Raw genomic sequence first — 71,728 nt, 5'->3', positions numbered from 1 at the left:
GGAAGCCTTTCCCACCCACACTGAAAAGGCCAGGGAAATGCTAGGATGCTTCTCTGTGAAATATTCCTAGATTTGGTGTCCCAATAATTATTGGCTCAGACAATGGGCCAGCTTTGGGGCAGAGATAATATGATTACCGACCAAGAGTGTAAACGTCAGATGGAAGTTACATACTGTCTATAGGCTGCAGAGTTCTGGTAAAGTTCAAGGGATGAACAGGACTTTAAGGCTCAATTGGGTGAGCTGTGTCAGGAGACTCACTTACATTGTGATGAACTGCTCCCTATTACACTGTTGAGGATTAGATCCTCTCCCACTAGGAGGAATGGATTCTTTTCTTTTGAGATAATATATGGGACATTCTCCACCCCTTTTATTAGGGGACTACAGGGAGACTTAAGAGAGACAGGAAAATTAACCCTGAGATGACAGCTTCAGGCCTTAGGGAAAACTTCACAGGTTCTCAACCATGGGTTAGAGAAAGAGAGCCAGTAAGTTTGACCCAGTGCACACTCCTTCAAGCCTGGAGATTGAGTCTGGGTCAAAGAATGGAATATTCAACCCCTGAACTTGTTTGGAAGGGCCCTTTCACTGTTACTTTATCCACCCCAGCTGCAGTCAAGTTTGCAGAGACAGGTCCCTGGATTCACTACACCAGACTCACGCCTGCAGCTGTGGACTGAAAGTGCTCTCCAGATGCTGCTACACCATTGAAACTGACCATCCCGAAGAAAAAGGAGCACCGGAGAAGCTTGAGGATCAGAAGGACAACAGCCCTGCTCCAGTCACTCCGGAAGCTGACTGGTCTATGCACAGCTGAAGCTTGAGGAGACTATGACCCTCTTTCAGCCACACAGGAGGGACTGGCTGATCAATGCCCCGTGAAAGATAAATTTCCCACCAGGACTAATGAACTCTTTCAACCTCTGAGATAGTTCTTATACTGTAATGCATTGCCACCCCTTGCTTCTAGATATATACACAGTTCTCTGTTTGGTTTTAGCTACTGGTTTGATAACAGTAACTCCTACTGACTGGATTCTGGGTAACAAAAGTTCACTTATACTTTTTATCTTGCTTACATAAGCTTTCGAGGATTTGTTTGGTGTTATTAGTTTGGCTTTGTTAATTCATGCTGTTTAACCTATGCTAACCAAATTGTTAGTCTATTATTTAGTTTGGTTTCCTTTGATAACCTTAAGGGATTCTGCCCTACTCCTATTCCAACCATGGAGATCATGTAAACCACGTGTCAAGCCAATCCACTATAAGAGATGGTAAAACTATATTTAGGACCTGTCCCACCAGAGGAATACTATAGTTGGAAAGGAAAAAGGGGTGCATTGGAAAGAAACTTGATTTAGGAGGTCACCAATCTTGGGGTGAAGGTAACTGGCCACCCCAGAGGATTATTGCCACTTATGCTCCAGAAACCTGGGCACAAAATGGCAGTTAAAGCTATAGAACTCCTATTTACTTGTTAAACAGAATTATTCACTTACAAGCTATACTAGAAATTATTATTAATCAGACTGCCACAGCCTTTGACCTCCTAGCCACTAAACAGATCAGATGCAAGTGGCTAACTATCAAAACCACTTGGCATTAGATTACTTACTGGCTGAGGAAAGAATATATGTGGAGAGTTCAACAGCTCAGATTGTTGCATCCGAAAGGATGACAATAGACAAACAGTTAAGGATATAGCCAACAACTCAAGAGAACTAGCACATGTTAGTGCAGACCTAGAAGGCCATTAAAGTTTGGGTCCCAATCATGCTTTTGGGAGATGATTTTCAACTCTTGGTGTAAGGGTCCCGCGAAATGTCGGAGAAAGAGACCACCAAGTGACCACTCATGCAATTGGCAGAAGGGGGACTTATTGAACCAGCATGCTGGGGCTCCGTGCCCACTCAAGAAGGGAAAGCAGCCAGAGCCCCGAGCAGGGGCTGAGCACTGCTTAAGTACACTTTTTGGGGAGGGCGGAGGGCTTTGTATACATCAGAACAAATCATCATGAGGCGCGGGAAAATTGAACAACAACTCCTAAACATGATTAGTTCATTCATTGGCGGGAACAGGTCAGGCTGGAGTGATAGGTCATTCCTAAGGAGGGGTTACATTTAAACTGATTGGTCCAGGCCCTGCAATGCCTGCGTGCAACCACACAGACCCCTTCAGTTATTAAACAACCAGACAATCAGGGGAAATGTTTACTGGGAGGTTCTAAGCATTGTCTTAACAGCTAACTCAGACCTTGCAGCTTAGAAACTTTTACAACACCCGGTCTTTTACCCTTTAACTTTTACGCTTTAACTTCAATTTCTTTTACCCTTACATTGGTAGATTTAAAAGCTTAACTGGTGTAGTGGGAATTCTGCTGTTAACCTATTCATTGCTCCCATGTTTGGCCCCACTGTGCATTAAAACTATTGGGTCCACTAAAGAAGCGGCTGTTGAAAAGATGATAACAACTAAGGTTTGACATTGTATAAGGCTATAAGCCAAGATAATGGTAATCATGCTCTTAAATGTAAAGGATTAAATTATGGGGAGCATCATTAAATGGGGAATTGAAGTGGCACCCCCTTTCTCCACAGAAGAGCCCGCTTCACCATGGCTGAATTCAGGACTGTCAGCAAAAGAGTCCATCGTAGATAAACTATTTTCCTGTCGCCCTGTTTACTTGGCCACTGGCCGAGAAGATACCAGCCCTCCAGGTGCTGGACACCCCCTCACTAGTTTTCACAAACGTATCCACTATAGTACTTTGAAGAAATGTGCAAACTATTTCCTACTATCTTAGGTGCCTTGCCTTGTTTGTCCCTACAACATTCCCTGTGCAGGAAGCATGTCATTAAGTCCCCAGCACGACCTTGGGAGGCACAGACTGGGTTACTGGGAGGCTCCCAGTTTAGAGAGAACTCCTCCAGGCCCAGGATTCCAACCCTTCCTCTCAGCCCCAGCCCCAGGCTCCCTCTGTCCTCTCCCACTTCCCCAAGGAGCAATAATGGGTAGGACCAGGGGGTACCGTGCACTTGCCCTGATGGGGACCACTGGCAGGGCCTAGACTTCCCCTGTCTCCACCACTGAATCTGCACTGGGTCACCAGGTTGAGCAGCCGACACTCCGGAAAGCCTGGGGTTCTCACCTGGGACCGTCCATCCTGCAGGTGGAGAATCTAAAGGCCAAGGGTGGAGGATACTTGCCCAAGGTCAAGGGCTGCTGATGAGCATGGCCACCAGGAGCTCAAGGCTCATCCCCCCACCCCCACCTCACCCCCGTCAGGCACCCAGTGAGCCTCACAGACCAGACAACAGCAAGAAACACTAACCATAAAAACAATGTGAGCCCGCTCTGTGGCCCATGACTCGGGAGGCAGAGGCAGGAGGATTTTAAATTCAAGGCCAGCCTCCTAATCTGCTTCATTGTTCTTCTCCTGCCTCGGTTTCCCTTTTCCTCTCTGACCTCAGTGTCTCTCTCTGTCTCTCCCCTCCTCCTCCTGTCAGGGACTAGAAGGAAATTCTCCTTCAAAGATTAGCCTGACAGCCCCCTGGGAGACATCCTGCCTGGGAGGCATCCTGCAGCTACCTATCAGACATCTTGCACCTGGCAGTTTTACCACCCACATCCAGCAGTTGTTGATTAGAGAGCTTCCCCATCCCCAGCATATAAATACCCCTGTGTGAACAATAAAAGTTTGCAGCTTGATCAGAATTTTTGTCTTGCTGTCACCTTTCCTGTCTCTTGTCCCTTCATTCCTCCCCATCTAGGTTCGCTGCCCACGTTGATGTGTCCTGCCAGACGGGACATTTGGCGCCCAGTGTGGGGCCCGAGCCTTTGACTGAGGGGGAACGCCGTCCTCCGGGAAGACTTGGCCAAGCGGGAGCGCGAGATCGCCTCGGCAGACACGACTGAAAGACAGATCCAGGAGGAGAGTGAGGACGACGCAAGGTGAGTGACCCACAATGGGACAAGCAGTTTCGTCACATGAGTTGTTTTTGTCAGGCCTCAAGGAGGCCCTCAAGACACGGGAGGGGGGGGGGGCGCGTGTTAAGAAAAAGGACTTAAGATTATTCTTTTCATACATAGGAGAATTGTGTCCGTGGTTTCCCCTTGAAGGGACCATTGATGGTAAAAGATGGCTTAGAGTAGGAGACTGATTATTATGAAGATTATTATTATTAAGATTATTATGAATCCTTTGGCCCAGAAAAGGTGCCTGTTCCCACCTTTTCTTACTGGAACCTAATTAATTTAAAAAAAAAAAAAAAAGCTTAAAAAAAAAGAGAGATTTTTTGGCCTTTATGTTCTAGAAGTTTGTGCTAGGAGAGTGAGAAAAGGGAGAGAAAATGTGATGTTTAGCTGGAGAGAAATAAGTTTCAATTTTCTACTGTTTTTGTCAATACTCAGAAAGCATGTACGGACCTTTTTACTACATGATTATCCTATGAATCAAAATGGCTGTAAATCAGCCGCTGGGGACAAGAGACTTTAGCTGCTGCTGCTTGCTGCTCGCTATGGGGTCCTAGCCCCTGCGGCCAGCAGTGCTTTTAACCCTTGAATTACTTGACCTAAATGCCAAACACAGACTAACTTAAGATCTGATGGTAATGCTAGCGTTTGCTGCTAAAAAACCTTTGGAGCACCCACGTGCCACAGAAAAAAGTGCAGGATGTACACGAGCTGCAACCGCAGGTCGCAGAGACAGAACAAGCTGCTACCGCAGTAGGATCTTGGCCAGGCGGGGGGAAAAGGCAGACAAAATCAATCAAAATGCAATCGGCTAGGAAAACTTTTGCCCCGAAAATGGGCAGCGGACTCCATGTTGTTTGCATCACCATGGTAACCATGGGGTGACTGGCCAGAAGAGCAGGCTTCCTGGTCCCACCTCCCACCTTCCGATTGGTTCTTCCGCAGTCACTCAGACAGGACTTCTAGTCCCGCCTTCCAGCCACTAACCTGTACTATTGTTTCAGATTTCTACCGGAGCTGTTCAGAGCCTGTATTTTTAAATTTTTAAGAATGCCTACCTGTAAATGCTAACGAAAGATATCTTTTTCAGACAAAATTTAATTCCACAGCTTTCTATGTTACAGCCCTAAATTTAAGTTAGTTCTGAGTTAAATAACCTGACTTTTCTCTATAGTTGTGTTACTAAATAATGTTCTATTGATGAGAGATATCAAACATGCTTCTTTATATTTTACTTTTAATTTTGGAGGTTATGAGGATGCATTTGCTATAAGTTATGTTCTTATTCTTAATATATATATTTTTAAGATATTTAGATAACCTATATTTGTTAATCTATAAAATAATTAGCACATGCCTAATTGATTAGTTAATATATATTTGCCTAATTGTTTTTCTTCAACAGAAAACCCATAATTTATGTTTTATATTTACATTTATCAGATACTCTGCCTTTTCAGTTACACATATTTGAGATAAATGTGTTTACTATAAATTTGCTTTTAAGTGAAAATACAATCTTCAAGTAGTTTCTAATCCTAAAAGTTACTGTTCAAACTCATAAGATGATAAATAATTATAATTATGTCTACAAAATATCTAAGGATTTTAACTATATTTTCATTGATATCTCTCAAAGCTCTCCAAAATTGTTCTGCATACCCAGGTGATGCATGTCTCTTGTTATGCTTCAGCCTCAATTTGTGTTAACAAGCAGGGAGAACAATTTTTTGAAGCCACCCTAACTAAAACTCATGCAGCAGAGGGGACCACTATTCATTATACCCCCGTTCTCTTTGACCGGGGAGGAGAAGGCATATACACCAAGTTACAGTCAGCTGGGTGCCAAGGCACTGTTGGTAAACCCTCCTACTGGCCCATTAAGGCCCCTACAGGGGTCTCTGATGGTGGAGGACCCACTGATGCTGTCAAGCATCTTCAGATAATCAAACTTTTGAAACCCCAAATCCCTGAGCTCACATATCATCCCTTAATGCTTCCTAAATCCCAGCTCCCAGATTTAGATACCAATACATTAGATATTTTGGAAACTACCTTCTCCTTGCTTAATAATTCCAACCCCACCCTTGCTGGTGATTGCTGGCTCTGCATGACAACAGGGGCAATCATGCCTATGGCAGTTCCTATTAATTCTATCATAGACAGTGATAATACATGCCAACCTGGATTTCCTTTTAAAGTACAGCCTATAGGCACTTTTACATCATGTCTTTTAGGTGCTATGCAGAATAATACCTATGATATTGATGTTGGAGTTACTTCCTTTGGAAATTGCTCAACAGTAAAAAATTATTCCTCACCCACCCCATCTCTTTGTCCCCCCAATGGCACAGTTTTTATGTGTGGAGGAAACTCAGCCTTCCCCAGGCTTCCAGCGAATTGGACCGTTGGCTGTGTTCTTGCCTTATTACTCCCTGATATAACTATTGTCCCAGGAGATGAACCTCTACCCATTCCTAGCCTAGAAACCTTAGTCAAAAGACACAGGCAGGCAATACAGGCCTTACCACTCCTTGCCAGCCTTGGAATAACAGCTGCTGTGGGCACAGGTACAGCTGGCTTAGGCACAGCTATACACTCTTACCCGTCGCCTATCTCAATAACTTATAGATGATGTACAAACTCTATCAGGAACTATTAAAGATTTACAGGACCAAATAGACTCCCTGGCAGAAGTGGTCCTTCAAAACAGACGAGGCTTAGATTTGCTGACAGCTAACCAGGGAGGTATTTGCTTGGCCTTAGGGGAAAGATGCTGCTTTTATGCCAATAAATCAGGCATAGTATGCACTAAAATTAAGCAGCTTCAAGAAGACCTAGAAAAGAGAAGAAGGGAACTATTTGAAAATCCTCTCTGGACTGGGCTTAATGGATTTTTACCCTACCTTCTTCCCTTATTAGGCCCTTTGTTGGGTTTACTTTTAATGGTGTCCATAGGACCCTGCATTATAAACAGGCTGGTACAATTTATTAAAGAACAGATTAATATTTTGGCCTCTAAGCCCATACAGGTCCACTATCACCGTTTGGAGATGGAAGACCGCCTGCCAACATTTAAAAGGATGTTCTACCCTTCTTTCAGGCTTATTTCTTAAAGTTTACATCCCCACAGATCTCTCTTTCTTATATAAAAGTATAAGTAACAGCTCTGACCAACCATCTTCTGCCCTTGCCATAAGGGTTCGCTCCTCCATGGGCCCCTCCACTTGGGGGAGGACTCACCCATGGAGTGAGGACGTTAGGCCATAATAACGGAGGGTGCAGGAAGGACTGCAGGAGGATGGATCCACGGATCCCAAAACCCAAGACCTCTGAGTGACACGCTCTGGTGCATGGCGGTTGGCATGCTCCCCCCTCAAAGCCCTCTCCTCCAAAAACATGCCAAGGCCACCACGAAATCTCCTAGTGAAGATGCTCGCTCAGATCAGGAGATATTCTAAGGCCTTCTAGAGGAACAGAGCCTCTATCACCCCCTAAAAACATGGCCAGTAAAGTATGGTCAAATATTTTATATAAGAAAGGGGGAGATGTCAGGGACTAGAAGGAAATTCTCCTTCAAAGATTAGCCTGACAGCCCCCTGGGAGACATCCTGCCTGGGAGGCATCCTGCAGCTACCTATCAGACATCTTGCACCTGGCAGTTTTACCACCCACATCCAGCAGTTGTTGATTAGAGAGCTTCCCCATCCCCAGCATATAAATACCCCTGTGTGAACAATAAAAGTTTACAGCTTGATCAGAATTTTTGTCTTGCTGTCACCTTTCCTGTCTCTTGTCCCTTCATTCCTCCCCATCTAGGTTCGCTGCCCACGTTGATGTGTCCTGCCGGACGGGACATCCTCCCGTCTCTGTCAGTCCCCCACTTGGTCATTTGGTTTGTCCCCCTAAGCCGTGACTCTAGCCTGGTTCCAGGGCTCTGTCCTCCTCCATGCACCGAGCCTCACTCCACCCCGTCTGCCCCTCCTCTCTACCTCTCACTCCACACACACCCCCATCCTCCTGTCTGTCTCCCTCTAGGATTCCTCCTCTCTGCCCTCTCCATTTCTGGATGTCATTTCTCCCAGTGCTCACATGGTCTGCTCCCGTCTCTGCACACCCTGTCCCTGCACACCCCGACAGGCACCCCACACCTGTAACCCCTCCTTGGGGCTGGGTCACTGTGTCTCATCATAAGGGCCCATTCTTCCCCTGGCCCTCCCCCAAGCTCTGCTGGGGAGATTAAAGCTGCTGCCTGCCAGGAGGATCAGGCAGGTCTCATTAGCTTGAAGAGCCCCAGCTGACAGCCAGAGAGGAGGGGCTCCTGACCCCAGTGACAGGAGTGGGGGGGGCCTCCAGCCTCCAGATGGGAGAATGCAGCCCCAGAGCGGATCCTCGGGAACCTCTGGAGTAGGAAGGGGAGGAAGTTTGGCTGTTCAGGGGAGCGGGGACGAGACAGGTCTCAGCTGCTCTCAGTCACCTCTCCTGGGATTGCTGGTACTGTTGGCTTTGGGGTCCACCTCTGTCTGAGATGGGGAGTGTGGGAGGTGGCCACTAAGTTCTTAGGATCTCATTAAGTTGCTGAGGCTGGCCTCGAACGTGCCATCCTCCTGCCTCAGCCTCCCCAGTCACTGTGATCACAGGTGTGCACCATTGCACCTGATGCTCCTGGTCATATATTTTATTTTATTTATATATTTTGTGTGTGTGTGTGTGGGGGGGAGTGCTAGGATTGAACCCAGGGCCTTGTGCATGTGAGGCAAGCCCTCTACCAACTGAGCTAAATCCCCAGCCCTGAAAAGTTTGAAACTTTGCTGGAAGCAATTAAAGAAGATCTAAGTCACTGGTTAAATATACCATGTTCATGGATTGGGAGACTCAATGTTGTTAAGATGCCAATTCTTGGACTGGGGATGTGGCTCAAGCGGTAGCGAGCTCGCCTGGCATGTATGCGGCCTGGGTTGGATCCTCAGCACCACATACAAACAAAGATGTTGTGTCTGCCGAAAACTAAAAATAATTATTAAAAAAAAAACTCTCTCTCTCTCTCTCTTTAAAAAAAAAAAAAAAGCCAATTCTTAGTCAAAGTCTAAGCAAACCAGGTGCCATGATGCACACCTGTCATCTAGCAACTCTGGAGGCTGAGGCAGGAGGAACACAAAATCAAAGTCAGCCTCAGCAAATTAGAGAGGCCCTGAGAAACTTAGCAAGACCCTGTCTCAGAATGAAAAATTCAAAGAGCTGGGGATGTGGCCCAGTGGCAAAGTGTCCCTGGGTTCAGTCCTCAGCACACACATAGAAAAGAAGTCTTGGGGGAAGAAAGAATCTGGACAACTTGCACTACCTCAGACATCCTGTGATGCTAGAATAATCAAGACAGTGTGATTCTGTCTGGATTTTTAAAAATCTGGTCTGGTCTGAGAAGACGCTTCAGAAACTTTATGTTCAATTGAATTTTTTTTTTTCTCTTTTTACTTGAGATTTAACCCAGGCACTTAGCCACTAAGCCTCATCCCCAGTCCTTTTAATTTCTTATTTTAAGAGAGGCTTTCACTAAGATGCTAAGGCTGGCCTCAAATTTTTGATCCTCCTGCCTCAGCCTCCCAAGTCACTGGGATGACAATATGGGCCACCCGACCAAGCTTGGCACCTTCTTTTTTTCTGCTTTTGTCAGGACAGGTACCTGTTTTGTCCTCCACTGGATTCCCGGTGCCTGGGACAGCCCAGACACATGGTAAAGGCTCAGCCAACATGGATGGAAGGTATGCAGGCATCAGAAGAGACACAGGTCTGGGGGCTCAGAAGTTTCGAGACCTGGTTTTGCCACACATCCCTTATGTGACCCTGGGAACCGACAGACCTCTCAACCCCTCTCCTCACTTGAGAAATGGGCCTCTGCACCCTGGGAGATTGTGGAGGTTGTTCTAAAAGCCCTGTTGCTTGGAGGTCAGGGCAACCCAGGTCCAGGGGCAGAGGCCAGCTCAGCTCTGAGTCTGCTGCCAGCCTGCTCGGTGGGGCTCCTTTGTAAGAGGGGATGACACGGGGACCCACATGGTGGGAAGCTTCCACTGGACTCTTGCTCCCTGAGATCTTGTTCCGGAGGCCCTCAGTGCAGTGTCTGAGTCGCTGGGAGTCCCCACGGCACCTTAGGGTCTGAGTTGCCTGACCCTGGGTGGGCTCTTCCCCAGGGAGGCTCCATTCCCCAGCTGTAGAATGGCCTCATCTTCAGGGACGGAGGTTGTGGCTCAGTGGTAGAGGGCTGGGTTCCATCCTCAGCACTGCATAAAAGTAAACACACAAAATGAAGATATTGCATCCATCTATAACTAGAATATATTTTTAAACTAAACAAAATAAAGGTATTGTGTCCCTCTGCAACTAAAAAAAAATTTTTTTTTAAAATGACATCATCTTCAAACCCACATAAATACAGTTATCTCCTACCCACTACCCGGCAAAGGCACCAAAAACATCTATTGGAGAAAAGATAGGCTCTTCAACAATTGGTGCTGGGAAAGCTAGAAATCCATATGCAGCAAAATGAAATTAAACCCCCATCTCTCGCCTCACACAAAACTCTACTCAAAGTGGATCTGTAAGGGTAAAAGAAATTGAAGTTAAAGCATAAAAGTTAAAGGGTAAAAGACCGGGTGTTGTAAAAGTTTCTAAGCTGCAAGGTCTGAGTTAAAATGTAAAGGAGGTATTGTTAGGTTTCTATGCTACCTGCAAAACCCAAAATTTCTGTAGCTGTTAAGACAATGGTTAGAACCGCCCAGTAAATATTTCCCCTGACTATTTGGTTGTTTAGGGCTCTGTGTGGTCGCACATAGGCATTGCAGGGCCTGGACCAATCAGTTTAAATGTAACCCCCTCCTTAGGAATGACCTATCACTCCAGCCTGACCTGTTCCCGCCAATGAATGTTTAGGAGTTGTTGTTCAATTTTCCCGCGCCTCATGATGATTTGTTCTGATGTATACAAAGCCCTCCGCCCTCCCCAAAAAGTGTATTTAAGCAGTGCTCAGCCCCTGCTCGGGCCTCTGGGCTGCTTTCCCTTCTTGAGTGGGCACGGAGCCCCAGCATGCTGGTTCAATAAATCCCCCTTCTGCCAATTGCATGAGTGGTCACTTGGTGGTCTCTTTCTCCGACGTTTCGCGGGACCCTTACAGATCAAGGACCTAGGAATTAAACCAGAGACCCTGCAACTCATAGAAGAAAAAGTAGGCCCTAATCTACATCATACTGGATCAAGCCCCGACTTCCTTAACAAGACCCCTAAAGCACAAGAAATAAAATTGAGACTCGGGGCTGGGGATGTGGCTCAAGCAGTAGTGCACTCGCCTGGCATGCGTGCGGCCCGGGTTCGATCCTCAGGACCACATACAAAACAAAGATGTTGTGTCCGCCGAAAAATAAAAAATAAATATTAAATTTAAAAAATAAAATAAAATTGAGACTCAATAAATGGGATAGACTCAAATTGAAAAGCTTCTTCTCAGCAAAAGAAACAATCAATGAGGTGAACAGAGAGCCTATGGAATGGGAGAAAATTTTTACCACATGCACATCATACAGAGCACTCATCTCTAGGATATATATATATATATATATAATGAACTCAAAAAACTAAACACCAAAAAATTAAATAACCTGGGCTCAGGCTGTAGCTCAGTGGCAGAGCGCTTGCCTACCTTGCCTACTTTGCACTAGGTTCGATCCTCAGCATCACATTAAAATTAACAAATAAAATAAAGGCATTCTGACCATCTACAACTACAAAAAAAAATTAAAAAACAAATAGCCCAATCAATAAATGGACTAAGGAGCTGAACAGACACTTCTCAGAAGATGATATACAATCAATCAACAAGTACATGAAAAAGTACTCAACATCTTTAGCAATAGAGAAATGCAAATCAAAACTACTCTAAGATTTCATCTCACTCCAGTCAGAATGACAGTTATCAAGAATCCAGACAACACTAAATTTTGGCGAGGATGTGGGGAAAAGGCACACTCATATATTGCTGGGGGGACTGCAAATTGGTGCAACCAATCTGGAGAGTGGTGTGGAGATTCCTTAAAAAACCTGGAATGGAACCACCATTTGACCCAGCTATCCCACTCCTGGGTTCATATCCAAAGGACTTAAAAACAGCATACTACAGGGACACAGCCACATCAATGTTTACAGCAGCACAATTCACAATAGCTAAACTATGGAAGCAACCTAGATGCCCTTCAGTAGATGAATAGATAAAGAAGCTGTGGCACTTATACACAATGGAATATTACTCATCATTAAAAGAGAATAAAATCATGGCATCTGCAGGTAAATGGATGGAGTTGGAGAATACCATACCAAGTAAAGTAAGCCAATCCCAAAAAACCAAAGGCCAAATGTTCTCTCTGATACATGGATGCTGATCTGTAATAGGGGTGGGGGGAGCATGGGAGGAATGGAGGCACTTTGGATGGAGCAAAGGGGAGGGAGAGAGCCACGGGAAGGGGGTAGGAAAGATGGTGGAATGAGATGGACATCCTGACCCCAAGACAACGTATGAAGACACGAATGGTGTGGCTCTACATTGTGTTCAACCAGGGAAGTGAGAATTGTGATCTATGTGTGTACTATGAACTGAACTGCATTCTCCTGTCAGGTATAACAAATTAGAACTAATTAATTGATTAATTTTAAAAATTAAAAAAAAAAGAATGGGTTCATCTTCAGACACAGCTCCCTCCATCCCCAGGTGGAAGAGCAGAGAAGGAGGGCGGGAGAGCAGCTGCTCAAGTGGGAACTGAGGCCGGGGAGCAGGGAGCACCAGGAGCTCAGGGAACCAGCCCCAGACCTCACAGGTCGGTGTCCTGGGCAGGGACTCAGATGCCCCTTGCTCCACCCTTGGGAAACGTGAAACATCGTTGCCTTGACTTTCAACCAGGTTGCAGAAAACCTAAGAAGGCATTTCAAAAGTGATTATAGCTGGCTGCGGCGGTGCACACCTGTCAACCCAGCAGCTCTGGAGGCTGAGGCAGGAGATCACAGATTCAAAGACAGCCTCAGCTAGTTAGCGAGGCCCTAAGCAACTCAGTGAGAACCTGTCTCTAACTAAAATATAACAAAGGGCTGGGGATGGGGCTCAGTGGTTAAGCTCCTTGGGGTTCAGTCCACAGAGCCAAAAAAATAGCCAAAGTGACAATTGCAAGCAGTCTATCAACTGTTTTCCTCACCAGGAAAACTAAAATGTCACCTTGAGGTGCTGAAGGTGTAGCTCCACGGTAGGTCACGTTTTTAGCAAGCTTGATCCTCAGCACCAAAAAGTAAAAATTCAAGAAAGCTCACAATATGTCCATGTTCTCCCTGGATCGCTAAAAGAAAGACTGACAATACCGTGTGTTGACAGGACGAGGGCAACAGAACTCTCACACTCTGCCGGGTAGTGCACGGGACTCGATTCCTTCACTCTAGATTCCACAGAAACTGGGTTAGCAGTATTTTCAAAGGCTGGATGCCTACTACACCACCCAGTGCTTCCATTCCTCAGGGCACACTCACAGAAACACACACCCAACCACAAAGATGAGAACAGGGGCTGGGGCTAGGGCTCAGCATTAGAGCGCTCACCTAGCACATGCAAGGCCCTGGGTTTGATCCTCAGCACCACATCTCTCTCTCTCTCTCTCTCTCTCTCTCTATATATATATATATATATATATATATATATATATATATATATATTTTAGAAAAGATGAGAAAAATAATGTTCTTTTCCTTGGGATTGAACCCTGTGGCATTCATTCTATCATTGAATTACATCCCCACCCTTTTTATTTTGAGGCAGTGTCTCGCTAAATTGCTGAGGCTAACCTTGAACTCACAATCCTCCTGCCTCAGCCTCTCAGGTGGCTGAGATTACAGACGTGATCCACCATGCCTCCCTACATGGCGTGTTTTTGTTTACTATTTTATTTTTCCATTATACGTGGACACAATGTCTTTATTTTACTTTATGTGGTGCTGAGGATTGAACCCAGTGCCTCACGCATGCTGGGTGAGTGCTCTACCTCTGAGCCACAACCTCAGCCCCATGGCATATTTTTTAATGAAATTAAACATGTGTTTTCCAGATGAAGTGGGTTGGTGAGGGGCCTGGCATTGCTCATAGTCTTGCCCACCCCTTCCATGTGGTGCTGGCTCTGTTGAGGTCCTCTCTCACAGCCTCTGGAAAATTCCACTGTGACTTGGGATGGAATGAAGCCAAAGGGGAATATATTCTTTTAGCATTATTGTTATTTTTTTGTCCTTTTTTGCACTGCAGATGGAACCCAGGGTTGCTTAACCACCAAGCCACATCCGCAGCCTTTTTTATTGTGAGATAAGCCAGTCTCTCTGAACTGCTTAGGGCCTTTCTAACTTGCTGCCAACCCTTCCGTTCTGGCTGCCAACCCTTCTGTTCAGCCTCCCAGAGCCACTGAGATCTAGGCCAGCCACCAGAACCGCCCCTCCTCCCCAGGTCCTAAAATGAAGGCAATGAGAAACTAAAGAGCCTTAGTGGACATCAGTTATATCTACCACTATTTACCTGTGTCTCCAGCTACTCAAGACGATGAGGCAGGAGGATCGCAAGTTCAAAGCCAGCCTCAGCAACAGAGCAAGACCCCGTCTCAAAAATAAATTAAAAAATTCAACAAAATAAAAAGAACCAGGGCTGTGGCAGGAGCCCCTGGATTCAGTCTCCAACACCCACATCCAGGGGCAGGGGCGCAGCTGGGTGTTTAGTGCTTGTCCACCATGTGTCCACCCTGTGTTCAACCCCTAGCCCAGAAAGAGAAGGAAATTAAAACTGAGGAACTAATTTTTAAAAAAATATTTTAAGGGCTGGGGATGTGGCTCTGCTGTAGAGCACTCAGCTCGCACCTGTGAGACCCTGGGTTCGCTCCTCAGCACCACATAAAAGTAAATAAATAAATAGGCAAAATAAAGAGATTGTGTCCACGTATAACTAAAAATAAATAAATATTTTAAAATGTACTTAAAATATGGTTTTAGTTCTGTGTTAATTTTCGAGACGGAGGGGTTGAGGCACATCCCCAGCCCTTTTCATTTTTTATTTTGAAATATTTTGAAACAGGGTCTCGCTAAATTGCTTAGGGCTTCGCTAAATTGTTGACGTTGACCTTGAATTTGCAATCCTCCTGCCACAGCCTCCTGTGGGATTATAGGCAGGTGGCACTACACCGGCCACTAATTGTTTTGGTGGATGGGGAAGGGTACCCAGGATTGAACCCAGGTGCACTTACCCACTGGACCACATCCCCAGCCCTTTGTATATTTTATTTGGAGTCGGTCTTGCTAAATTGCTGAGACTGGCTCTGAACTTGCCTGCTGAGAGCCATAGCCAAGTAGGAATGAAGCATGGCATTTTTGGTTGAAAGGTGAAGCCAGCAAGCCATTGAGATGATAATGATTATGGTTTTTTTTTTTTTTAAGAGAGAGAGAGAGAGAAGAGAGAGAGAGAGAGAGAGAGAGAGAGAGAGAGAGAGAGAGAGAGAGAGAGAGAATTTTTAAATATTTATTTTTTAGTTTTCGGAGGACACAACATCTTTGTTTTGTATGTGGTGCTGAGGATTGAACCTGGGCCACACGCACACCAGGGAGCACACCACTGCTTGAGCCACATCCCCAGCCCATGATTATGTTAAGATGTGCATTCAATTGGAGATTAGACCCCTGCTGTCCGCCTGGGCCTGCTACTTTGGAGCTCTCTCGGGACTCCCATTGGTTGGGGACGTGTGGTAGGAGGGAATTCCGGAGGAGGGATTTCCTGTTGGGGTAGTGTGTCCCAGGAGAAGGCCATGTGCTTGGCATTCATGGAAGTTTTGGAAATAAAGTTTGTTCCTGCTTGAGTGGCTCATGATTTTGTGCCTAGCCAGACTGCGGCACTTGAAATCCACCTGCTTAGCCTCTTGAGCTGCTGGGATTACCAGTGTGTGCCACCGCCCCCTGCCCACCATGAATTTTGTGTTACTTTGGACAGCCCAAAGCTGCAAGATTCTTCCTGCCACAGGCAGATGCCAGGGTTCTGCATAGATTCCTGGTAGTAAACCCTTCCAGAACATTCCGGGGAACGCCCGGATCATCTCCTCCAAGGGCTCAGGTCAGACACCCTCCCAATAACCTTTTCCACAGTTCCAAAAATTAATTGATGTGCTGGCATCTTCCTCGCCTTTAAATGCTCCCAAGCCCCTGGACAGTGTCCCTTCCCTGCTGCTTCCCCTCTCCCGCTGCCTCCAGCAGGCTCACTTCCTCTGAGTCCCCTACTGGTCGCAGTTCTCCCCAGAGCCTGTTCTCTGACCCTGTCAGGCCCATTTAGCAAATGCTCCAACCTTGTTAGGCCAGGGCAGACTGGGCAGGGCAGAAAGCCATCTGATTTGCAGGGAGGGGGGAGGGGAGGAGGGGAGGAGGGGGAGGGGTGGAGGGGGGAGGGGGAGAGTCCTGACCAGCTGCAGATGGGAGGGGCGGCTCAGCCTTTCAGGGAAACCTCTTGCTGTTCACTGACCCTGAGGGGGATGTGCACAGAACAACTCACACCCTGAGGTCCCCTAGGGGCAGAAAGCAAGGGAGCCTCCTGACAGAGAAGGGAGGGGCAGAGAGACCCTCCTGGGGCTGAGAAGTTTGCACAACCTGGCCCCTGCCTCCAGGTTGACCTTGTCCCCTGCTCCCCGCCCCCAGGCTCAGCTCTGGGCCTCTCCCTCAAGACTGGATGCACTGGAAGCCCTGGGACCTCCCAGATTCCCGGAACCTCAAGCTTCCCAGAACTTATGGTTAAGGCACCTCAGGGCAAGAGAACAGACTTCATTAGTCGCTCCAAATACTCACATAGGCAGGAAAACCGGGCGCCATGGAGCACACCCATAATCCCAGCGGCTTGGGAGGCTGAGGCAGGAGGATTGCAAATTCAGAGCCAGCCTCAACAATTTAGGGGGACCCTAAGCAACTTAGTGAGACCCTGTCTCCAAATAAAATATTGAAAATAGGGCTGGGGATGTGGCTCAGACTTAAAGGTGGAAAGCTGTTCAGAGAACCATCACTGGGTGGGACTTCTGTTCTGAACAGACCTAGTAGGTCATCTCTGAGCCCCAGGGATGCCCAGATTAGATCAGAGGCTAAAATCTTTGTGCAGCCCCGCCCAAGCAGCTGGCAGGACAGATGATTTTACCCTCTTGTGCAGTGATTGTGTGATTCTTTGAGCACTGCTCACCTTCCTCCTTGACCTTAAGTTCTATGAGGAAGGCGCTGCTGTTTACTATCTGGTTGGACCTCACTGAGCCTCTGCTCCTGGGGAAATGCATGGTCAATCATCAACAGAGTGAGCCTGTGACCCTAGCAGCTGGGGAGGCTGAGGCAGGAGGATGGCAAACTGGAAGCCATTCTCAGCCATTTAGCCAGGCCTTCCCTCAGAATTAAAAACGACTGGGAATATAGCACCCTGGTAGGGTGTCCCTGGGTTCAAGTCCCTGTACCAAAAAAAAAAAAAGTAAATCAACACATTGCCTGGGTCTCTAAGTTCCTGGGTAAAGAGCCCTCTGTCCTACATCCATGGGTTCTGTCCTTGGCACTCACAGCCAGCTGCAGTAGCACAGAGCCAGGAAGGAAGGACCCAGACTCCCAGCTCCCAGCACCTCACGGTTTCACACTTGCAAACAGTAGGCGCCACTGTTAAGTGGAATTCAGGACCCCCAAAAGACCACCAGAGACTGAGATCATTGTAAGCAGCAAAGAGGTGTTTATTGCGAGCTGGCTCAGTCCTTCATGCACACACAGCAACTGGTGATTTGAACTGATTGGTTTAAACCACAAGGTGAGTAGTGCTGAACTATGTGGTTTCCCAACATGGTATCAACCACCATAAACTACTGGGAGGCTCATCTGGCATCCCAGGTATTTCCCTGTCTCATGCTGATCTGTGGCTGCTAGGGGGTGGCTATGGGTCCCCACCTAGCCTGACTGAGTCAGGGACACCCGGTGCCACAGATCTCTCCTGTTATTTGTAGATAAACAACTCAGCAGGGTGGGTATGTGCCTAGAAGTGCTCTGTGGGTCTTTCCAAGGACAGGGTCATGCTCCTTCCTTGGACAGGCTTTGCTCTGAGGTGGAGGCTGGTTTTTCAACAACAGGGAGTGAGTGGGGTCCTCCTCAGCAGAGGCAGACATCTACTTAGGAAAGCAAGGAACACACGTTCAGGGGAGAATGTGGGCCATCTCCAGAGAGAGACTCAGCCAGGTACAGTGGCACACACCTGTAATTCCAGCAGCTTGGGAGGCTGAGGCAAGAGGATCGCAAGTTCGAGGCCACCTCTGCAATTTAGCAAGATCCTGTCTCAAAAGAAAAAGGTCTGGTTCCTCAGGATCCTTGGGCTGATATGGTCTCCACTGTCTAACCCGGCAGAGATCCTGGGAAGTCCCTTAAATTGCAGGTCATTTAAAATGGCTTATGTCTCTTTACTTGATCTATTTATTGGTGGGCTCGTGGACAGCACCCAGGGTAATTTTCATAAGTGGGTGATTTTACAGAAACTCAAAGGTTTACAGAGTTCCCATATGGCCAGTGACAGGCCTAAGGCAGGCAGCACCTCAGATTAAAATGACATTTCCTTGTCCTTCCTGTCTACCTATTTTTCCCACTTATCTCAAAAGCAAAACCAAAAGCAATCATATTACTCCTATGCTCACTAAAGCATCTTTTCTTTTATTGGGGATTGAACCTAGGGGCACTTAATAACAGGACACGTCCCCAGAGCCCCCTCCTTTTTTAAAATTTAATTTAGAGACAGGGTCTTATGGAGTTGCTTAGGACCTCACTAAATTGCTGAGGCTGGATTCAAACCTGTGATCCTCCTGCTCCAGCCTCCCAAACCTCTGGGATTTCAGGTGTGGGCAACCACACTGGGTTCACAGCAGCATTATGCATTAGACCAAAGGGTAGAGAAACCCCTGTGTTCACCCAGAGATGAATGGGGGTTCTGGTGTGGCTCAGTGGTAGAGCGCTTTCCTGGCAGGTCCAGGGCCCTGAGCTCTATCCCAAGTGCCAACAAAAAAAGTTCTGGGGGAGGGTGTGGAATAGACTTGACCTGGGCTGCCCTGCCCAGTGGCTCAGGCCTGTAACCCCAGCAGCTCTGGAGGCTGAGGCAGGAATATTTTGGAATTCAAAGGCAGCCTCAGCAAAAGCAAGGCACTAAGCAACTCAGTGATACCCCATCTCTAAATAAAATACAAACTAGGGCTGGGGGTGGGCTCAGTGGGCGAGTGCCCCTGGGTTCAATCCCCAGTACCAAAAAGAGAAAAAAAAGGTGTCACCTGAACTGCTGGGGAGAAGGCGCAGGCATCACTTATGCACACAGAACTTTGGTGATGTCAACCAAGAATAAAATCAGAGAAGTCTAAAAGAATGGAAATTGCATTCACTGAGGGCTAATTGGGATCCCAGTCTGGGAAACACAGAAACTGCCTGGATGGCCCAGTGGCATTTTTACCCCACCTGCACCTGGCTTGTCTTTGATGTCAGGCTGCCTGGGCCAGGAGTCCCTGTTCAGGTGTGCAGACTGAAACCAGTCCTATCTGGTGACCTCCAACCTCATTAAAATAAAATACAGATATTCCTCCCCTTTATTGCTTTCCCTCCCCCTTTGGCTACATCCTTCCCCCCTTCCCAGGGTGAGGGCTCATGACATGTTCATCTCCCACTCTCAGCCAAGAAAGAAACACCTTTCACTGATCAATCAGTGTGGGATCTTGCCCTTGGCTCTGAAAGAGAACCCAGCACCCCCCCCCCCCCCAGTCACCCAAGACTGTCTCCAAAGGGTCCTGGGGATCCTGCAGAGAGCTAGGCCCAGAGGGGTTCTTGGCAGGGAAGGTAGAACAGAATCTCAGCACACACCAGGCAAAGGCAGAGAGGGAGGTTTATCTGGGAAGTTCAGGTTCATTCAAGGGAGGATGGGGGCAATCTCAAGAGGGTCGCCTTTGGAGAAGACAAGGAATGGGCTCTCAGGGGAGAAGGTGGGCCACCTCCAGGGAGAGAGGGCAGCCCGTGGTGTGGGTGTTCATATTTGCAGAGGCCAGTGCCAGGGGCTGGACCCAGGTGGAGGCGGGGTGGGGCTGCACAATTTTATACTGGTTTCCCTGAGTTTCACCTGCCCTCAGGTTGGGGGGGGAAGGGCTGGTCACTCAGGAGCTATAATGGCTCCTGGGTGCTTCCTGCATTTCAATGTCTTTTGGGGTGTTTCCTTTAAGATGCATCAGCTCTCTGGGTATCCCAAATCCCTGTCTCCTTGGGCTCAAAACTCAGTTACCAAAGCTGTTTGACACACACTGTAATCCAGCAATGCAGGGGGGCTCTGGGGTTCAAGTTGCAGGCCAAGCTCAGCAATTTAGCAAGGCCCTAAGCAATTTAGAGAGACCCTGTCTCAAAGTAAAAAACAGGAAGGGCTGAGGATGTGGCTCAGTGGTAAAGCACCCCTGGGTTCAGGGCCCTGTAGCAAAAGAAAAAGAGAAAAAGGGTTAGTTGCTTCCTTCTGGCAACATTTCTGCCAACTTGGTTCTTACCTGTTTTGCTCCAGCAGATTCCAGCCAGAGGACCTCCCTCCTCCATCCACTGGCATCTGGAAATGGGGCCATGAGGAAGGATTTGAAGGAATTCCTCCCCCACCAGTTATTCCAAATGGTCTCTGACTCTCTGTGTTGCCGAGGGCCAGTCCTTGTCCCATGTCAATCCAATAATGAGGACAGTTTGGAGAAAAAGGGAAAAGAAGGTTTATTGCTTTGGGAGCAAAGAAACACAGGGGACACTCCTGTCCCAGAGGCTGGGATTCTGCCCATCCACAGGAACAGGGGGCTTTTTAAGAGGTGACTCAAAGGCTCCATTCCAGGGGCTCCCTGTTGGAGCTGGGATTCACCTGTCAATGTGAGAGAGAGGCATTTCTGAGACCTTTCCCCCAAGTCTGCATTACTGGGTTCCTGTGGTGGGTGTGTACTCAGGGAGAGCTAAATGAGCCTCAAATGGAGAAGGAAGGTGATCCTGTTTCCCTGAGATTAGGGAGGGGAGAGATTAGGGAAGGGGGAGATTAGGGAGGAGCAGGGGAGGGGAAGAGACAGAAAGAGTCCATTTCAAAAAACAGTTGCCAGGGCAGAGCTGTCCTTTGAGCTCACAGTCCTCCAGCCTCAGCCTCCTGAGTTCCAGAGATTACAGGCATGCCACTGCACCTGGCCACAGTGTCCATCTTTGAGGGCCAGGACTTTGTTTTCATGGTCACCACTTTGTTCCCAGCAGGTCCATGAAGTGTGGAAAGGGGTGAGGGGAGGAGCAGTGGCAGTTTCTGTGCTGGGACTGAAGTGGGGACTCCAGCAGCTAGGCAGACACTCTACCTGGGTGGTGTCTCCAGCCTGGGGTGGGGCGTGTCCCAGGCAGGACACTGAGCAGCAGTATTAGGTAAGGAGACAGACCTGTCCTAAGAATCTGTAAACTTTCATGTCATTTTGAACTTGGCTGAGTTATTTTGAGGTCCCTGGTCTGTGACCCCCCTCATCAGTCCCCCTTCATCCAAGGCCAGGAGGGACGAGGTCCGCCAGCATGGTGATGAACCCAGCCTAATTCCCTCCTAGATTGGGAGCCACCTCTTCACAAAAGTTAATTTCTCTTTTACTGTAAATTACTGCGATGTCTAAACTTGCTTGGAATGCCTGCCCGTGCCTCGAACTCACCATGCCTGGCTTCCCCTGACCAGATAACACCCCCCTCTGAAACCTCAGCTGTGCCTCATAAATTCTGACATTGGATCCCAGTTCACTCCCTCAGTGCTGAACCCTGTAGACCATTAACCTACTGCCTGCCTTTGGGTTATGCCTGTCAAGATCCTGTTCTCTGTAAGTTCTCAAGACACCCCCTTTGTGACTTGTAGTGCTGTAAAGCTGTGCTCCTAGGGAGCTGGGGGGCTGTTCTCTCACCCACAGGTTTCTGGAGAGACAGTCCTGGCTGGTTGGAATTACAAGCTTGCTTTAATTTATTTTAAATTGGAGTTGGGGGTCTTTCCGTGGTGGTTTAACGATGGCTGAATCAAACCCAGGGGGCCCTTCAGAACCCTGAAGCCCCCTTATTCCACCCCCAGGAGACCTCAGCAGCCCTCCCTGGGCACACCCCTGAGCCTCCAGCCCCAGGGCAGAGCAGCCCAAGCCAAGGTCACAGCCTAGGCCTGCAGCCTGCAACTTGGAGAGTGGAGTGTGTCCTTGGGGGACCTGGGAGGAGGCTGGGGGCTCCCCAGGATGGAGGAGCAGTGACTGGAGTGGGCTCTGGTAGGTGGGTGGTGGACCAATTCCCTGGCCCTAAAGAGATGGGGCTCCGGCCGGGTCGGGAAGGAGGACACCCCGGGAAGTGGCTGGTGAGTGTCTGAGGCTGTGTGGTGGGTCCTGTGGTTCCCGCACAGCAAGTCTCAGCTCCTGGGGGGGAGTTGGAATCCAGCAGGGAAACCCCTCCCAGGGCGGGCCCAGGGGGCGGGGGAGGTGGGGCTGGGCCAGCCTGCAGGTGGGCTATTTAAGCCCGGGGTCTTGAGGGTTTGGTCCCACTCTTCTGCCAGGAGCCTCTGCTGCCATGGACAAGATGAGAAGAGAGTTCGCCGTCCTGGAAGAGTTGGAAAGAAAGGTCGCTGCCCTGGATGACATGGCTGCCAGGGATCCAGAGATCGCTGCCATGAGTGAGATTGAAAAAATTCACTTTATGATGGGTGAGCTAGTTGGGGGCCGCACGGGGCCTGTGCTGGAAGGGATGTCACAGGAGATGGGCTGTCGCTGAAGAGGCGCCCAAGGGGGAGCTCCTGGAGAGTAGGGGGGCTCTTGTTTGGGACAAGCGGTTTTCTTGGCAAAAAGAACTCCAACATGCACCATTCAAAGCACAGGCTTCATGAATGAAGGCTCATTATGTGAGGAACTCTCAGGGAGTTTGAGAGAGACCCTAATTACCTTCAAACCAGCTTCTGGTTTCTGAGGCTGAGGGCAGTTCACCAAGCTCTGTGACCTGGCTGGGGAGGGGCGGTCTGTGGGCTTGAGTGCTGTCAGGCTAAGAGTTAAAGCCCAGAGTGCATTTCCCTTTGGTCTCAGAGTCTCAGACCACTTTTTGCTGAGGCTGGCTTTGAACTCAATCCTCTTCCCTCAACCTCCCAAGCCCCTGGGATTACAGGCGAGGGCCCCACACCAGGCTCAGATGTGGACTCTGAGGTGAAGATGTGCATTGGTGCCTGAGCAGAGCTTGGGGCCCAGTGGCCCCTGAAAGTGTCTTCAGCCCTGGGATGAGGAGTGCAGAGGCTGGGGAGGGCAGAGCAGGCGGGAGGCCAGGGCTCAGTGCTCTGGGGTGAGGGCCCTTCCTGGCCTGCCCCCCTGGGCCGAGGGTCCCGAGAGCACAGCAGCCGTTTCCAGGCCCATCTCAAAGCTGGCGAGGGGCAGGGCTGGGCTGGAAGGCGGAAGCCAGGTGTGACCCTGGGGCCGGTCCAGGTGTCACTTCCTGTCCACTGTGCTGCCGCCCACCTTGCCAGCTGAGTCCCTGTGGCCCAGGGGAGGGCAGTGTCAATGGGGGGTGTCTGGGGATGGTCTGTGGGGCTTCTCTGATTTTCTCCTTTCTCCCAGGCACATCAGCATCGAGGGAGACTACTTTGATCCTCAGCAAGGAGCAGAGGGAGTTGCTGGACAAGTACGTCAGGAAGCACCCCTTTCCAACCCACAGTACCCTGATGGCCCTGGCCTCCCGCCTCGGCCTAGGGGAGCAACACCTTCCACTCCTGCAGGTGGGACTCAGGCTCCACACACCCCACCTTGCCCTGGCAGGGGAGGGCCTGCCTGCCTGCTGGCTATTGCCCGGTGCCCTTTCAGGACCCAGACCCCAGCACCCTCTGAACCCAAGGAGCCCCTGGCAGAGTCCCCCGCATCCCTGGGCTCTGGGTCCTCTCCCTGGGTTTCTCCCCCTTGCCTTTGATCTCCAGAGCCAAGGGCTCTCTGTGTTCTGGTTCTCTTTTTGCAGAGCTGGGCACAGAATCCAGGGCCTTGGCTCCCAGGGTCAGACCAGCTCCCCACCACCAAGCCAGCACCCTGCCCTTATATTGCATTACCCAGGGTGGCCTGGAGCGCACCACCCTGTTTCAGCCCTCCCGACCTCTGGTTTAGAGGCACATGCCCTGTTCCAGCGCTGCCCCCCACATGCACCTTCCATCTGGGGCCCAGGCAGGTGTGAGAACTCCCTCTTACATACTTCTGTGTTCTCTTTGTCTCCCCAGGGATGGTTTCGTATGCGAAATTCATATGCTCCAAGTCTCCCCCCGACCTCGTGCTCATCCAGCACCCCCTCAGTCTGGGTAGGCACATCCTGGTCCACATACTTTCTTATATGCCCATCCTGCAAACGTGACCACTTCCGAAGACCTGAAGAATTCTCCCTTCTGTCTGAGGCCCGTGGGAACCTCCAGGGTGATACCCAGGAGAGTTCCTGGCCCCGAGATGAAGAGGAACTAGAAGAAGCCTTGAAGAGACTCTCCACTGCAGAGCCTGAGGAAGGTGACCTTGAAGACACAGATGAATCAGATCCAGGAGATTTCTGAGTGGATGGGGGTCCTGCACCTGCCCCATTCCACAGGTCCCACACCTGCCCCATTCCACAGGTCCCACAGGTCCCCTCTCTGGCTACTATTCACCTGTCATTTGAGTCACCTGGGAGTGTCTGGGTCTCCAACTAGAAGTGGAATGGGTGTTCCTGGGTGCACTTCCTTCTCCTTTGCAAAGTAGTAAAACTTTTTTTCTCAAAACTGGGTCCTCATTATTAGATTGGCATTGGAGACAAAGACTAAACTCTCAGTAATATAGGCACTGAGTGAAGGCATATATATAGTATTCATTTTTTTTTTTTTCAAAATAGGAGTGATAGTGCTGTTTATTGCAAAAGGTTTCTGAAGGGTTTCAATGAGGTCATCCACAGGATGGCTGGGCTGACACCTACCTTGTAGAGAAGTGCAGGCCCTGGTTCTCCATGGGAGGACTTTGACTGGAAGTAGGTTTTCCATGATCCAGATAATGATCTCTAAATCAGTAGTTATGAAGGCCTGTTAGGGATGGGGTGTCACTCAGTGGTAGCCCATTTGCCTAGTGTGTGCAGGGCCCTGGGTTTGATCCTCAGCACCACATAAAAAAGTCCAACTACAACTAAAAAAAAATTTAAAAGAAAAAGGTCTGTTCTAGGGGTCTGGGAGAGGCATTTTCATGAGGTTTATGAAATTCAAACTATTTCCCTGGTTGCATTAAGCCATATTTGCTCTGTTAACTTTTTTTCTTCATGGGCCAATAGAGATTTCCTGGGGCTCTGTGATGTGTGATGACAAGATCTCTTGGGGCTGATAAGCTATGTGCTTGTGTAATCTTCTGTTTTAAGTTTTTCTCAGTTTTAATTATAACCCATATCAACACAAGGCACTTGGGAACTGTGTTAGTCAAGGATCTTCTGGGAGATGGAAATAATAGAAAAAAAAATTTTTCTCTCACACATACACACAGCAACCTACATACAGGTATAGCTATGTGGGGAGGGTTTACAAAGGGAATTGACTTTCTAATTAGGAGGATTCCCACATAGACCTTCTGCAGGCTGGAGACCTGGGATTCTGGTAGAGGGGCCCAGTCTAAGTCTAAAGGCCCCAGAACCACGGATGGCAATGGTAGAACTCTCAGTCCAGGTGCAAAGTCTCAGGGCTGGGGACATAGCTCAGTGGTGGAGTGCCTGCTTACCCTGCATGGAGCCCTGGGTTCAATCATTTGAGAAACAGAAAATGGTGGTTCGTTTTCACAATGCAGTGTTCAGCTTCCTTGGGTCCTACTGTGACCATTTAAATTATAGCCTTTCCCTCTGCCCATCCCAATTTTTAAAGTAGCCAATCATGTCGATTGTACTTCTGAGCCCCTCCAATCAGGGCGAAGAGCAGTCCTGCATTGGGGTATGAGCAGGAGGACTGCCTGCCCAGGCTTACTTGCCATCCAGGTTCTTGTAGCGCCCCCTTCTGGCTAACTAAAGTTTGCTTTCCCCATCCATTTAAAAAAAAAAAAAAATTATTTGATGCTGAGGATCTAAGCAAGGCAAGTGCTCCACCACTGAACTACAACCTCAGCCCTGCCCACCCTCTTTTGAGTACATATTTGATTTCTTGTGGCACCTGAATATTGGTAAAACTCCCCAGTACTGGGGGTGGCATGGGGAGTGTCTCAGGTACCAGGTGCAAAGTTCTTATGTGCATTAAAACTCAGGGTATAATCTCCATCCAAGACCAAGTCCTGAGAAGCTGGACAGCAGCTGGCACAAGTCCTGAGTCTTGAGGGTAGATGTGGAGTTCTGAGTTCCAAGGGCAGGAGGAGGGCTTCAGCTCCAGGGGAGAGATGCAAATATATGTTTCCTCTACTTTTTTGTTTTCTTTTGCTCTCAGCTGATCAGCTGGTCCCTACCCACGCTGAGGGCAGGTCTTCCTCACTTGGTCCACAGTTCAAATGCCACAAACATCACACAGCTATTCCAGAAGTAGTGTTTGCCAGCCACATGTGTACCCTTAGAGGGAGCAAACTGACACCTAATATCAACCACCACAGGGAAGTCAAACATTTTAAAATTAGAGGCTGGGGCTGGGGCTGTGGCTCAGCGGTAGACTGCTTGCCAAGCACGTGTGAGGCACTGGGTTCGATCATGAATAAAACAAAGGTATTGTGTCCAACTACAACTAAAAATATATGCAAAAAATTAAATGCTATAAAAATTTGAAAATTATTAGGCTTCTTGAAGTCAACTCCTTGAGAACTGGTACATAGACTAATATTAATTTGGCCCTCTAAAAGAGGTCTTATTATCTGAGCACATCATTATTACATAATACTCTAAAGAATTGAACACAATGCTCAGTTTATTCACCATATTGGATTTCCTAACTCAGATGGAAATGTGAAAATAATTTCAACAATTTTAGAATAATTTCCTTTAGCTTATTGGTTTAGTTTGCTCTTACAAAGATTATAATGAAACAAAATTAGAGCTCTTTGTTTATAATTTATTCATTAGAAGTTATAAAGCAAGCAATGACACATAAAATATGAAGTCTCCAAATAGTTCAGGTACAGTGTCATGTACGATTTCTAAGATTCTCCTCACATAGGAGACTCATAGAGCATTGGAAAGCAGGCCATGGGACAATGAGACTTTAAGAAAGAAGCTCTCTAAAATGGACTTAACCAACCTCAAAAGGAGGTTTGAGGATATTTGAGGATAAAGAATGTGGAGTTCTGGGGCTGGGATTGTGGCTCAGCAGTAGAGCATTTGCCTAGCATGTGCAAGACCCTGGGTTGGATCCGCAGCACCACATAAAAAATACTATAAAGGTCTGACGTCCAACTACAGCTAAAAAATAAATATAAACAAAAAGAATGTGGAGTTTGACTTCCAAGGGCGACCAACATCTGTGCATGCATTTTAAACAAATAAAACACAATTTTGCAATCAAAGGAGATTTTTGCCCCCTTGAAACTCTTTGGATCAGCTACTGCTCAGACAGCAGAAGGCATGGACTTTGTCCAACAGCTCCCTCTCTTTGGAGAACAGGCAGAGTATCGCATTCGTTGTCCTAACTTAAGGTAAATATCCTTAGAAAAAAGGGGGGAAATAAAAAGAACTCCTGGATTACATGAGAGAGAAAATGTTTATTAAAAAAATTGTTTTTAGTTATCCATAGACTGTTTCTGTGGTGCTGTGAATCGAACCCAGTGCCTCATGCATGCTAAGCAAGCGCTCCACCACTGAGCCACATCTCAGCCCGAAAACATATTTTTTGTGAGAGAGTCACTGAAGGGATAGGTGTCAAACGAATCTTGGGGAGTAGCCATTGGTCTGTATTTCACCCATGGGTCCCACTTAGAGTTTAGGCAGCCAAGGGAAGCCACCCTTTCTTGTTTCAGTCCCCTTGGTGGTTATAACTGGATGCCATCCCCATTCCATAAGGTGGCTTTGAAACCTCGAGCCTTATTTCTCACAGTTCCCCATACTGGAAAGTCCAGGATGAAGGCAGGTTGGGCATCTGGACAGGGCCAGCGTCCAGCTCCTAGACAGGGCCTTCACGCAGTGTCCTGACGTGGTGGGAGAGGTGGGGGGCTCTCTGGGTTTCCTTCAGAAGTGTGCTATTCCAGGTCCCCTCCCTCTGTTCATCCTTGGGCCTGTGGTGGATGGGATTAGCCCACCCTCAGGACCTCATCCTCTGCCCAAATTCCAGCCTCCTTCTGTTGTCACCTTGGGAGGTAGGATTTCAATGTGAATTTGAGAGCAGGGACACAAATGTTAGCATCACAGGTCTCATGAGATTCAGGTAGGAAGGAGGTGAAATGGCAGGGCTGTGGATCTTGTGTAAGATTTTCTAAGTGCCCTTGACCTTAGTGGGTTCTCAGTGGGTAGGGTTGAATCTGAGTAAGAAACCAGGTCTCAGGGGACAACATAGTTTACTGTCCTCTCTGCCTGCACCCGTCCCTGGACATCTGCCTCCTGATGTGCAGCCTGTTCATCTGGAAGGTTCTGAGAAGGCTGGGAACTTGAGTCAAGCTTATAAAATTCACTTAGGTTACAAAGGAGAGCTTATTGGCTCAAACAACCCCACCAAGGAACCGGCAGGGGTCAGGTCCCAGATATGTGGATTGGAAGCCTCCCACCTCAGCCTCGCTGATTGTTCGTGGGCTTTGCCACACTATAATCACAAGGTCTGACATCACCCCCTCACCTCCCAACAGTTCAGCTAACAAAAGATTTCAAACTATGAAGATGGTTGTCCCATGCTCACGGGAACAGGTGAATATAAATCCTGAGTCATCTCCCAGTTCCAGGATCTGAGGGTTTGTCAGTAGCTATTAGGGGCTGGGGATGTGGCTCAAGTGTTAGCACGCTCGCCTAGCATGCGTGAGGCACTGGGTTCGATTCTCAGCACCACATAAAAATAAAATAAAGATATTGTGTTAGTAGCTATTAGAGCAGAGCATCCTTGCACTCTGACCATCGATCCTCCCCCACTGTGCACATTCACCAAAGACTTGCAAGAAAATGTTTATAGCAATGCTTCTCATAGACCCTTGATGAAGACCACCCAAGTGTCCCCCAAGAGAAACACGGATGAACAGCCACAAAACATTCACACAGCAGCAAAGGCCACAGGAGTGAGAATGCCTGGTCTACTGGTCCTGCGCAGCCCAGGGTGGGCCTCCCCACAGCACTCCACAGGGGAGCAGACACCAGGCAGGGTTCACTGGGTATGAAGTACAGAAGCCAGTGTTTTGGGGACCCCGAGAGTGGCTCCTCCTGGTGGAGGGCCATGGAGAGGGCTGGAAGGGATCTGTTTCTTCTTTTGGTTCTGCGGTTTTGGGGATTCAACCCAGGCCCACTAACATAGTGCTCTACCACTCTGCCTCATTCTTAGCCTCTGTTCTGTTTCTTAATATCATTTAATGGAGAGTCTCATTATGAGAATTAACCTAGGTAACATATGCATCTTAATATACATGTGTTTGTGTGTGTCATGGATAAACCAGGTGTGATTACCCACAATGGACCCACTATGCAGTCCTGAGAAACAAAGCACTGACACATGGTGTAATGCAGACAGATTCCAAAACCATTCGAAGGAGTGAAAGAAACCAGGCACACAATGTCATGTATTGCATGATTCTTTTAGAGGAAATCCCGTGCGTATGCAAAGCAGGTGAGAGGCTGCCCAGGGCTGGATGGAGGAGGTGATGGGAGTGGCTGCCTAGTGGGTACAGGGTCTCCTTTCAGGTGATGAAACTGTTTTCATACTAAACAGAAGTGAGGGCTGGACAGTGCCATGATTGTGTGAAATGTCACTGAATTGTTCACTTTTAAAAGGTCAATTGTGTGTCAGTTGATTTGTACCCCCCAGATTTAAAAAACTACAATATAATTTAATTGAAAATGTTTGAAATCGTGGGGGGGAATTTGAAGTTCTCTGAGAATTTAGTTAACTTTCCAAAGAGGACACAGCATCTTGATTTGAGTGCAAGCTGCTTCTCACAATTGCCAGCCTTGGTCCCCACCCCACACATGTTGTAATGGTCACCCCTGGGCTGTGGCTGTGCATTGTTTCAGGACAAGGAGTCCTCCATGTAGAAAAGTGGGCAAGTTGCTATTGATCAGAATGGTGAGGACTTGCAAGGACAGGATTCCATTTTGAGAGGTTGAAGAATCTGTAACTTCTGATCCTTTGAAAGCACCAAGAATTACCTAAATGCTGTGGAGACATGAACAAGGGAGAGTCAGGTCACAGTCCACCTCAGCCTCCAGGGATTGGTGCCAACTCTCTCCCCCTCACCCCAAAGCTACCTTGATTTCTGAATCTATTAACTTTATGATTGCACAGCTAATCATTTTCAAAGCTTTTTGGATTGAGGAAGTCAGAAAGAAAGGAGGGACCCAGGAAAGAAAGCAGACATGACCCACAGGCTTCCGAGAATCCATCCATGATGTTTAGCACGTGGAGCTGATCATCAGACCCTGTGATGGCAACAAGGACCCCATCATTGGTGGGGGACAGACAGCCCCCCTCCCAGGTGTTGTTCTGTTAAAATTCTCTCTGGAGTGGCACTGGGATGGGTCCTGGGGCAGGGCTGGCACTGGCTCCTGCAGTGCTTCAGGGACAGGAGAAGCCCCCAGCAAACAGCAGTCCAATGGGACTTATTTTGAATTAAGGTGTGTACATTTTTAGACACAATTCAATTGCACACTTAATAGACCACAGGATAGTGTAAACACAACTCTGTCTGTATTTCCTATGACTCCCTTTACTATAATATTTGCTATGTTGCACTGGTGGAGTGCCAAGCCTATAACTCTTTCTTCTATTCTCTTCTCTTTCTACTTTTTTGTTTTTGTACTAGGAACTGAACCCAGGGTGCTTATTCACTGAGCCATATCCTTTCCCTCTTGTTAGATATAGGGTCTCCCTAAGTTGCTTGGGACCTTGCTAAGTTGCTGAAGCTGGTCTTGAACTTGTGATCCTCCTGCCTCAGCCTCCAATTTGCTGAGATTACAGGAGTGTGCTATCCCACCCAGGTATACTCTGTTTTTCTTTTGTTCATCTTCTTTTCGTGGCACTAGCCTCCTTCAGTCAAAGCCTGTCAAACACCTGTCACTTAGCCAGGCTCCTGCCTGCAAGTTCCCAGAGTCCAAACCCAACCTGCCACCTGTTTCTGTGTGACCCATGAACTAATAGCTTTCCTATTTTAAAGTGGTTCAGACCTTGCCTTTAAAAATATAGCCAATAGTGATTGACATTTATGCCCCTGAAGTTTATATGAGAAATTTCAGGATGTATTTTACTCAGCATTATCTTTTTTTTTTTTTTTTTTTGGGCTGGTAGCTGCTTGGATCTCCCAAGGCAGAGTTGAATAATTGTGTCAGGGACACTAAGTCTTTAATATTTCTAAAGGCAACATTTACTGCACCTTCCTCTAGGTTATGGCAAGTCCTCAAGTATCCCCCCCACTGAGTCCAAAGGGCGCTCACACTGTGGGTTTGAGACGACCCCAATCCCACCCTTCCTGGCCACCTTAGTGCAGAGGGGAACATTGCTTCCACTTTCGGTCTGTGTTTTAATTGCTGGTCAGTGAGCACCAACTCCCATCCAAAACATAGTGTTCTTTGGTGCATTGTTCAAAGGTTCTTTGCTTGAATGTGAAGGGGAAGGTGCACTTGGGGGGATCTGCAGAGGAGGGCACAGGAGAAGGGGCTGTGAACACAGTCTTCAGATTGTCTCTGCTGATTTTACAGAGCATCAGGGTTTTCTGCCAAGGTCTTTAAATGTCAGTGAAAATTATATAGAAAAGCAAGGATTTGAACTCAGGCCTTCCTGATACCCCAAACCATGCAGCACACTGTTCCCAACACTCCTTGTGTGCTGGCACTAAGCTGTCCCACCTTAGGAACCTCACCAGTCGCTGTGCAGTATCACCACCTTCCTCGGAACACGTGGTCAAGGGAGCACCAATCAAAGTCACTTCGGACCGCGGTGCAGCTGTGGTACACGACGTCACCATAGATAAATGGAATGGAGCACTCATGCAGAATAATTTCTGGCAAGAGAACACGTGTGGAGTGCAGGGCAGCCCCGGGGGAATGGACCTCAAGCGTGCATCTGGTCATCTGCACTTGATCGCTCTCCCTCGCCCTGCCACCTGTTGGCCCCACTAACTGCCTTTCCTGTGTGGTGAAAATCCGGGGGACTGTCGAAGGAGACCTTCTTGTGCACAGAGCGGGTGCAGGGGGGCTGCTGGCTTTCTGAGGATGCCCGTCCTCCAGCAACCACACCGACTCCCTTGGCCTGACCCTGAGTCCTCCTGTCTCTGCTCTCCCCTCCCTCTCTCCTAGACAGGCGTGTCTCCTAGGCTGCCAGAGTGAGCCCCCCGCACCTCCACACTCTCCGCTTCCCCCACCGGCTTCCTACCCCAGCGTTCTGCCCTGACCACAGCAGTGACTAGGCCTGCAGCTCCCAGCCCACCTGCGCTGCAGGGGAGCCAGCTTCCTCAGTGACACCTGCTGCTGGCCTGCTGAGGCCCCCGTTCTAAGTGCAAGAAAATCGCATGCAATGGTTGATGTTCTCACCAGATTAAGAACCTGAGGCGTATGTGGGCTGAAGGATAGGAAAACTCTCTTGATTCAATCATAGCAAAATGTGAGCTGTATCAAAACACCACATGCTTCTCCATCAACATATAAACGTGTTACTTGCCCACTGAAAGCAAAGTAAAAAGAAAGAGCCCCTCCCCCATTCAGTTGCTGGTGTCACTTTCAATGGAGAAGAGAACATTTTTCTGGAAGCTTAGGAAAATAGATTTGGATGGGCAACTGATGGGCATGTTCAACCATCTGACGTGGCTGTTCTGACCTGGGACAGACTTTCCTGTGAGGAAAATGACACAGGAAATGGTGAGGTCACAGCAAAGGGCAAGCTACTTTTGGGAATCTAATGATGTTAAAAGTGTGGAATAACTTCTGAGATACTGAAAAATAGAGATGGTCTCCCTACCTTTAATTGGAAGATTTAAATGGGAAATCAAATCTGAACCAGAAATAAAAAAAGGTGAAATTTAGAACACATAACGTTCTCCTTTCCCAGAATAACAGCTATTTAATGCAGCCTGACGTTCCCATATCTGACTGTTCTCCCGAGGTAGGAGCATCTACAATACCCCAATCGGGGATGACTGTAAGCATTTCCAACTGGGGATCCTGCTTCTCCCCAGGGAAGCCCCTTCATGCAGTTATGAGCTGGGTGTCTCCACAGTCCTCCTTTGTGTAGGTGAGAGAAAATGTGGCTCATCCAATGTCCTGATTTCTACCCCTTTGCTGGAACCCAGTAGTTCTGCCACAATAAATACCAGTCAGCGAGACACTCTCCAAAGAATGGGTGACATCAGTGAGGAACCAGGAGAGCACTGCCACACACGTGCCATGGGGACCGGTGGGCATATGTGAAGACCTGGAGCCAGGGGCGGGTATTAGAGACAGTCAGGGGACGGCTGCAGCACGCGGTCTGGAGCGGGGCTCCTCAGCTGGACTCACAGAGCGTGGTGCTGGTGCAGGGTGGGCACACAGCGGCACTGGCAGCCGTGCTGTCTGCAGCCTGTTTTCCTGTGCGCTGGTGTGCAGTGACCTTTGTGAAGTTCTTGATTCTGGCAGAGGCTTTCATTATGGTTGGTGTTACCAGGGAACCTGCCTTCACAGCATCCCGGGTTTACTCACTTACTGCATTTCTGATTTTGTTGGAATTCACACGAGTGACTTTATTTTGATCCTGACAGCAAAATGAATCTTCTTTTATTTTTCCCCATTTTTTTGACTCATGGTAATGATAAAGAATACTGGGGTTCACTGTGCCCATACACGACTTCATCAAGGTCATTCCCCAGTCCCCTTGCTTTCCCATCCTCTGGCCCCCTGGTCTGATTCCTTTACTCTCGGGTCTCCCTCTCATTTTCATGAGATTCCCCCATTTTATTCCCTTCTTTCTCTCCAGCTTTTGCATATGAGAGGAACATGTGACCTGCCTGTCCGAGACAGGCTTATTTTACTTAACATAATTGTCTCCAGTATCTTCCATCTTCCTTCAATGACGTAATTTTGCTCACCTTCATGGCTGAATAAAACTCCATGGTGTATATAGACTACATTTTCCCTCTACATCATCTGTTGACACACGCCTGGGCTGCTTTTCTAACTTAGGTAAGGTGAATCTTGGTGCTATAAACATAGCTCCGCGTACCTTGCTGTAGCATGCTGACTTCAGTTCTTTTGGATAAATACCAAGGAATGGGATAGCTGTGTCATGTGGCATTTCTGTTACCTTTCACCCCGTCATCCCCCCTCAAGCAAGCCCTGTAATTCTTCTGAAAGCTACAGATTCAGCAGGTGAATTCACAAGCACATGTGTTAACTAGTTTTTACTCTATATTCTACATGAAGGAAAGCTTATTCCACATACTGGACTGTATTTTTGAACTTGCTTCTTTACCAACATATCTAGGCGAACTTTCCAGAACAACACTAAATTGTTTCCCTAGAAGATTTTAGTACTATATAGATGAGAATTTTGAGGCTCAATAAAGGCAAAGAAATGTGTTCTGAGATCATCCAACCAGGAAGTACCAGGAGCTGGAACAAGGCTCTTCAGAGCTTCCTTGTCACCAGCTGCCACCCAGCATTGAAAGGTAAAGTTTCTGTGGACAATTGATTTTGCTCTTGCTCTTGACTGTCCCCTCACCCCTCACCAGCCTCTCCCCGTCACCTGCATCCAGGCCACACAAGCAGACAGCCAGCAGCACCCAGACCACCAGGTGCCTCATCGCCTCTGATAGCCCTCAGAGGACATGCACCCGGGCGAGCCTCACCTCCCAGTTTATACTCTGCCTTTCTGCTCCTCCTCCTCTGGTCACTCTCACCCCTACCCTGCCACATTTTCTTCCTTGTCCTGAATCTCAGGGTGCTTAAAAATCAGGAACCACCAATGTTAGGCTATTCTAGAGCTGCATCCTGAAAGCTGATCCCTGGAGCAGCACTGTCACCCGGGGTGGGGAGGGATGTTAACAATGCAGAACCTCAGCCCCTCCTTGCACCTGCTGAACCTGGTGGAGCAGCCTGGGTTCAGCAAGCCCTCCAGGGGTCTGCTGTTGGCTTAAGGTGGAAACCACTGTTTTAGAGGGTGCTACTATGTCCACATCCCTTCCTTTCATTTTCTCCCTTGATGATTCCTACTTTTAAAAAATGATAGCCTACACCTGTAATCCCAGCAGCTCAGGAGGCTGAGGCAGGAGGAACAGGAGTTCAAAGCCAGCCTCAGCAACTCAGTGAGACCTGTCTCCAAAGAAAATACAAAATAGGGCTGGGGATGTGCCTCAGTGGTCGAGTGCCTCTGAGTTTAGTCCCCAGTACCCCACCCCCCAAATGTTGTGTTGGGTGTTATAATTGTACACAGCAGGGGGTCCAAGCTAATGTGTTTGGACCTGTATACATGGGATCCAGCACCCCCCTTCCCTTCCCTTCCCTTCCCTTCCCCCGGTGATCCCTCCTGAATCCCACTCCTTTGCTCTACTCCTTTCCCTTCCATTCCCACTATATTCCTTTTTAAAAAATTCCTGTTTGTTCTCTTTAGCTTTTGCATATGAAGGAAAATCCCCACCCGTGACTCCTGGCCTGGCTGTTTCTCTGGGTGCTGTCTTTCTGTTCCCCAGCACATGCCGTCCTTTCTCTCTTCTTAAGGCTGGGTAAAACTCCACTGTTCTGGTGTAGATAGGAGGTGACCCCCAGAGGCTGGTGTGTGAGGCAGCGCGAGAGTGTCCAGCCTTTGCCTGACCGGGCGTCCATCCTGTGATGGGATTTCCTCTTTCCTCTTCCTTGCCCTCTGCCATGATGTCTGCCTCCCCTCTGGCCCAGAGGAACAGAATCAGCCATCTATGGACTGATGTTGAGAGCCACAGCCAAAGGGCCCCAGCAAACTTCCAGCTGCCAGCAATCCAGCTGCCGGCTGATGATTGGCTCACAGCGGCCCCAGCAACATCTAGCTGATTGGCTCCTCGGCCCCAGCAACATCTAGCTGATTGGCTCCTCTGCGGTGATGCTCATTGGACTGTTTCCCTGCCCTTTCAGACCACGGAGCTGCTCATTGGGGGACTTTTTGGCTCTGCCCACGTGACCCAGCCAATCGGCCTCAAGAGCAGGAGGATTGTGGGAGGTGGAAAGAAGCTAGTGGGGGGAGAGACAGGCTTGTGGAAAGCCGGTGGTGGCAGTTGAGGCTCTGAGGGTTTTTCCTGAGAGGCTGGTTTGTTTGGCGTGTTTGGTTCTAAAAATAAAGTTAGTTTCTTTTGACAAGTGGCTTCTGATTGTGCCCAGCCAGACTGCGGCAGACTGAGACTTCTGAAACTGCGAACCTCAAATACACTCCCCCCCATAATTTTGTCAGGATCAAGTTTTCTTTCCCACTCATCTGCTGACAGACTCCCGGGCTGTTCCCAACTCGGCTGTTGGGCGTGGAACACTGTAGCGCGTGGGACAAACGCCAAGGAGTGGGCTCCCTGGGTCGGTTCCATTCCTAGTGCTTTGAGGAATCTCCTTAGCACCAGGTACTCTGCGGGGTGCTAGCCCTCATTTCTCAACATTGGGATCCTGGATGTAGTCAACATTCAGCCTTAACTCCTGACAGACCCCTAGATGAGATGACTTGCTCACACCCTCACAACACACCTACGAGACAAGCATGACCCCTCAGACCCCAAGCCTTCAGTGTGGACACCTAAGACACGAGGATGACCTTGTAAGGGAAAAGCCATCGCTATTTAACAGCAGAAAACAAATTTGACAGCACTGTAAGATTTCTAGTTTTCTGTAGCCTTCTGGACATTTGTAATATCACAAAGAGTTTTTAAAAACCCGAGTGTGCCAGGAGGTGAATAGGGAACCTGGTACCTTTGAACAAGCAGGTGGTTAAAGAAGCAAAGATCTGTGAAAGCAAAACGAAAGAGAATACACAAAGAAAAAGAAATGGAGGTGACCTTGGCGGCCAGGGACATTTTCAAGGGGAAGCGCGGCAGCCAGAACAAGGGTCTGGGTCTATAGAGTTTTAGCAGAGTCAGGTCTTTGGGAGGAGGTAGCTACTCTTGGTGGGCTTTGGGTGGGCAGGGGGATGTGGGCTGAGTCATAGCAGGAGATTTTTTAGCTGCAGCAGGAGGGAGTCCTTGAGCAACCAGAGGAAGGATGATAGATAAGGGACAATGTGAGGGTTCAGAGTCCCCAGTTTCCTTTTTCCCTGGAGGGGTGTGAGTTTCCACCTCTTTACTTTGATAACTCGAGCCATAGGATTTATGCCACGAACCCCCATGAGGTACAGGTGCAGGGACAGGAGATGAAGCAGGGAACCAGGTGAGATCTGGAAGTTTCAGACATTATTCCCAGGGGAACAGCCCCTCAGGAAAACCTTTCATCTTCTCCTGGTACAGCTTATCAAAGGCTTCGGCTTGGGCCACTGTGAAGTGATTCTTCCAGTCCCCACAGATGCCTGGCAAACACAAACCAGAGACTCAGATGAGAGCTACCCACAGGTCTGACCCCAGCACATCTCCCTGATGTGTCTTGCCATCACCTGGGAAGGACACTGGGGTAACAGCAGAGCGTCCAGGGCTCACCGGGGAGCCACCTGCCATCACACCTTTTCATACTTTACCCACCTGGAAATGATTTCCTGCCTTCCCTCTCCTCTCTCCTGGCCCAGCCCACACACTATGCGCCCTTAATGATGGCGGCCACATCTTCTGATACATCTGGAACCTATCTGCTTCTCACTACTGCCATTTCCACCACCTTTGGCCAAGCCCACGGCATTTCCGACCTGGATGACCGCAGTAGATTGTGAGAGGTCCCTGGGCTCTGACTGCTCACCTTTGCGAGTTCTCCCCAGCACAGCAGCCACTGTGACCTCTCCCCAGGTCCAGGGATCCAGCCCCTTCCTGCTCCATCTCCCCCAACCTGGGTGTGACTCTAGGTGACGGGTCCCTTGTGGTTTCCCTCGCCGTCCCTTGTGACTCTCCACTTGCCTGTCACCTGGTTCTCTGGCTCAGCCTCACACGTGACAGGCTTCCCTCTCCTCAGCCGCATGTCTCGTCCCTCCTCCTCGGGGCTCTCCTAGCAGAGACTCACGTCTCGTCATCCCATCCGTTGGCCTCATTCAAGTCTCGACTCCAAGGCAACCTTCCAAGTGAGGTCTCTCATCACCAGTTTAGAGTCGTTCCTCTCCATCCTTATTTACTCACAGCAGTGGTCAAGATGGACCTGCTCTGTGTGCGGCTCGTGTGTGCATATGGTATGGATTTCTAACATATCAGGAAATCCACATTCTTAAAAAAATGCCTAAGACTTCGTGTTTCAAAGATTGCAGACATATTGTATATACTCAATAAATAATGACTGAAGGGATTTATGGAAAAACAAGGAGTGTCCTAACAATGTGGCCCTTTTACAGGTGAGCAAAGAAAGTCCTGGGTGGGCAGCCCAGCGAGAAAGCGATGGACGCAGAAACTACGTCCCCCATGTTGATGGGGAAGTCATGAGCACAGCATTATTTTACGTATCCCATAAGTTAATTTTGAAGTGGTAGGGCAACATGTTAGTTAAATTAGTGTGACCTTTAGACTGCATACTAGTCTATTAATTGATATAGATCGTGTAAATACAAATAGCATAACTCAACTCGAATGGATATGAATAACAGGGCAGAGGTCTGGTATGTACCTGGTATCCTGTAGATGTTACTCTCGTGTTCATCTTTATCTTCCTGGTTAGAATAGTTGTTTTTTTTAGTGGTCAATGGACTTTATTTTATTTATTCACTGCGGTGCTGAGAATGGAACCCAGTGCCTCCCACGTGCTAGGCAAGCGCTCTAGAGCCCCAGCTCCAGCCTTAGGAGAGTTTTTGTGGATTTTCTCTGCTCATGTGTTGCCCAGAACATGACTGGCTACTGGTGATCCAGAACGAGGTCCTCCTTCCTAGAATTTTGGTAAATTTAGTATGTATGGCTTCCCACCCTGAAACGGCAGGCCCGAGGACTTCACCACAAGGTGATTGCTGGGCGTGACTCCACCCTGGCTTGTACCTGTGAACACTTTGCCACCATAGACCTTGTGAGGAAACAGGGTGAAGGAAAGTTCCAAGCCACACGTGCTGCACACAGCCGGCGCTTATCTCAGTGCTGCAAACAGAACCTTCCAGGAAAGCTGTGATCCAGGAGGGAAGTCGGACATCAGCGGGGGAAGCACCTGCGTGTTGTGGTGAGGCTCCTGCTCGCTGGACGCAGGGCGCCTGCTGATCCCGGAGCAGGATGAGGAGTGGGCTGCTGGGGCCGGCTGCTCGGGGTCTGCTCACTGGTGGTTGGACGACTCCGCGGGTTACTTTTCCTGTGTCTCACTGTGCTGGTCAGTCAGAGGAGAACCCCGTATTTCTCCTCCTGTGCCCCACGTGTCTGACCAATGCTAATTTGAAATCCTGCAGATCCTGCAGGTATCAATTTCTGTTTTTCCTGAATCCTCAGCGGTCAGAAGTCTTACTCCAAATTCTTGGGCGAGGGCTGCCATAGCCACAGGGTGGGGTGCTCCTCAAAGAGTGGAGGCTGGAAGTCTGGACGAAGGTTCTGGAAGCTTCCTTCTGAGGGTTTCTGGGAGGATTTGTTCCAGGCCTTTCTTCTTGCTGGGGAGATGGTCGTCTTCTTCCTGGGTCTTCAGATTGACCTCCTTCCATGTCTCTGTCTAAATGTCCTCTTTTGCAGGCACGAGTCACAGTGGCCCGTGGCCAGTGTAATGGCCTCCTTTTGACCCAGACACCTGGGAAAGGCCCTGTCTCCAGAGGCAAGCGCGTTCTGAGGTCCTGGGGGCCGGAGCCGCAGCTGACTGTGATGTGACAATGGTGTGATGTTTTCAGGAAACCCACTGAGCTCAGGGTCTCTTTATCGTGTTTACTCTTCTGTGTTAATGACTTGAGCGATTTTGATATTCTGACCAAGGGATGTTTGGATGTCATAATGCGGTGGGTAAAGTGTCTCTACCCATGCTGGTGACTGCACTTTAACTTAAAAAGTCAGCGTATGCTTTGATTAATATGTCTTTCTGTTGATTTAGCAAAAATCGTTGTAAAGTGCCTATTCTGTGATGTGTAATAACCAGAGACAGGAATGTGCAGAAATATCCAGTAATACAGTGGTTCCAGGGCTGATAGTAATAACTAGAGGTAATAATAACCAGGATTGCCTGGGGAAAATAAGACAGCTGAGGTGTGGAAGTGCCACCAAAGCCAGAGGGTGGCGACCTTGGCCGCTGGGAGGCACCTTGGGTGGAGCCTGGAGGATGTGGATCTGGTGGGAGGGATGGGCCATGGGGCAGGCCCTGAGGGCCACAGGGGTCCCTGTGGCTCTGGTCTCCCTCTCTGTCCACCCAGACCACCAGGAGCGGAGCAGCCCCCAGCCCCAAACAAACCCTTCCTCCTGGAAAGTCTCAGGTCCTTGGTGGCCCATGCCAAGCTGACTAATGGGACAATGGTGGCTCCCGTCTACCAGGGTATCAGCACCAGGGGAGATTCTCTGGGGTGGGCTTGGGGTTGTGGTAGGTGTGGGAGGTCTGGGAGGGCAGCAGCTCTCTCTGCTGTCACAGTGGCCCGCCCAGGCAGGACACAATGCCGCCTGCCCCTCCCAGGCCCTCTCAGCTTCCCCCAAGCGCCTGGGCGCCAGGAGTCAGGGTTGGTGGCGCAGTCCTCTCTGGTGAGTGGGCACGGCCTCCAGTCCTCCCGCATTCCCAGGTCAGAGCCCTTCCTTTTACCTTTTCTTGTAATTAAGAACCCGGTGTTCATGAGCTCCTCAGGAAGGACAGCAAAGTTGGACATCTTGTTTTGTTTCATGACTTGGAAGGAGCTGTTCTTGAGGACGGAGTCCAGTTCTTCTGGATTTAACTGCTTCCCCAGGAACTGACAGATCCTCTCTATGGTGCTTCTTGAGTTCTAAGAGGAAAAAACCCCGTGTGAGGATGGGAAAGAGCGAGACAAAAGCGAGAAGGAGAGGAGGGGCTGTAGAAGGAGGAGACATAGAAGCAGGAAGAAAGAGAGGACCATGATCTGGAAGTGAGCAAGGACCAGGTGGAGTGGGTCAGCCTGAGGTCCCAGAGTCTCTGGAGGCTGAGGCCAGAGGATCACAGGTTGGAGGCCAGCCACACCTTGATAAAATCCTACGCAACTCAGTGAGATCCTGTCTCACAATAAAATATAAAAAGGCTGGGGATGTGGCTCAGGGGTTAAGTGCCACTGGGTTCAATCCCCAGTACCCCACACCCCCACCAAAAAAATCCTTCAAAAAACAGAAGTGAGGGCTGGGGTTGTGGCTCAGAGGTGGAGCGCTCGCCTGTCATCCATGAGGCACTGGGTTCGATCCTCAGCACCACATAAAAGTAAAATAAAGACATTGTGTCCACCTGTAACTAAAAATAATAAACATTATAAAAGAAAAACAGACGTGAAAAAGGATTGAGTTGGATATAAGAAGAAAAAAAAAAGGAAAGAGGCCGAGAAGAGTGGGCATGGGGGATGTGTAGGAGGTGAGGTGAGGACACCTCCAAGACAGGGCCTGGGGTTTCTTCTCTATTTCTAGCAGTTTTATTGGAACACAGCTTTGTATATTTATGTGTTCATTGTGCTACTGGGGACTGAACCAGGGGTGGTTTTCCAGTGGGCTGCATCCCATTTATGTTTTTATTTATTTTTTTCAATTTTGAGACAGGGTCTTGCCAAGTTGCTGAGGCTGGCCTTGAACTTGTGATCCTCCTGCCTTGGCCTCCCGAGTCACTGGGATCACAGGTGTGCACAATGACACCCAGCTTGAGGAAAGGGATTTTTATAACAAGAAATGATGTGCTTGGGATGGACGACCGTCTTCTCAGGACTACCGTGCTTTTATTATCATTTTTGCTCCATGGGCCCCAGTTACCATCTAACAAGAAGGTGCGTGGCTGTGGCAGTGACTCACAAGTTCTCTCTGAGTTGGGAGAGAAGTGCAGGGGGGCGGGGGCTTGCTCTGGAGCTGGGGCCAAGGCTTCCTGGCCCAGGAGGGCCCTGCAGCAGGCCGTGTGGCAGGCGGGGGTGTCTCAGGGGACGGAAACACCTGTGTCAATGCCTCCCTCTGTTGTCTGTTTCCACTAAAGGTCAAGTTCTTTTCCAATGGTCCAGTCGCTGTTAGGGTTGTAGTTTTTCATACTTTCTTTAAAAATTCCAAAAAATCAGAAAATTTTGAAATTTCTAATTCACATTAATCCCATTCATAATTAATTGACTCCCACAGAGCAACTGCACGTATCTACGAAGTCCCTACAACGTGCCACGACCAGAACCAGGGCCCCGGCATGTCTATGCCTCAGACTAGGTCACCAGTCCGTGTGGGCGCCTTCAACTTCCTATTAGCTGATTGGAAAGGCCTGAGCCCTCGTTGCCCCTCGTTGTCCCCTGGGCTGCGGGACAGCAGGCTCTGGTTCTGCTCTCCAAGGAGCCCCAGTCCCTCCTTCCAGTTTTGAGCACCCGTGGTACCTTTGGCACGTCTAGTTCTGGGCGTGTCCAATGCTTATTGACACTGAGCTCCGTCTCTGTCCTGTCTCAGGCAGCAGAGATGACGGACAGTTGGGCAGCTGGACACACCTCGGAGAGGAAACCGTTCCCACCCGCCCCTCTCAACACTAGGTCCTCAGCAGCATTGTACCTCATGCTCCCAGGAAAACCTGAACCCCATGGGGTGCAGGCCAGGCACAGGAGGGCCCTGTGGATGGTGCAAGAGGAAGTCAACTGGAAGACGTGGGGAGGGAGCCGGAGCTTGGGGAGGGTCAAGCAGAGCAGGGCGATGGAGGCCCAGGGCTCATCTCACTCTTGTGACCCCTGAGAGGCTCTGCTTTGACAGGGAGCGTGGAGGGGAGAAACTGAGGACCAGGGACGTCAGGGGGAGTGAGGATGTTGGGGCGCGGGCAGGCGCTGGCCATAACGGGGCTCACCTTCTGCAGATCCTCATAACTCAGCAGCAGGACGTTCGCCCTGTGTCTCACGGACATCCAGCCACGAATGTGCTCAAACCATGATCCATAGGGCACTGCGGGGCGGGCACAGGGGGACAGGTCACACACTCCAGGAGAGCTGAGAAGCTACACTCCCCCCACCCCCCCAGCCCCTGCCAGGCTGGTTAGGATACAGCTCACAGATGACACGCCTATGTACTTACAGCGTCCACGGGTTCCTCTTCTCACCATGGTCACCACTCTCTCTACATCTACCTTCCTCAGTGGCTCTGACAAAGATTAGCCTCAGGGAGGTCTATAACAGTGGGATTAGCTCTTGGGTCTGCACTGCCCTACACACATACACACACACACACACACATGCATGCACACACACGCAAGAACATACATGAAGCACACACACATATGCATACACACACATGAACACACATGCATGCACACATAGGCACACACAGGCACATGCACACACATGCATGCACACACAGACACACACACGCACATGCACACATACATGCACACACATGCCTGCACACACACATGCATGCACACAGTGAAATGTTGGGATCCAGATGATTGGCCTAGTCTTCACCTTGCACGCCCATGGTTGGTCATCGCTGGTGGCTAGGCAGCCTCATGGCTTGTGCCACGGGAAGGACCATGCACAAGAGGGGAAGCCACCTCTCCTCCAGGACCAGAGGGAGCTTGGAGGGTGGCTCTCTCCAGGAGCATCCCGATTCCTCCTGAGGGCAGGGCCTCTCCCACTGTCACCTCTGACAGGTTCCTGACCCTTCCAATATTGTCACCCTGGTGCTAAGCTCATGACACATGGCCACGGGGGGACATTTCAGCCATATCCAAACCACAGCGTTCTGCCCTGGGCCTCAAGGCTTGCCTGTCCTCCCCACAGGCCTGAAGTGCCAACGGTCCAGCACACTCAAAAGTTCAAGTTCAAGGCTTCATCTAAGACTCGGGCCAACGTCTTTCAGGTGGGAACTCCGTTTCCCTGCTTCTGGCGTCCCTGGCTTGCTTCCTGTGGCTCCTGTGGTGACAGAGGTCACAGAAAGACAGGAGCAGACCCCTGGGGCCTCTCTCAGCAGTGGAGGTGGGGTCTGGAATTTGGTGGTCTCAGAAAAGAAGCTTTTTCAGGGCCACAGAGCATCTCTCCCTTCTGCTGGTGGCACCCAGGAGGAAGGAACAGTGTCAGCCTGCCCCAGAGGCCACCAAATTGGGAATCGAGTGGGTGAATCTGCATAAACATGGGGTAGACGCCACAGTGGTTTTACTATATTTTCTCTGAGCTCCCGGTTGGTGCTATGTTCTGAATGTGGATTGACGCCCCAAACTCAGACAGGAGTCTAATCCTGGAAGTTAAACTCAGGGTATTAAGAGGGACAAGTGCAGCTGGCCGTGTACAAAGGCGTGACCTTGGGAAGTGATCTGTTTAGGTCACTAGAGTCATGGGTCCTGATGGATCCCTGTGGCTTTTCAACCCCCCCTTCTTCATTTTTATGGCACTGGGGATTGAACCGTGGGTCACTCTACCACTGAGATTCACCCCAGTCCTTTTTATTGAGACAGGGTCTGGCTAAGTTGCTGAGGCTGGCCTCTAACTGGGGATCCTCCTGCCTCGTCCTCCCAGGTAGCTGGGATTACAGACATGCACCACAGTGCCCAGCCTCTTATGGCTTTGTAAGGAGGGGAAGAGAGAGCACACAGAGATACAGGAGCACTCTCCTCAGGATGAGAGGCAGCCCAGGGGCCCCTCACCGGTGCCCATGCCATGCTCTTTGGATATTGTACTTCTGGAACTGTGAGCCCACATAAACCCTTTTCATTTTAAAGTAGTCTGCCTTGGGGATTTTGATAGAGTAATGAAAAGCTGACTAATACAACTGGATAAGCAAGAAAGAGGCCTGTGCAGGAGTTCAAGGGAGATGGGGGCAAGGGTGGGGTTGTAGGTGATGGCGTCATCACCCACCACCACTGATTCCATTTTGTAAGATTCCTGGGGACCTCTGAAGCACAATCCAGACTTTTCTAGACACCAATGGCAGGATCAAATACACCACTAGTGAGGGGGGCTCCCTGATGTCCATCATGTGGCTTCACTGCCCTCTTCTTCTGAAGGGGAGGCTGGGCGAGGCAGAAAGGAGGCCTGAAGCCTTCAGCTGGGGGCCGCGCTGCTCAGACAGCACTTTATGCTGAGGACGGGGATGGAGGTGTAAGGAGAAGGTCAAGTGTGCAGTGTGTGGCAGGTGACTGCAGTGTGGCATGCAGGGGAAGCGCAGCGGGGAGGCCACCAGGATCCAGGTGAGGAGCAGCAGTGTGGCTGTGGAAGGGATGGCTAGTGGACACTGTTATTTAACAAGGGCGACGAGACACCTGCCATGGGACAAGAGCCATCCCAATACCTGGGGACCAACCATGAGCTCTGGAGGTGCTGGGGTTGTAGTGTGAGGCTCAGGGATAAGGAACTAAATAGGCGCCTGTTGGTGAAAGGGCCAAGGAAGGGAGCAAATAGATATGAGTGGAGCTGGGGGTGGATGTTGCCTTAATAGGAAGGAAAGATCCCCGACTGGTGACAACACAGGGCTCCATCGAGGTTCTGGGACTTGGTTACGAGTTAGATAAGGGAAGGTGGCCAGGGGCATGAGACAGGGGTGGCCAAGAGAGGACACCGTGCAGTAGGGTGGATCTGGGCCTCACAGGTGGCTGGTTCTGCTGCCTGATCAGGAAGAATGGGAGGCGGCGAGTTCGGGGTGTGGGGAAGATGTGCTCAGGGGTGGACACAGGGCTTCGGTGCCTGTGGCGCCCCCTAGTGGACACACTGGCTTAGGTGCCTGTGGAGCTCCTGGTGGACACAGGGACTTAGATGCCTGTGGTGCTCCCTAGGGAGCTGTCTTGGGGCTGCGGGCTTGCGAGGCCCTCGCAGTGGGGATGTGGGCTTTTCACGCAGCGTGGAGAGACACTGCAAAACTGAAAGCACCAAACCTCTGCTCCCAGAGAGCACAGAGCTCAGACTTTTGTTCTTGGTACCAAGGATTGGACCTGGGGCGTGTAATCACTGGGCCACACCCGGAGCCCCGTTTTAATATTTTAAAATTCTGAGACAGTTCTCACCAAGTTAGCCTCACCGAGTTGCTTAGGGCCTGAGTTGGTGAGGCTGGCCTTGAACTTGCAATCCTCCTGCCTCAGCCTCCTGAGCCACTGCGATCACAGGTGTGTGCTACTTCTCCCGGATTACTCAGCAAATTGTGAAGCAGAAAGGAAAAGAGGAGAAAGGGAGCTTTGAAAAGAAACGACTTTTCCAAAGAATGGTGGAAGGTCAGGATTTCATTTTTCAGGAAGACAAGGACAAGCTGACTTTCAGAAAGTCCCAAATCAGGGAGAGCTGAGAGAAGAGCGTGAGCAGAGGGTCGGTGCCGGGAACTCAGGGGAGGACAGCCAGGCGGCTCCCCACGGGCAGCGGGAGGGCTGGGCTGTGCTGGTGGGCAGCAGAGCAGGAACCTGGGCAGGTCTGGTTTCGGGGGTGATGGGCGGTGCATCCACAGGAGGCGGGAATCAGGGCCTCGGGTTGGGGCCAAGTGAGGTCTGAATGGGGACCCTGTGCACCCCAGCTTCTGTGCGTGAAGGACACTCACCATTTCCTTGGATGAACTCTTCAAAGAACTGTTCCAGTGAGTCTGGATTCTTAACAAAGTTTGTCCTGCTCCAGAAAAAATAGCCAGACACAAGAGCATCTCTGGGATTTCTGATGATATAAATCACCTTAAATGGAAACAGGAGAGAATGTACAGTTGATACTGTCATTTCCACCTTTTTTGATCTTTACCTTTATTTATTTATTTGGGTACCAGGGATTGAACTCAGGGGTGCTTAACCACGGAGCCACATCCCCAGCACCCCCCTGTTTGGTTTTTATTTCGAGACAGGGTCTCACTGAGTTGCTTAGTGTCTCACTAAGTTGCTGAGGAGGGCATTGAACTGGCGATCCTCCTACCTCAGCCTCCTGAGCTGCTGGGGTTACAGGTGTGCACTAACACGTCCAGATTTTACCTTTAACCTTGAGCTTTAATTTGCATTAAATGTCTCCTAAATATGAATGAAATATTTTCCTGTGTGTCTGGAAATTTAACACAGCGGTGTGCTGAGTGAAGCTACCTGCCGTTTTTATTTTTATTTTGAGACAGGGTATCCGTAGATTGCAGAGGCCGCCTTAAACCTGCAGTCTTCCTGCCTGTGTCCTGGGTTGCTGGGCTCACCAGTGTGTGCTCGCGTGCCTGGCTGATTGGATGATCTCAGTGACCATAGTCATTAACGGGACATGCAGGTGAAGGTTCCTGGGAAATATCACGGTGGCCGGATGGACAAAGGCAAGAGGAACCCTGGTATGTTCCTTCTCACCATGAGAAGTCTGTGTGCTTTAAGGATTGCCAACGGGGTGATGGATAAGTCATGGCATATTTATAGACATACAATATACAGTCGTTCCCCACCCACGACACACATTCCATTGGGCGAATGAATCCAGATACCTAGGTGCTCACAGCCTGAGTCCATGTGCGGGAATAAAGAACAACCAGAACTAGTCCACACCTGGGCTTGGTGTGCAGTCCCGCAGTCCCTGTGGCTTGGGGGCTTTAGGTAGGAAGATCACAAGTTTGAAGCCAGTCCCACCAATGTAGCATGGCCTGAAGCAACTTAGCAAGACCCTGTCTCCAAATAAAAAATAAAAAGGGCTGTGGATGTGGCTCAGTGGTTAAGTGCCCTTGGGTTCAATCTCTGGCAGAAAAACACAGCAAAATAAAACTAATTTACAGCTGTAATTAAGCATGGTATTTGCCTTTGTCGGTGGGCACTGACTGAATGGGCATGAGGGAACTTTCTGGCATGGTAGAACTTTCTGGAACAACTCTCATCTGGAAGATGGTTACTTGCTGCAACAGTAGACTTTCTGGAAAGTAGAAGTGTTCTCATCCTATCAGGAAGATGGTAACCCAGTTGTGTACGTATCATCAAGATAATAATTTTTGTAGACGGACATGGTGCCTTTATTTTTATGTGGTGCTGAGTATGGAACCCAGTGCCTCACATGTTAGGCAAGTGCTCTACCACTGAGCCCCAGCCCCATACCTGAGATAGTGTTTGAGATTCACACACACACACACACACACAAAGACACACACACACACACACACACCCCACACACACACTCGGGCAGGGTCACTTGGAGTTTGAATATCAGAATTTTGCTTTTCGTTTTGCACCAACTCTCCTGTGCATTATTCAAGGACTCCGTTTCCCAGCCAGTGATTTATTTGCCAGACTCACATAGACACCTGCAGATAGTTGTAAGGGGACAAATTCATTGTTGCTGCACCCACATGACATTTCCAAGAGAGGAGATGATGATGAGGATGATTTTCATGCTGGGGATTTCCCTCAAGAGCACTGAGCCACATCCCCTTCCTTTTAATTTTTTATTTTGAGATAAGTTCTCACTGAGTTGCTTAGGGCCTTGCTAGATCACTGAGACTGGCCTTGAATTTGTGATCCTCCTGCCTCAGCCTCCCAAGCCGCTGAGATTACAGCTGAGAGTCACTGTGCCTGGCCAACAGAGGAGATTCTGAGGTGATGTTTCCAGATGTAGTTTAAGTATAGAAATTAAAAAAAATCATACACAAATGAATACCTTCCAGCAAACTGTTTCCAAAAACAGCACGCAGTGGCTGGGACCCTGGCTCTCCCTGTTCCTTCTGATCAGCTCTAAGCCCCAGGGAGGCTCACGCGCTGGTGGACTCAGGCCCCTGCTCTGTGCAGCAGGTGGCCATCCTTAGAGAGAGTGGCCAGGCCTCCAGAGCCACCTGGGCTCCCGCAGCTGATATGACCAGCTGACTTCACTATGAGGCAGGAGACTTACTATTCCTCTGTTAGGGCAGCAAAAGCGGGGCAATCTAGTACATAATGCAGCTGTAAATGTAAGGTTGTACTTAAAATGTCATTTTCTAAGATTCGGTTTTTGTCCTTTTACACCAAGCTTTTTTTTTTTTTTTTTTTTTTTTGTACCAGGGATTGAACCCAGAGGGACTTAACCCTGAGCCACATCCCCAGCCCTTTTTACATTTGATTTAGACACAGGGTCTGGCTGAGTTGCTTAGGCCCTCAGTAAGTTGCTGAAGCTGGCTTTGAACTCCTGATCCTACTGCCTCAGCCTCCTGAGCTCTGGGGTTACAGATGTGAGCCACTGCACCTGGCTCCACCTTAACTCAGGCTTCAATAACCTGTGGGCCGTCCAGTCCTTGTCCTCAAGCATGGTTCTAGGTGTGGCAACATGGGCCTCACCGGATGCCCGCGGGTCCCAGTCCCTCTCTTCCTGCCCAATGAGAAGGCACCCCCAGCAGGATCTCTGGGGCTTTGGGGGCAGGTTAAAGTCTAAGAGGCATTTGTCAAGCATTTCTACAGCATCAGGCACTGACCTTGCCCTTGGAAGTGAAGAAGGACTTGGGGAAGAGGTGGAAAGGAAGGTGGGAGGTGAAGAAGCGCGGGTCCTCCGAGTCTCTGTCTACCTGCTCAGCGTAGTTTATCTCTATCCAGGGTGAGCGCTTCCAGAAGGGCACTGATTGAACCCACTTGGGGTCCCCGCGTGAGTGAATCAGGCAGAGAATTTCAATCAACCATAGGGTTCCTGGAAAAGAGGGAAAAGTGACGTTCACTCCTTTCAGTGTGACCTTTGAAGTAAAAATTATGGTAAAATAGATGAGCTTTCTGTGATAACCATTTAACATTTTTTATTTATTGACTTATTTTTTGCAGTATTAGGAATTTCACCCAGAGACGCTATACCTCGGAGCCCCATTCCCAGCCCTCTTTATTTTTTTATTTTGAGACAGGTTCTTGTTGGGTTGGTGGTGCATGCCTGTAATCCCAGCAGCTCAGGAGGCTGAGGCAGAAGGATGGCAAGTTTGAGGCCATCCTTAGCGAATCAGAGAATCCCTAAGCAACTTAGCAAGAGCCTATCTCAAAATATCCTGGGCATGTAGCTGAGTGGTAAAGTTCCCCTGGTTTCAATCCCCAGTATCTAAAAACAAAACTACAAACAAACAACCCCCCCAATCAAAAAATAAAAAATAAAAAAGCAAACAAAACAAGACAAAGACCCTCCCCTCCCCCCCTCAAAAAAAAAAAAAAAAAAAAAAAAAAAACAAAACCCTGGAGATAGATTCTCATTAAGTTGCCTGGGACTTGTGATCCTCCTGCCTCAGCCTCCTGAGCGGCTGGGATTCCAGGCATGTGCCGCTGCGCCTGGCTCATGAGCACTTTAAAGCATGCGCTCCATAGTGTTGTCCATTCCCAAAGTTGCTCAGCCAAGGTCCTGAGCGTTGTCATCTTGGAAAATGGAAACTCTGCTCATGAAGCAGCAGCTCCCCCACCTCTTCTCTTGCCCCTGTACCACCATCCTGTTCTCTGTTGCCATGGACTTGACTACACTAGTAGTTTGCATTTATGGCGCTCGTCCTTCTGTGCTGAACTTATTTCATTTAGCACGATGCCCTCAATACTTATCTCCTGGAACACGCGTCAGAATTTTCTTCCTTTCCAAGGCTGACAACTAAAATCTTCCATGTGTCACTCGACCACATTTTGTTTGGGCTCTTTTCTGAGATCCTTTTAATATGTTCCCACTGCCCTTGACTTTCCAACCCGTTCCCCTTCCAAGGCCATTGGCCTCAATGCTCACCCAGTTTGCAATTCTCCTGCCCCCAGTCCCCTCACATAGATGTGTAATGCGAGTCCTTTCAGTCCCTTGAATTTTCCAAACCCTTGCCGATTCCCAGCTGTTGTCCGTGCTGACTCCCCTACTCTGCAATACCCACCATGTGACTCCATTCAGACTTTCATCTCTATTGAGCGGATATTTCCGTATTATGTGCTCATAGTAATATGAGCTGGGAAGTCACTGGTGTGGGACACTGCCCTTGCTTCCTTCCACCTCAAGACGCCCAGAACATAGAGATTTCCCCAGGGAAATGTAGGGTGCCCTCTCCCACCCCCTTCTCCATACCACCACACAAATGCCTGAATCTGCTTAGGCTTCACTGGTACATTGGCTTCCAATACCTTTGATGATCTCTGCCGAGCACTTATGTCACTCTGTCCTGGTCTGAATGGAAGTGTCCTGGGCACTGCGCCTTTCTCCCCAAAGCAGCGCTCACTGGCGTGGAGAGCGCGGGCAGTCCCTCTACTGAGTGGGTGAGGAACGTCACCCTGGCCTTTCTCATGGGCGGTTCCTGTCCTGTTTCCTCACCTGATTTGGGGTAAGACACGATTACTGTGTCTTCATCCTTCATCACAAACTTCTCACATGCTGTTCTTAAATATTCAGTTTGGTACCTATTCGGGAAACGGATCCCTTCGAACCACACACCGTCCTCTGACATGCTGACAGACTGTGCGCGTGGCGTTAGGTTCCAGCTGTAGAGGTCGTGGCAGATGGCGGAGATGGAATTCAGTCTTAAAGTCAAAAGAATCATTAACTTTCCCAACTTTGCAGTGGAATTAATTGGCCGATAAGGAGAAATAAACATTGTGATCTGTGGATGAGAGGTTCCTCGTGTTGAGCAATTGTGAACCCAGCTCAAGGGCATCCTGGGGCCATCTGCTGGTGAGTGCTTGGCAGGAAGTGGTCATTCAAAAAATACACACACGAAACAAACATTTAGAAAAAGATTTATATTTCAGAATGTTTTTAGATGTCTTGAAAAATCATAGAGTACAGGAAGTTTCCAAATTCAGGTTTCAGTCAGATTTTTCTTAGATTTCCCTTGCTCCAAAATCTGAGTGGAGGACTCCGAGGGCTAATGGTTTCAGGGTCCACACTAGACACCAAAGGGCGCTAGGCCCCGAGCGTGCCGTCTACTGACTTTAGGAATATTCCAAGAAATATCTGCTCTCCTCTGCTTCCTGGCTGTTGTGAACGGAGCAGGGCTCCCCGCCCCAAGCCCTTACCCCAGGATGTTCTGCTTCCCTGGGCCCATAGCAGGGGACTCGGCCCACCACGGACTGAACCCCTGGAGCAGTGAACAAGAATAAACTTTTATTCCTCTAAGTTGTTCTTGTCATGTATTTTGCTCACAGCGTCAAAAAACTAACACGTGGGGCTGGGGTTGTGGCTCAGCGGTAGAGCACTCGCCTAGCACATGTGAGGTCCTGCGAAATAAGGTATTGTGTCCACCTACAGCTAAAAATAAAACAAAAAGCACCTAACACATGTGCCAATGATCCGTTTTATAAATGGCGGCAGCATGCTCAGGACCAATCTAGTTCTTTACTTTAGAGGGAGAAACACCGGGCCGTAGAGTGGTTAAGGGTTGTATTCAGCCATGCGCTGATCTCTGCCAAGTGGCAGATCTGGGACTGGAACCCAGAGAGGATCACTCCAGAGATGGCTGACAGTGTGTGGAATGGGGGTCAGCAAAAGGTGTCCTCCTCCTGACCTCTGAAACCTCCCAATGGGATCTCATTTGGGAAAGAGTCTTTGCAGATGTCATCAAGTTGAACACCTTGAGAGGAGACGGTGATGGATTCCCTGGTGTCCCTAAATTCAATGACAAATGTCTTTGTGAGGGACAGAAGACACATAGATGAAGAAGTCCTTGTGAAGTTGCAGGCAAAGCCCGAGGGGACGCAGGCATGTTAAGGAATTTCTGAAGCCACTGGGCCGTGGGAGAGTCCAGGACAGATTCTGCTCTAGAGCATCCACCCTGGAGCACCTGGCACCTTGATTCTGGACTGTGGAGGGAGCAGCAGTAAGGACCTGTTGTTTGAAGTCCCTGGGTTTGTGGTCATTGGTTATGGCAGCCACAGGAAGCTAATATGGTACTCTTAGATTCGAATGGTATGTGGCTTCCTCCAGAGCTGCGAGTGTCCCCCTTAGTTATTGTCCCCCACTTACGCTGTGCAAAGCTGAAGTTGTCACCACTGCTCAGAATCCTTTTTCCCTGGGGAATCTCTAGGTTCTGGGGGTCCTAAGGTGCAAGGAAGCAAGGACAGTCTCCTAAGGACACTGACTTCCCATAGAACTCAGAGCTCTCTCCTTTTCTATTTAAAACGCTCACATATGTAGAAAAACCAACATGAACAATGTCACATGTAAAAGGACTCTGATGGCTTTTCTATTCTCTTTCACACCACTAAACTATATAATCTCAAACAAATAAACTCTATAACCTCTGCACAGACAAAAAGGATCTGCAGAATTTGCACAGGTTGTTATGCTCGAATTCAGGACCCCCAAAAGACCACCAGAGACCAAGATCGATGTAAGCAGCAAACAGGTGTTTATTGCGAGTTTCCTCCGCGTGCACACACAGCAGCTGGTGACACTGAGAGGCCCCAAGCCCAGGGTTTGCAGCAGTTTTATACACTCTTTGGGGAAGGCAGGGATCTCCACATACATCATAGCATCTCTTAGCAAATCATCACACACCACAGGAAAAATCAAATAACTAACTCTAAAACATGATTAGCACATTCACTGGTGGGAACAAGTTGGGTAAGGGTGATAGGTTACTACAAGAGGGGGATTCATTTGAACTGATTGGTTTAAGCCAAGGGGGTGTTCATGCTGAACTACATGTTTTCCCAACATCATAAACCACTGGGAGGGTCATCTGGCATCCCAGGTATTTCCCTGTCTCATGCTGATTGGTGGCTGCTAGGGGGATGCTATGGGTCCCCACCTAGCCTGAGTCAGGGACACCTGGCACAGCAGATCTCTCCTGTTATTTGTAGATAAACAACTCAGCAGGGTGGGAATGTGCCTAGGAGTGCTCTGTGGGTCTTTCCAAGGAAAAAGGTCATGTCCCTTCCTTGGAAGGCTTTGCTCTGAGGCAGAGGCCGGTTTTTCAAGATCTGCACAATTTTCCTTTTCCAGGAACCTGCAGAATTTACCCAAGTTCCTCTTGGAGAGAAGGTGGTGTTTCATCAGAGCAGGGCAGGGAGGCAGAGGAGGCCAGAGGTCGTCCTTGCCCCAGGGAAGCAGTGATGCTCCATTTAATGGCACTGCCCTGTGGTGTCACATCTCTGCTTTGAATACAATGCTCAGGAGCCTGAGAAACTGAACAAAATTGAGCTGCACTTCCCACTGGGTTGACCTTAGTCACATGCATAAGGCTTTCATCAGGAGACCAAGTTCAGCAGATTTTTGAGAATCCAGCTTACTTTTTGTTTCTTCTATCCTAACTCACTTCCACTTCTAGGAAATATCTCCAATGTAATACCAAAAGCAATCATATTACACTTATGCTCACAAAAGCCTCTTTTCTTCTATTGAGGATTGAACCCAGGGGCACTTAATAACTGGACACATCCCCAGTGCCCCCTCCTTTTTTAAAATTTGATTTAGAGACAGGGTCTCATGGAGTTGCTTAGGACCTCACTAAGTTGCTGAGGCTGGTTTCAAATCTGTGATCCTCCTGCTCCAGCCTCCCAAACCTCTGGGATTTCAGGTGTGTGCCACCACACTGGGTTCATAGCAGCATTATGCATAAGACCAAAGGGTAGGGAAACCCCTGTGTTCATCCAGATATGAATGGGTGTTCTGGAGTGGCTCAGTGATAGAGCACTTTCCTGGCAGGTCCAGGGCCCTGGGCTCCATCCCCAGTGCCAATAAGAAAGTTCTGGGGGAGGGTGTGGAATAGACTTGACCTGGGCAGCCTTGCCCAGTGGCTCAGGCCTGTAATCCCAGCGGCTCTGGAGGCTGAGGCAGGAGGATTTTGGAGTTCAAAGGCAGCCTCAGCAAAAGCGAGGCACTAAGCAACTCAGTGAGACCCCATCTCTAAATAAAACACAAACTAGGGCTGGGGATGGGCTTAGTGGGCGAGTGCCCCTGGGTTCAATCCCCAGTACCAAAAAGAGAAAAAAAAGGTGTCACCTGAACTGCTGGGGAGAAGGCACAGGCATCACTTATGCACACACAACTTTTGGTGATGTCTAAAAGAATGGTTATTGCATTCCCTAGGGGCTAATTGGGATTGCAGTCTGGGAAACACAGAAGCTACCTGGATGGCCCAGTGGCATTTTTTTTTTTTCAGAGTGAGAGAGAGAATTTTTTAATATTTTATTTTTAGTTTTTTTTTTTCTTGAAAACCTTTAATTTATTTGAGATAAAATTCAATGTAATTTGAACTTTTAATGAAAAAATTAATAAAATAATAACATGTGTTAGTCATTTCAATGTACATTAAAGCATTTGGAAAACTTATTTAAATGTGTATGCTTAGATTATCAAAATATATATACATAAGTTCTTAGCAATGTAAAATCATTACCTCATATTTTAATTATAAAATTATAAGTGATGAATCATGTGCAATAACACATTTAACACTATGATTTTGCTTCTCAGACATTTTTCCAGTTATGCCTCATATCCCACCATGTATAGAGCAGAAATGGAGAACTTTGTTAAAGGCAAGGAAACTGGGGAACCCAAGACTTCCAACCCATATGCTCTTATTTTGCTCTTATTAACAGATGGTCTTCACAAGCCTCCAGGGTCTCAGTGGGTAAGGGGGATTCCCGTCAGTCATGAGTGAGCCCCAGGGTGGCATCCATGCTCTGCACACATGAGCTCCTAAAAATCTCAGCATGATATCCTCCCATGTGAATTGCACCCCGAGTTCCTCTGGGGAAGCTGAGGCTCAGAATGGAAGCATCATTTGTGAGCCTAAGGGTCTATTCTGGAGGTGGAGAGCAAGGAGGCATGCAGAACTCCGAGTTCAGTCCCTGGTGTACTCCACCGCATGGTGAGTGAGGCCCTACAGCCTGAGCATTCCTAGGAAGCCTGGTTTCTTTAGGGTCGTCAGGACTAAGCCTTCATCCAATTGAAAACATTGATTCAGTGTTTACTGTGGACCAAGTCAGTCTACATGAGTAGAAGACAAGCAATACCCATCCCAAAGACAGAAATCACTCAATTTCTTTTACTCGCTAAAAATATTTGGGCTAGAAGAATCCAGCTGAGAGCCCAATGGATGCTGCATGTTTTTCTTCTTTCAGTTAATTCCAGGTTACTATTTTCCATCACAACACAATACGGGATCCAGAACAATTACAATCCAAGATGCACACATCTAAGGGAATGGAAGTGGTCTTTCAGTATCTCTCATTTCAAAGTAATACTTGTGGCAAGTAGTTGATCTCCTGTTACTTATTAAGTGAGATAGTCCATCTTTGACTTGTTTGCCTATCTTCCTTCATTCCTGAATACTCTCTTAATGTTCTTAATTCTAGCCATGATGTCTCCCAAAGATAATGGGCAGTTATATCCTTGAATGTCCATGAGGTATGGAAGTTGTGATAAATATGTAAATGTTGGTTCTAGAGATTTGTCCATGCTGTACACTAATCGCAGGTCCAGGACACTGTGAGCAGAAGCCAGGACATCCTACCTTCTGGATGCACTGGGGTAGACATAAGAGAGAACCCATTATTCCTTTACTGCTCAATTTAACAGTTATGAAGTACGAAGGTGCTTGGCCATCTGTGAAAAAATGATTTTCAGAACCACAATTGGATTGTAGCCAACAGTCCTGGGTGGGAAAGATTGAAAGTAAAGTCCCGAGTTCATCAACCTGCCAAGTGACCGAGCAGCACTTGCAGTTCAAAGCTTCCACGTGAAAGCACCGCTCACAGGCCAGTGAAAACTGCTGTTGATTCTGACAGAGAGGAATCCTGCAGGGCTCACTTTTTTAATCTTCTGAGAAAGTGAATGTACTTGCATTGGGTTTCCATTTAGAATACCAACTTGCAATGCCAGCTCTGGACATGGACAACATATGAGCATTATCATCAGATGGACTGACCTTCAAATCCTTGACTTTGCCCTTTCTAGTGGGCACATTAGCTAATGGACTCTCTGACACAGGGGTTATTTGATATCTTTGCTCATAGGCTCATGGCAGAAGAAAAAAACAGGTGTTTAACTTTCATGGGAATTTTTTTTTAATTACTGGTGATTAAACCCAGAACCTCATGCATTTTAGGCAGGAGATGTACCAGAGTTACATTCTCAGCAGTATTTATATTTAAGACAGGGTCTCATTACATTACCCAGGCTGGCCTCAAACACTTCCTATAGTATAGCCTATAAACACTTCCTATTGTACCCGGGATATAAACCTGTGCCATCACACCTGGCTAAGTTTTGTCATGTATAAAAGTTGAATAATGTAGGTAAGACAGAATATTCTGGAAACTGTGTTAGTCAGCTAGAGCTGCCAATACAAAATGCCCCTAGAGCTGAGCAGTCGACCACACAGACTTTCTGTCAATCCACACACATCCCAAACCCCATCAGACCTCATGTCATTTACACTTGGGCTCTGTCTACCAGGAAGCACTCCTGAAAGATGGGGTGCAGAACTCCCTCCCTTCCAACCTTCCTCAGGTCTCTGGGAAGCCACATGACTGGCTCAGAAGGGCCCTTCTCATCACTCTAACATGGCAACTCTGACAACTCCATCTCCCCGCCTTAATATTCCACAGTAATTATCTCTGCCTGACTTGTTACTCCATATTCATATCCTCACCTACATTTATATACACATCTGTGAATGTGTGAGTTCATACCTTTCTCCCTAACTACACTGCATATTCTGGGATGGTGGGGACTTGGCTTCATGTAATACTCTATCCCCAGTAAGGTAAAACATTGCCTGAAATGAACAAGGAAAACTACATTCTAATAACGGAAGGCTTCAATTGACACATGTATAGGGTATTCCATGTAAGTGGCAATATGAACCCCAAATAGTCAGTGATGATTCATATCCAAGGGAAACTATGTAATCTGAAGCAACTAAATTGCTTGAACAAATGACAAAAAGTTTGTTTACAATATTTACCTCTATTTCAAGGCACATGATGCATTGCAATTAATGAGAGTAACGCACTGCCATAGAACACCAGAACTTATTCTGCCTATCTTACTCTGACATTGTACCCATGAGCTAACCTCTTGCCACTCCTTCCTACCCTCCAAGGCTGAACTCTGTTCTGTTTAGCTCTCAAACAGCACTGGCTTCATGAATGAAGGTTCAAAATGTGAGAAACCTCTAGGGAGTTTTGAATTAAAGAGACAATACTCTAATTACCTCCAGGATTGCTTCTCCTAGCTCCAGCCTCCAGCCACCTAATGTGGTAGCAAGGTTTACTGAAGAGGCTAGTGAGTGAGAGAGAACACACCAAGGAGTGAACTTTTATTGGGGAACAACAAATTCTGGGGAAAATCCCATCCAATGAAGATTAAGGGGGGCAGCATCCCAAGGTCAGGGATGACGATTGGGTCTTTGGGGTAGTGATCAGACTCGCCTCCACACAGACAAGCCCTCGGACCTGAGAAGTGTGGGGAAAGCTCTGGACACAAGATGTGCCTAAGAGCCTCTTGCCCAGCCAGGAAAGTAACTCAAATCACATGCGAGGATGGCCTCCCACAGTTCTGATCTCTTGTCATTGAGGTAGACTATTCTAGATTCCTCCTATGAGTTAAAGATATGGTATGGGTCTTTCTGTGGCTGGTCTAATTCACTTATAATATCATACAAGTCTATCCATGTTGCCATCAATGACAGCATGAATAGTTTCTTATGACTGAATGGATTCCACACTTTTTTCTGCATTCATTACTTTATGGACATTCAACTATTAGAGGAATTTATCAGACTTCATAGAAACATTCAGTGACAGTAAAGAATGAATGAAATGTTATAAAACTACTCATACAAATATTGTGAGCCAACAATTTATATCTAGCCAAGCTGCCATCAATTAGATGGCTCCAGAGAGAATTATGAACATCAGAAATGACTTATGATAATTTCAAAGCAGGTCACTGACATTAAACTCAGGGACAGCAACAGCCATTCTTTTTGATAACTCAGTAGCTTGGGCCTAAATGCTCTTTCCACATTAAATCTCAAATTCCTCCCCCAAACCTACAAGGAAGGCGTGGTCTGTTCATTTGACAAATAATGATTAAGTTGTGCTATTTTTGGTGGTATTTTCTCTGGCTCTGCTTTTAATTTCATCTTCATTTATGTTTATTTTTCTTGGCTTCTAACTTTGGTTGTGTAGGTTTCTAAATCATGTCCTGCTGTTGGAAGATCCAAAATTTGTGGGGTAATTAGAAATATTTGTTGCTTCTCTCAAATCTGAGCTGCTAATTGTTAAGATAGGAGATGTGGAGACACACACACACACACACACACACACACACATACACAGATGATGTGTGAACTGGTGGATCATCCCTTGTTTTAAGCAGCCATAATCACTGCATGATCTGTATTGTCAAGAAAAAAGTCTTTATATGTCTTGTTTAATTTACCTAAGATGAATTCCATGAGTGACACTTTGGGAAAACTGCATAAAACAAGACATTCTGCATGGAGCCAGCTCTTACTTCTCAGAACTGGAAACCTGGATGGAACACATGGGGGGCAAAAGGAGCCTGGAATATCCTGCAAGGCTGCAATGAGAACCTCTGCTCACATCCTCAACAACACATGTGCAAGATCACCACAAGGCACTCAAACTCCAGGGTCGTGTGCGACTAACAACTGAGAATGGTAGAAAGTTCTTAAAGAGGGAATGTCTTCACTAATTGACAGCAGAACTAGCTCTGAACCAAGTTCATTTACTTCTCACTTGAAATGTCAAGGTTTTGAGGCCAAGCTCTTGGGGCAAGGAGAAAGATTTATTTGGGAAGGTAGCAAACCTAAAGGATGGGAGGCTATCACCAACGAGGCCATCCTAGGGAGCTCCATTATGCTAAATGGTTAGACAGAGAGGGAAAGAAGGAGCAGAGGGAGAATGGGCAGGAAAGAATCGATGACTGGAGACTTCTAGGTGCCACTCCCATGGCCCAGAACAGGACACTGTCTTAATTACTCTCATCTTGGTATATTCAGCCTTCATGAGGAGGAGGTATATTACATAGGTTTAGTTCAAATTAATGTTGCAGAACAACTCTGGGTGAACCATTTGATAAATATTATTGTCTACATAGAGAGGTGATCAGAAATTGGACCAATGGTTTCAGGTAGGAAAGGAGACAGGAACACTCTGAAGGGAAGAGATGGTAAAGTTTTCAATTCTGTTGGTCACCCATCAACAATTTGCAGGCCAAAGTAGATTTAGTGCTTTCAGCAACTGTCATCTTTAAGTTCCTTCAAAGAAACCTGGGCAATCATTATCATGATATAATACACACACCAGAGGCACTATCTTCAGCAAAATTACTCAAAGACTAATAATATAATGCTCACTGCATGATCTCCCAAATTAGTGAATGTTAAAATCATTGAGAGATGAATTTGAGTTTCTCATCTGTTTGTTGATGACTGTCTAGTGAAAAAATATTTTGTCTGGTTATAACAATAATAGTAGCAGTAGCAATACTAAAGTTAAATAAAAGCAAATGAATCCAGAGGGTTATTTATGCTTTCTTTGGTTGCAAATCATTGGAGATAATTTGGCAAGAGGCCAACAGGTGAACAGTCATGTTTGTTTCTAGAGGTACCTGCTAGCAAAAGCCTTATCTTTGTTTATATTCAGTCCCACCCTCAAAGTAGTACTTGAAATAAGAGAAAATTGGTGACGGAGAAACCCAGGGTCCTTCGCAGAAGAACAGGTAATAAAATCATGTCTTAAGTCTCAATATAATTCTCAAGCAGTCTTTATATATCAGCATGGATGATATCAGCCACAGGTGGCATTGTTGAAATGTGAATTGATGAATAGATTGCACAATTCTCCATGCATATCAGTTTTGAAAGCTCCATAAATACTATTTACTGTTTATAGTCAAATCCAGCAGGAGATAAAAATTGTATTTCTCAAGATAGAATAACAATCAATTGTGGAGACACATGTGATTCAAAGGAAAGGAGCCTTAACTGCTATAGATATTATTTCTTATTTTAAAAATCTGATACAGTAGTAGGTAATATTCCTATTATTTATAAATCCTTTAATATATTTGAAACATTTCAATTAAAAAAATCTAGGAAACCATCATGTGAATAGGGGTACCCTGGCATTTTGTAATCAGTAATTGAGCAAGGAAGCAAAATTTTTATAATCCAAGGCTCGAGGATGATGTAACAGATTTTATACCATGACCACATGTCATGCACATTTAAAAGGAAAAAGAATAATCATCAGAGGCTGGGTGTAGTGGCACCTGCCCATAATCCCAGCCACTCAGGAAGCAAGGGCAAGAGGATCACAAGTTCAAAACCAGTCTCGGCAACTTAGGGAAGTCCTAAGCAACTCAGGGAGACCCTATCTCTAAATAAAATACAAAAAAGGGCTGGGGATCTGGCTCAGTGGTAAAGCACCCCTGGGAGGAAGGAAGACCGGCATCAGTACATGTGTAAGATCCAAAAGTTTGGACATTATTCCCAGGGGAACAGCCCCTTAGGAAGACCTTTCATCTTCTCCTATATTTTATCAAAGGCTTCAGCTTGGGCAACTGTGAAGTGATTCTCCCAGTCCCCACAGATGCCTGGCAAACACGAAGCTGAGACTCAGATGAGAGCTACCCACAGGTCTGACCCCAGCACATCTCCCTGATGTATCTTGCCATCACCTGGGAAGGACACTGGGGCTAATAGCAGAACCTCCAGGGCTCACCAGGGAGCCGCCTGATCATCACACCCTTTCATACTTTACCCACCTGGAAATGATTTCCTGCCTTCCCTCTAGTCTCTCCTGGCCCAGCCCACACACTATGTGTCCTTAATGATGGCGGCCACATCTTCTGTCAACTTCTCCGACCTCTATATCTGCCACGTGTGTTAAGAAAACAGCATTTCTGACCTGGTTGTCTTTTGGAGTAAAACTGGTCTTCTGCTTTTGACTGCTTTTCAGAAGCTCTCCGCCTCCGCACGGCAGCCATCTTGATCTCTCCCAGAATCCGTGGGATCCAGCCACTTCCGGCTCCGAGTCTCCCAGACTTCCGGTTTTAGTGCATGCCCTTTTAGGTCCTAGGTGATTGGGTTCCTGGTGTTTTCCGACCCTCTCCTGTGTGGTTATCTATTTGCGTCCTCCACTCCTTGCACTTGCTCTTTTGATTTTGAGCTCAGACACAGACAACCTGCCCCACTCCTCTGTTTGCATTTCATGTTGCTTCCGCCTGGAGTGCTGTCCTCATGGATATCACCACTGCTTCTCTGGGTCCTTCCAAGATCTGACTCCAGCAGAATCTTCTCAATGATGTATGCCTTTTCTACCCATTTCATAACTGTACATCTCCTTCCTAGAAGTTATTGGGTTAGATGAGTTCTATGTATTTACATTTTCACGTGTAAGTGTGGAATAGATTTCTAATATATTGAAAGTCAGAATATGTTCCTCTCAAATTGCCAAATATTTAGTGTTTTGAACAGCAACAGACATATATATTCAATACATAATTGTATTATTATTAATAAAAGAATTTTATTCTTAATAATAGAAAGTATTGATAAAAGAATGAGGAAGGAACTAACATTATCCCTATTTTAAAGACAAGCCCTGTAGAGGTTATACATTTTTTTAAAAAAATTTTTCTTCTGAAGATTTATTTTAGATAAAATGGTTGAAGACAGATTACGATGATATATTGTACAAAAAGACTAGAAAAAATTTGAGAGAGTATTTTAAGCATAGGGTTCTAACACACTTATAAGTGGATCTGCTTCCTATCCTGCAGGTGAGGGCTAGTCGCCTCTGACTATGCCCACCAAGTGGAGTGCTTTCTTCAAAAAAAGGGTTCTTCAGGGGTGATGATCCAAACCTCCCTATTGCTAAAGGAAGTGTTTTCTCCATCAGAATAACCAAGTGATACCAGTAAATCTTTCTACTTCTGCAAATCTTTCCTAGCAGTCTATTGAAAGTCTATTATCTACTACATTGGTTATGAGGGATGGCTTTATCAATATTTTACTTTAATGAGCCATACTTTCTTGTTTCTTTGTATGCCTTGTGATTCTGTTGTTGAAAACTTGACATCTGAACCTTATGTGGTGACTCTGAAGCAAAAACTCCATTAAATACAGAAAAACCATTTTTCAAAATTTATAGTAACTTAAAGTGATAAAAGTTTCCCACATCTATGTATGGTTATCCAGTTTTCAGGAAACAAACAAATACTTTAGTTATTCCCGCTGTCTTTTCAGTTACTAGATCATGATTCCAATTTCATGAACACAAACCATTCCAAACCAAGCATTAAACAGCAACACTCTACCCGAACCATGTCAACTGAACAGGATGCTCTCTCCTGTCCACTTTCCAGAGAGTAAGTGCTTGGGCTTCATATCAAACACATGTCTATCTGCCTCCCCTTTCTTCTCCAAGAAGTTCATTTTCTTCTGAGCATTCTTCATCATAGTCTTGGCTTTCTTCACCATCTTGACATCCCAAAGGCCAGAAACATGATGTGGAGTTCGAGAGCAGCTCTGACTCCAGGTTATAGAAGAGGGAGGAACAGATTCTTTCTGCTTTCTCTTCCTAGTGACACTCCAAGATCTTTCCTGGACTGCATGGTGAGCATTGTCTTTATCATCCATGTCAACACCTCAACACCAAGGTTATGCATCTGATTCTCTGAAACTGTCTGCTGAAACTTCTTAGCAGTTTGACGCATCCTGGGTCCCTGTGTATCCTTTTCCTTGGATTCTAGGATTTTCAACTTCTTTTTTTTTCTCTAACTTGTTTTGCCAGTTGTCTGATTTCCACCATTTCCTTGTCTTCACTTTCAGATTCCCTATCATATTCACCAGCAGCTGTTCTTAGCTCTTCTTCTTTTTCTAACTCTTCCAATTCCTTCATGATGGCAGGATCAATATAATCAGCTACATTATGGCTTTCCCAAATCTCTGGTATCTTTTCATAGTTTTCAGATGAATTTGTTAAATCCCAGTATTTTTGAAGATCCAAAATATAATCACCTCCCATTTCCAGCTCAAGATCTTGTTCCTTTTCCTTCTTGGACTCCCCAACTTTCAATGTCTTCCTGTATGCCACCACTTCTTCTGGGATAAAAGGAGTCTTCTCTTGTTAGGTACAGCTAAATGCACCTGTTCAGGACATCATTCACTTTATTTCCTTTAATTTTGGTTCCCACTTGGTGTGCCAAAAGCCTGCCACGAGACTCTATTTTAACTTTAATAACGCACTCCTCAGGGTGCTGGTCTCTGTTACAGGGAATTCTTTAGCTTGTAAGTCTACAAATATTTTCTGATCATCTTCAGAAAGTCTTGCTATTTGTTTCATATCACATTTTTTGCTACAATTATAAGAGGCTTATTGATGAAGAGAGTTCTGATATCCTGGGAGAGTTTTAATTGTTCTTTCAGCCTGTGTCCACACTGTTCAGACAAGTCCATCACATATAGAACTGCAGCTCTGAGGTGGGCCAGGGCTGTGATAGCCTGCATTTTGATGGTGTTACAGGGGGGGTATCTAAATGTGCCAACTAAATGTGTCCACATCTGCTCTTGTCACCTTATTGATGAAGCTGGATTTCCCAACATTTGTGTACCCACACAACAGCAGAGTCCTTGTATTTGGGTCAATGGTCGCAAGCAGGACAAATGTCGATGCACTTGTTCTAAATATTCCAAACTCTGCCTCTGCTGCTTGATAATGGTGCACATTCACCCGAGAGCAGCATGCTTTACCTGCTTAGAGAGATAGAGAGAATTGCCATATTTCATAAGCTGTACATGATCTTTAGCAACAATGCAATTTGGGAAAATCTGTTATAATCTGTGAGAGTCTGTCATGGTAATTCTGCTTAGTAAATTCAAATTTTCTTATATAAAAATGTCTAATGCAATGTATTTGATAATGTTTATGAATCACTGTTGGATTCTTTTTTTTTTTTTCAAAGAGAGAGTGAGAGACAGACAGAGAGAGAGAGAGAGAGAGAGAGAGAGAGAGAGAGAGAATTTTTTAACATTTATTTTTTAGTTTTTTGGCGGGCACAACATCTTTGTTTGTATGTGGTGCTGAGGATCGAACCCGGGTCGCATGCATGCCAGGCGAGCGTGCTACCGCTTGAGCCACATCCCCAGCCCTGTTGGAGTCTTTTGTTGAGTTTTTGATAATGCCAGGTTGCTAACGTCCATGGTGGACAGCACCAGCATAATCTTTGTGAAGTTGTAGTGTGCCATGCTGGCAGTTGTTTGCATGAGGAGATGTCACAGGTTACCTAATGAAATAATGGTGGATTTGGAATTGAAGTCAGAAATATCAGCACCAAAAATCATGATTACATGATTACATGATTATTTTATGTGTCACAAGAATTAATTTATTGTATAGAGATAAATAACATACTCCACTTGCATGAATGTAAATAATATCTTAGATTGTCTAATGTGTAATTGTTTCTGTGCACACATTCATTGTTACTCTTTGGTTCAACTTTATCTTCATTATTTGAATAATTTCTATGGCTTTCTTATGCTCAGGTGTCAAAAACAATATGCCTGAATACTGTAATTCAAAAAGAGCTCTGTGCTACAAGAATCTTTAGATAAATTCAATATGGTCCCTGCTGTAAAATATTTCTATTCTGACATCTAAATTATACTAATTCATAACCCTACATATCTTTTAGGTGTAATTTTCTGTCCACATTTTTTCTCATTCCTTATCTTTCAATAATCTCCCCCAAACTCCTGTGTATTATTTGGTAGGGCAGCCATAGCAAGACACTTATAGGATTAAAATGTGTTTTCTCACAGCTCTGGAGGGTCACATGGTGTGCAACAATGAGGATCAACCTGGGTTTCCCAGTGTGGTTGAGTTTGGGACACCTCAAGAGACAGGGCTTGGGCTTACTGAAGAGACTTGGAAATACTTCCAGGCGATGACCAAAGTAAACCAAGGACAGGTCCAGGAGGCTCTTGACAAAATTCATACATACACCAAGTAAGTCTGTGTCCCATACCTGATCTTTGCATAACACATAGAATCTTAAAAAATTATTTATTTATTTATTTGTTTTTGTTTTTTATCCTGATTTGTTATATATGACAATAGAATGTTTTACAATTCATATTACATATATAGAGCACAATTTTTCATATCTCTGGTTGTATACAAAGTATATTCACACCATTTGTGTCTTCATACATGTACTTTGGATAATGATGTCCATCACATTCCATCATCATTTCTAATCTCATGCCCCTCCCTTCCCCTCCCACACTTTGCCCTATCTAGAGTTCGTCTCCCTCCCATGCTCCCCCAACCTACCCCACTATACAACAGCTTGATGCTGGTTGTTTTAATGAATCATCATAATAATTATTTATTAGATGGTTAGTGTGTGTCCTATACTGTTAAAACATTATATTAACTAGATTTCTTTTAAAAGTCATGTTTGTTGAGATATAATTTATATATGGTACAATTTGCCCTATTTAGTTTTATAGTTACATGAATTTTGATAACACAAATATAAAAAATGACAACATAAATATATGGATATATAGTACTACAGTGAAGATACAGAATATGTTACCTTGTTCTCCTTTATTTCTTTTTTTTAAACAAATAGAGAAATTAATTTTAATATATTTTCATTTAACCCAGTGGATTACCAACATAATTTGCAATGAAAATAAATGTTAGTAAGATATTTCATGTTCATTTTCTTTGTCCTAGTAATTCTTTGGAATCTAGTGTCTATTTAACACATAGCACACCTCAATTCAGACTAGACAAATTTCAAATACACAGTAGCCTCATGTAACCAATGGGTGCCATATTGTCTCTTTTCTCCATCTTTCAACTTTTGGTGAAACTTATGCTGTAGGCTACATGATAAGTCCTCTTGTGATGTGGTTTCTTGTTGAGTTCCACGAGAAAGGGACACCAAAGAGATAAACTTAGAATATACAAGAGTAGAGTGAAGTGTTTTTTATTCCTCCCTAAAAGATTCTATTAGACTATGAATTTGTTTCTTCATGCTTTTGGTGGGAATAACTTTAGTTAGGTCATCTTCTCCTACAAGGTTTTCATAATGGCTCTCTTCTTTTACCTCCTACCTCTTCAAGTTTACAGAAAGAAAGGTGCTTCACAAAATTTGTTAGTTTTCCTCAATCTTGCCCTTACCTTTATAAATACCTTATTAAATGATTTTTACTCTGATTGCTCTTTTTTATCCTCGAATCTCGAATAAGAGATTTTTAATTATAAGAGAGTAAAATATACCTCATTTCATATCACAGGCAGTGTATATACATATACCAAATAATTATATATTAAAATATAACATGTAAAATCCTAAAACTTTTAAAGGAAATAGGGTAACTTTGTGAAGAGAAATGGAAACAAACAAACAAACAAAATACAAAATAAACAAAAACCTGAAAAATTAAGATGTTATTTTCGTTAAAATTTTTATGTGTAAAAGTTTATCCAAAAGGGTTGAAAGAGACATGAATTGTATTACAGGTCATTTTTGTTTATTTTTGGTATTTATCTTGACTTGGTTTCTCCTTTGATTGTCTTTTCCTTTATTGTATTTCTTCTTTTTGGAGATTTTCATTGTTGTTTTTCATTTCCTCTTCATGAAATATGTTGCCAAGAATGTTCCATAGGGCTGGGGTTGTGGCTGAAGCGGTAGCATGCTCGCCTGGCACGCGTGCGGCCCGGGTTCGATCCTCAGCACCACATACAAACAAAGATGTTGTGTCCGCCAAAAAAATAAAATAAAAAAAAAGAATGTTCCATAGTGCAGACTTTCTTGCTGTAAATTCTTTTAGCTTTTGTTTGTCATGGAAGGTTTTTATTTCATCATCAAATTTTAAGCTTAATTTTGCTGGACATAAGATTCTTGGTTGGCATCCATTATATTTTAGAGCTTGATATATGTTGTTCCAGGATCTCCTGGCTTCGAGAGTCTGGGTTGAAAAATCTGCTGAGATCTGAATTGGTCTTCCCTTATAGGTACTCTGATTTTTCTCTCTTGTGACCTTTAAAATTCTATCCTTATTCTGTATGCTAGGCATTTTCATTATAACGTGTCTTGTTGTAATTTTGTAAATTTGGTGTCCTTTGGCCTCTTGGATTTGATTTTTCAGTTCATTCTTCAGGCTTGGGAATTTTTCTGCTATTATTTCATTGAAGGGATTGTGCATTCTGTTGGTTTGAATCTCTGAACCCTTCTCTATCCAAATAAATCTTAAATTTGGTCTTCTGATGGTATCCCATAATTCTTGGATATTCTGTTCATGGTTTCTTAGTATCTTCATTGTGAGGTCAATTTTATTTTCAAATTGTATATTTTGTCTTCATTATCTAAGGTCCTGACTTCCAAGTCATCCAGTCTATTGGTGATGCTATCTATTGAGTTTTTTAATTGGCTTATTGTTTCTTTCATTTCAAGGATTTCTGTTTTTATTTTTCCATTATCGTTATCTCTTTCTTGAAATAATTTTTTTGCAACTTGTATTTGCTCTCTTATCTCATTGTTGGTATGATCGGTGGTCACTTGTATTTGTTCTCTTATCTCTTTTTTAGAATGATTGCTTTTTGCCTGTATCTGCTCACTTAGGTCACTCTTTAATTCCCAGATCATTTTAGTTATGTGTATTCTGAATATGACATTTCACTTAGTGTGCTATCTATGGATTCTATTGTTGTTGTATCTTGGTTTGTTTGGGGTACTTTCCTCCCTTGTTTTTTCCATGATGTCTGGGAGCTGGTCACTCTGACCCCAGGATAACAGTGAGGAGCCATGTCACTGGTGCCAGGTGGTATCTGATTATCAAAATTCTCATTGGAGTTGTGGGAAGGTGTCCTGGGGAAGAGGCTGGTGCCAGCTCCTCAGTGCTTCAGGGACCAGAGAGCTCCCCAGTTCACAGGAATCCAGTGGGGCTGGATGGCTATTGGGGAGCCCCGTTGATACCCCACACTATGGAATGAAACACAGTGGGTCCAAAATAGGCAATGGATGGCTGAGTGTAAAAACCAGAGTCACTGGCATCTCACCAAGAAGCAAAGGAGCAGCCCAGGACTGAGTTATTATTGACTGGAATCCAGAGGAGGCTCAAGTCTCATGAAGTCAGTTGGGGGGAATAATGGGACTTTCACACACAGGAAACAACACAGTTTCTGTGTCTGGGTCCCCTATAGTGCTGGGAGGCATCTGGAGTCTCAAGAAGAAAGGTGGTCACTTCCCAGAGTCCCAATGTGATCATGGAAAATCAGTGACTGAGCCCAGACTGGAATGAAAGTCCCCACAGGAGCCCTCGTCTGTTTCACAGGGGTTATGGATGATGACTCCAAGGACATTTCCAAATGAACACCCCGTGCAGAGAGCAGTGGGGTGGCAGTGATTCTGATATTAGCCACCGCACCATCTGCCTCTCATGTGGGCTTCGTCTCTGGGATCCACTGGGTCAGACACTCAGGCTCTGTGTCCCTTTCCTCTTCATAGGATGGCAGTTCTGATGGGGAGAGAGGTCAGGAGTGGAGTGTTCATAACACAGCCTCCAGCAAGACCCCCGTATGCTCCCTTAGCAAGTGGTCTGTGGTTGGTGGTCACTAAGACAATGGGCTGCATGTTAGTCAGCGTCCATTCATGTGACCAAAATACCAGGGGCCACTTAGGTGAGGAAAAGTTGATTTGGGGCTTATGGTTTTTAGAGGCCTCGGACCATGGTTGGCTGACTCGGTTTCTCTGGGTCTGAGGTGAGTCAGAACATCATGGTGGCAGAGCATGGTGGAGAAAAGCTATCAGTTATGGCAGCCAGGAAGCAGAGTGAGCTAGAGAGGGGCAGGGAGAAGATGCTGTCCCAGGGCGTGTCCCCAGTCACGTCTTTCCTCCAGCTATGCACCGCCTGCCTTCCACACAGTAATTCAACCAAAAACCCATGCAATTGATTACACCACGAGGCTGCGGCTCTCCTAATCTAATTCTTTCACCCCTGAGCATTTGTGTGTGGCCTAACACATGCGCTTTGGGGGAGACACTGAAGATCCAAACTATAACGGGCCTGGCAACCAGGTTTGGCTCTGGCTCAAGCCTCTGCAGCTTTATTTTCCTCATTTGCATATGGACATAATGATTTTCAACATCAATTCCTGAGGTCATCGTGAAGGTCAAAGGAGACTGTGCTTGAAGTCCTCGGCGTGGCCTCTGAAGCATGCTGGGCACTCGGTGAGTCCTCTCCATGTCCAGGCATTGCTTCTTTTATTGCACTTTGGTTTAAGGAGCTTCACAGATTTCACATTTTTTTTTCCAAATTAAAGGTTTGTAGAAGGAAACACTTAACACCAGGATGGTCAGCAGAGAGTGTTTGTTTGGGAGCCTGCAGTGTTCCTTTGAGGGGCAGCGAGAGGCAGGTGAATGGTGTTGTTTGGCCACTGGGAAGACACCGGGGGCAGCAGACCTCTCTTGCCAGCATGCAGACTCCTGCAGCTTTGTGCTTCTTGCATTGTTTCAGGCTCTTGGTTCCTGAAGCTTGTTAGTCACGACACTTGGCAAGATCTAGTGTCATATAAAGAGTCTCCTCCAAGGAAATCTACAGTGGCCCCGATCTGTGGGCTTCTGCAGGTTGCCCACACTTCCCTGGGTGGCAGCGGCTGTAGAACACCCTGGGGAGCTTCCTGCCAGACTTCAGCCTGTAGAGGCTGGCAGAACGTCATGTGAATAAGGCCTCCTCTAGAATGCCACACAGGATCCCAATGGCCAGGTCTGGCTACCAAACCATGGCGAATAATTGGGATATGTAATTCCCTCGGGGGTGCACCTGGAAGGTGCATTGGTGATTCTCCCAGGTAAAGGTGCATGTGTCCTGGGATTTGGGGTTTAAGGATATGCTGCAGAGACCATTTGCCAAATCCACTGTGTCATGGATTTACAAGTCATCAGTTCCTCCAGAACTCATGCTACATGTGAACAGCAGTTCCTGAGGCTGGGGCGACGTTCATTCCAGGTAATTCTCCTGCTTTAAGCTCCATCAGGCTCCTCACCATCCACAGGGGTCTGAGGCGAGGGCTTTGTGCAGGGTGCATAACCCGCTCTGTCCAGTTCCTAGCAGCACCTGTTATCTCTTTGTCCCTCCTGGAGATGACATCATTTAATAATCATGCCATGTGCTGGGATGGGAAACAACAGCAGGTCCCTAGCCTCCTCTGGGAGCACAGGCCACCGCCCCCCTCACCTGGAGATGGGATTCTCCTGTGGCTGTTTCTAGGACAGTTCCTAAGAGACTCTTCATCCTCAAAATGTTTATTGGTATTTGGAAGTTTCAGACGCCCCAGAACCTCAACTGTGTGGCTAGGAGGGTCAGGGACTCTTGTCCCCCTGAGAGGTCCAACACTGGGGCAGGTGGACAGTTCTGTCTGTGGTTGGGCTGTGGCCATCTCCACCCCACAGGAGAGGAAAGATGTGGTGGTCTCAGCCTGGTCCTACTCTATTTCTCCCCTGTGGGTCTGAAGTCCACCCCTGTGCCCTACCCAGCTGCCATCTACACTGCTGAGCTGCTGTGGCTAGGGAGTGCATGGG

General features: G+C 47.1%; 1 protein-coding gene and 1 pseudogene across 1 annotated transcript; both read right to left on the bottom strand.

The window, feature by feature from the left end:
* Positions 1-37,511: 37,511 nt before the first annotated feature.
* Positions 37,512-51,590, bottom strand: LOC139702670 (sulfotransferase 2A1-like). Its single transcript, XM_071604286.1, has 6 exons — positions 51,458-51,590; positions 49,629-49,837; positions 46,794-46,920; positions 43,132-43,226; positions 40,927-41,104; positions 37,512-37,624 (listed from the first exon to the last, which is right to left on the bottom strand). Exons 1-6 carry the CDS (start codon positions 51,588-51,590, stop codon positions 37,512-37,514), a joined length of 855 nt encoding a protein of 284 aa, XP_071460387.1.
* An 11,865-nt stretch (positions 51,591-63,455) lies between these two features.
* On the bottom strand, positions 63,456-65,375 carry LOC139702785 (GTP-binding protein 4 pseudogene; annotated as a pseudogene).
* Positions 65,376-71,728: the final 6,353 nt, after the last annotated feature.

The sequence above is a fragment of the Marmota flaviventris genome, chromosome 18 (assembly GCF_047511675.1).
Source record: "Marmota flaviventris isolate mMarFla1 chromosome 18, mMarFla1.hap1, whole genome shotgun sequence".
In the NCBI taxonomy this organism is placed as follows: Eukaryota; Metazoa; Chordata; class Mammalia; order Rodentia; family Sciuridae; genus Marmota; species Marmota flaviventris.
Note: the sequence above shows the minus strand (reverse complement) of the source record. Positions and strands in the feature narration are given on the sequence as shown.

Excerpts from the sequence above, each read along its gene's own strand:
- LOC139702670 (XM_071604286.1), bottom strand. The coding sequence starts at position 51,590 with ATGTCAGAGGACGGTGTGTGGTTCGAAGGGATCCGTTTCCCGAATAGG. Across the intron at positions 43,227-46,793 it reads AGAGTTCATCCAAGGAAATG|TGCCCTATGGATCATGGTTT; the intron begins GTGAGTGTCCTT and ends CCCGCCCCGCAG. Across the intron at positions 37,625-40,926 it reads GTTCTTAATTACAAGAAAAG|GCATCTGTGGGGACTGGAAG; the intron begins GTAAAAGGAAGG and ends TGTGTTTGCCAG.